Below are 71,569 nucleotides of genomic sequence, written 5' to 3'. Positions count from 1 at the left end.
CTGGGGGCTCTGATACACATATACACTGGGGGGCTCCTGCTACACATATACACTGGGGGGCTCCTGCTACACATATACACTGGGGGCCCTGCTACAATACATGGGGGGCTCCTGCTACACATATACACTGGGGGGGCTCCTGCTACACATATACACTGGGGGGGCTCCTGCTACACATATACACTGGGGGGGGCTCCTGCTACACATATACACTGGGGGGGCTCCTGCTACACATATACACTGGGGGGGCTCCTGCTACACATATACACTGGGGGGCTCCTGCTACACATATACACTGGGGGGGCTCCTGCTACACATATACACTGGGGGGGGCTCCTGCTACACATATACACTGGGGGGCTCCTGCTACACATATACACTGGGGGGGCTCCTGCTACACATATACACTGGGGGGGGCTCCTGCTACACATATACACTGGGGGGGCTCCTGCTACACATATACACTGGGGGGGCTCCTGCTACACATATACACTGGGGGGGCTCCTGCTACACATATACACTGGGGGGGGCTCCTGCTACACATATACACTGGGGGGGCTCCTGCTACACATATACACTGGGGGGGGCTCCTGCTACACATATACACTGGGGGGGCTCCTGCTACACATATACACTGGGGGGGCTCCTGCTACACATATACACTGGGGGGGCTCCTGCTACACATATACACTGGGGGGGCTCCTGCTACACATATACACTGGGGGGGGGCTCCTGCTGCACATATACACTGGGGGGGGGGGCTCCTGCTACACATATACACTGGGGGGGGCTCCTGCTACACATATACACTGGGGGGGCTCCTGCTACACATATACACTGGGGGGCTCCTGCTACACATATACACTGGGGGGGGGGGCTCCTGCTACACATATACACTGGGGGGGGGGCTCCTGCTACACATATACACTGGGGGGGGCTCCTGCTACACATATACACTGGGGGGGCTCCTGCTACACATATACACTGGGGGGGGGCTCCTGCTGCACATATACACTGGGGGGGGGGGGGCTCCTGCTACACATATACACTGGGGGGGGGGGGCCTGCTACACATATACACTGGGGGGGCTCCTGCTACACATATACACTGGGGGGGCTCCTGCTACACATATACACTGGGGGGGCTCCTGCTACACATATACACTGGGGGGGCTCCTGCTACACATATACACTGGGGGGCCCCTGCTACACATATACACTGGGGGGCCCTGCTACACATATACACTGGGGGGGCTCCTGCTACACATATACACTGGGGGGGCGGGCTCCTGCTACACATATACACTGGGGGGGGGCTCCTGCTACACATATACACTGGGGGGGCCCCTGCTACACATATACACTGGGGGGGCTCCTGCTACACATATACACTGGGGGGGCCCCTGCTACACATATACACTGGGGGGCCCCTGCTACACATATACACTGGGGGGGCTCCTGCTACACATATACACTGGGGGGGGCGGGCTCCTGCTACACATATACACTGGGGGGGGCCCTGCTACACATATACACTGGGGGGTCTCCTGCTACACATATACACTGGGGGGGGGCTCCTGCTACACATATACACTGGGGGGGCTCCTGCTACACATATACACTGGGGGGGGGGCTCCTGCTACACATATACACTGGGGGGGCTCCTGCTACACATATACACTGGGGGGCCCCTGCTACACATATACACTGGGGGGGCCCCTGCTACACATATACACTGGGGGGGCTCCTGCTACACATATACACTGGGGGGGCTCCTGCTACACATATACACTGGGGGGCTCCTGCTACACATATACACTGGGGGGCTCCTGCTACACATATACACTGGGGGGGCTCCTGCTACACATATACACTGGGGGGGGGGGCCCCTGCTACACATATACACAGGGGGGGCTCCTGCTACACATATACACTGGGGGGGCTCCTGCTACACATATACACTGGGGGGGCTCCTGCTACACATATACACTGGGGGGGGGCCCTGCTACACATATACACTGGGGGGGGCTCCTGCTACACATATACACTGGGGGGGCTCCTGCTACACATATACACTGGGGGGGCTCCTGCTACACATATACACTGGGGGGGCTCCTGCTACACATATACACTGGGGGGGCTCCTGCTACACATATACACTGGGGGGGCTCCTGCTACACATATACACTGGGGGGGCTCCTGCTACACATATACACTGGGGGGCTCCTGCTACACATATACACTGGGGGGCTCCTGCTACACATATACACTGGGGGGGCTCCTGCTACACATATACACTGGGGGGCTCCTGCTACACATATACACTGGGGGGGGGGGGCTCCTGCTACACATATACACTGGGGGGGGCCCTGCTACACATATACACTGGGGGGGGCTCCTGCTACACATATACACTGGGGGGGGCTCCTGCTACACATATACACTGGGGGGGCCCCTGCTACACATATACACTGGGGGGGGGGGCTCCTGCTACACATATACACTGGGGGGGGCTCCTGATACACATATACACTGGGGGGGGCTCCTGATACACATATACACTGGGGGGGCTCCTGATACACATATACACTGGGGGGGGGGGGCTCCTGCTACACATATACACTGGGGGGGGCTCCTGCTACACATATACACTGGGGGGGGCTCCTGATACACATATACACTGGGGGGCCCCTGCTACACATATACACTGGGGGGGCTCCTGATACACATATACACTGGGGGGCTCCTGATACACATATACACTGGGGGGGGGGGGGGCTCCTGCTACACATATACACTGGGGGGGGGGGGGGGGCTCCTGCTACACATATACACTGGGGGGGCTCCTGCTACACATATATACTGGGGGGGGGGCTCCTGCTACACATATACACTGGGGGGGGGGGGGGGCTCCTGCTACACATATACACTGGGGGGGCTCCTGCTACACATATACACTGGGGGGGGGCTGCTACACATATACACTGGGGGGGGGGGGCTCCTGCTACACATATACACTGGGGGGGGGGGGCTCCTGCTACACATATACACTGGGGGGGCTCCTGCTACACATATACACTGGGGGGGGGCTCCTGCTACACATATACACTGGGGGATGGTCCCTGCTACACATATACACTGGGGGGGCTCCTGCTACACATATACACGGGGGGGGGCTCCTGCTACACATATACACTGGGGGGGCCCCTGCTACACATATACACTGGGGGGGGGGCTGCTACACATATACACTGGGGGGGGGGCCCTGCTACACATATACACTGGGGGGGGGGGGCTGCTACACATATACACTGGGGGGGGCTCCTGCTACACATATACACTGGGGGGGCTCCTGCTACACATATACACTGGGGGGCCCCTGCTACACATATACACTGGGGGGGCCCCTGCTACACATATACACTGGGGGGGCTCCTGCTACACATATACACTGGGGGGGGCTCCTGCTACACATATACACTGGGGGGGCTCCTGCTACACATATACACTGGGGGGGGCCCTGCTACACATATACACTGGAGGGGCTCCTGCTACACATATACACTGGGGGGGCCCCTGCTACACATATACACTGGGGGGGGGGCTCCTGCTACACATATACACTGGGGGGGGGGGCTCCTGCTACACATATACACTGGGGGGGGGGCTCCTGCTACACATATACACTGGGGGGGGGCTCCTGCTACACATATACACTGGGGGGGGGGCTCCTGCTACACATATACACTGGGGGGGGGGCTCCTGCTACACATATACACTGGGGGGGGCTCCTGCTACACATATACACTGGGGGGGGCTCCTGCTACACATATACACTGGGGGGGCTCCTGCTACACATATACACTGGAGGGGCTCCTGCTACACATATACACTGGGGGGGGGGCCTGCTACACATATACACTGGAGGGGCTCCTGCTACACATATACACTGGGGGGGCCCCTGCTACACATATACACTGGGGGGGGGGCCTGCTACACATATACACTGGAGGGGCTCCTGCTACACATATACACTGGGGGGGCTCCTGCTACACATATACACTGGGGGGGGGGCCTGCTACACATATACACTGGAGGGGCTCCTGCTACACATATACACTGGGGGGGGGGCCTGCTACACATATACACTGGAGGGGCTCCTGCTACACATATACACTGGGGGGGCTCCTGCTACACATATACACTGGGGGGGGGGCTCCTGCTACACATATACACTGGGGGGGGGCTCCTGCTACACATATACACTGGGGGGGGCTCCTGCTACACATATACACTGGGGGGGCTCCTGCTACACATATACACTGGGGGGGGGCTCCTGCTACACATATACACTGGGGGGGGCTCCTGCTACACATATACACTGGGGGGGCTCCTGCTACACATATACACTGGGGGGGCTCCTGCTACACATATACACTGGGGGGGGCCCTGCTACACATATACACTGGGGGGGCCCTGCTACACATATACACTAGGGGGGGGCTCCTGCTACACATATACACTGGGGGGCCCCTGCTACACATATACACTGGGGGGGCTCCTGCTACACATATACACTGGGGGGGCTCCTGCTACACATATACACAGGGGGGGCTCCTGCTACACATATACACTGGGGGGGGGGCCCTGCTACACATATACACTGGGGGGGGGGCTCCTGCTACACATATACACTGGGGGGGCTCCTGCTACACATATACACTGGGGGGGGGGGGGCTCCTGCTGCACATATACACTGGGGGGGCTCCTGCTACACATATACACTGGGGGGCTCCTGCTACACATATACACTGGGGGGGGGGCTCCTGCTACACATATACACTGGGGGGGCTCCTGCTACACATATACACTGGGGGGGCTCCTGCTACACATATACACTGGGGGGGCTCCTGATACACATATACACTGGGGGGGCTCCTGATACACATATACACTGGGGGGGGGGGCTCCTGCTACACATATACACTGGGGGGGCTCCTGCTACACATATACACTGGGGGGGCTCCTGCTACACATATACACTGGGGGGCTCCTGCTACACATATACACTGGGGGGGGGGCTCCTGCTACACATATACACTGGGGGGGCCCTGCTACACATATACACTGGGGGGGCTCCTGATACACATATACACTGGGGAGGCTCCTGCTACACATATACACTGGGGGGGGCTACTGCTACACATATACACTGGGGGGGGGCTGCTACACATATACACTGGGGGGGCTCCTGCTACACATATACACTGGGGGGGCTCCTGATACACATATACACTGGGGGGCTCCTGCTACACATATACACTGGGGGGGCTCCTGCTACACATATACACTGGGGGGGGGGCTCCTGCTACACATATACACTGGGGGGCTCCTGCTACACATATACACTGGGGGGGCTCCTGCTACACATATACACTGGGGGGGGCTCCTGCTACACATATACACTGGGGGGGGCTCCTGCTACACATATACACTGGGGGGGCTCCTGCTACACATATACACTGGGGGGGCTCCTGCTACACATATACACTGGGGGGCTCCTGCTACACATATACACTGGGGGGCTCCTGCTACACATATACACTGGGGGGGCTCCTGCTACACATATACACTGGGGGGGCTCCTGCTACACATATACACTGGGGGGGGGGGGGCTGCTACACATATACACTGGGGGGGCTCCTGCTACACATATACACTGGGGGGGCTCCTGCTACACATATACACTGGGGGGGGCTCCTGCTACACATATACACTGGGGGGGGCTCCTGCTACACATATACACTGGGGGGCCCTGCTACACATATACACTGGGGGGGGGGGCTGCTACACATATACACTGGGGGGGCTCCTGCTACACATATACACTGGGGGGGGCTCCTGCTACACATATACACTGGGGGGGCTCCTGCTACACATATACACTGGGGGGGGGCTCCTGCTGCACATATACACTGGGGGGGGGGGGGGCTCCTGCTACACATATACACTGGGGGGGGCTCCTGCTACACATATACACTGGGGGGGCTCCTGCTACACATATACACTGGGGGGGGGGGGCTCCTGCTGCACATATACACTGGGGGGGGGGGCTCCTGCTACACATATACACTGGGGGGGGGGGGCTGCTACACATATACACTGGGGGGGGCTCCTGCTACACATATACACTGGGGGGGGCTCCTGCTACACATATACACTGGGGGGCTCCTGCTACACATATACACTGGGGGGCTCCTGCTACACATATACACTGGGGGGCCCCTGCTACACATATACACTGGGGGGCCCCTGCTACACATATACACTGGGGGGGCTCCTGCTACACATATACACTGGGGGGGCTCCTGCTACACATATACACTGGGGGGGGCGGGCTCCTGCTACACATATACACTGGGGGGGGGGGGCTCCTGCTACACATATACACTGGGGGGCCCCTGCTACACATATACACTGGGGGGGCCCCTGCTACACATATACACTGGGGGGGCTCCTGCTACACATATACACTGGGGGGGCCCCTGCTACACATATACACTGGGGGGCCCCTGCTACACATATACACTGGGGGGGCTCCTGCTACACATATACACTGGGGGGGGCCCTGCTACACATATACACTGGGGGGGCTCCTGCTACACATATACACTGGGGGGGGGGCCCTGCTACACATATACACTGGGGGGGGCGGGCTCCTGCTACACATATACACTGGGGGGGGCCCTGCTACACATATACACTGGGGGGTCTCCTGCTACACATATACACTGGGGGGGGGGCTCCTGCTACACATATACACTGGGGGGGCTCCTGCTACACATATACACTGGGGGGGGGGCTCCTGCTACACATATACACTGGGGGGGGCTCCTGCTACACATATACACTGGGGGGCCCCTGCTACACATATACACTGGGGGGGCCCCTGCTACACATATACACTGGGGGGGCTCCTGCTACACATATACACTGGGGGGGCTCCTGCTACACATATACACTGGGGGGGCTCCTGCTACACATATACACTGGGGGGGGGGCTCCTGCTACACATATACACTGGGGGGGGCTCCTGCTACACATATACACTGGGGGGGCCCCTGCTACACATATACACTGGGGGGGGCTGCTACACATATACACTGGGGGGGCTCCTGCTACACATATACACTGGGGGGGCTCCTGCTACACATATACACTGGGGGGGCTCCTGCTACACATATACACTGGGGGGGGGCCCCTGCTACACATATACACTGGGGGGGGCTCCTGCTACACATATACACTGGGGGGGCTCCTGCTACACATATACACTGGGGGGGCTCCTGCTACACATATACACTGGGGGGGCTCCTGCTACACATATACACTGGGGGGGCTCCTGCTACACATATACACTGGGGGGGCTCCTGCTACACATATACACTGGGGGGGCTCCTGCTACACATATACACTGGGGGGCTCCTGCTACACATATACACTGGGGGGCTCCTGCTACACATATACACTGGGGGGGCTCCTGCTACACATATACACTGGGGGGCTCCTGCTACACATATACACTGGGGGGGGGGGGGCTCCTGCTACACATATACACTGGGGGGGGCCCTGCTACACATATACACTGGGGGGGGCTCCTGCTACACATATACACTGGGGGGGCCCTGCTACACATATACACTGGGGGGGCTCCTGCTACACATATACACTGGGGGGGGCTCCTGCTACACATATACACTGGGGGGGCCCCTGCTACACATATACACTGGGGGGGGGGGCTCCTGCTACACATATACACTGGGGGGGGCTCCTGATACACATATACACTGGGGGGGGCTCCTGATACACATATACACTGGGGGGGCTCCTGATACACATATACACTGGGGGGGGGGGCTCCTGCTACACATATACACTGGGGGGGGCTCCTGCTACACATATACACTGGGGGGGGCTCCTGATACACATATACACTGGGGGGCCCCTGCTACACATATACACTGGGGGGGCTCCTGATACACATATACACTGGGGGGCTCCTGATACACATATACACTGGGGGGGGGGGGGCTCCTGCTACACATATACACTGGGGGGGGGGGGGCTCCTGCTACACATATACACTGGGGGGGCTCCTGCTACACATATATACTGGGGGGGGGGCTCCTGCTACACATATACACTGGGGGGGGGGGGGGGGGCTCCTGCTACACATATACACTGGGGGGGCTCCTGCTACACATATACACTGGGGGGGGGCTGCTACACATATACACTGGGGGGGGGGGCTCCTGCTACACATATACACTGGGGGGGGGGGCTCCTGCTACACATATACACTGGGGGGGGGCTCCTGCTACACATATACACTGGGGGATGGTCCCTGCTACACATATACACTGGGGGGGCTCCTGCTACACATATACACTGGGGGGGCTCCTGCTACACATATACACTGGGGGGGGGGCTCCTGCTACACATATACACTGGGGGATGGTCCCTGCTACACATATACACTGGGGGGGCTCCTGCTACACATATACACTGGGGGGGCTCCTGCTACACATATACACTGGGGGGGCTCCTGCTACACATATACACGGGGGGGGGGCTCCTGCTACACATATACACTGGGGGGGCCCCTGCTACACATATACACTGGGGGGGGGGCTGCTACACATATACACTGGGGGGGGCCCTGCTACACATATACACTGGGGGGGGGGGGCTGCTACACATATACACTGGGGGGGGCTCCTGCTACACATATACACTGGGGGGGCTCCTGCTACACATATACACTGGGGGGCCCCTGCTACACATATACACTGGGGGGGCCCCTGCTACACATATACACTGGGGGGGCTCCTGCTACACATATACACTGGGGGGGGCTCCTGCTACACATATACACTGGGGGGGCTCCTGCTACACATATACACTGGGGGGGGCCCTGCTACACATATACACTGGAGGGGCTCCTGCTACACATATACACTGGGGGGGGCCCTGCTACACATATACACTGGGGGGGGGGCTCCTGCTACACATATACACTGGGGGGGGGGCTCCTGCTACACATATACACTGGGGGGGGGGGCTCCTGCTACACATATACACTGGGGGGGGGGGCTCCTGCTACACATATACACTGGGGGGGGGCTCCTGCTACACATATACACTGGGGGGGGCTCCTGCTACACATATACACTGGGGGGGCTCCTGCTACACATATACACTGGGGGGGGCTCCTGCTACACATATACACTGGAGGGGCTCCTGCTACACATATACACTGGGGGGGGGGCCTGCTACACATATACACTGGAGGGGCTCCTGCTACACATATACACTGGGGGGGCCCCTGCTACACATATACACTGGGGGGGGGGCTCCTGCTACACATATACACTGGGGGGGGGCTCCTGCTACACATATACACTGGGGGGGGCTCCTGCTACACATATACACTGGGGGGGCTCCTGCTACACATATACACTGGGGGGGCTCCTGCTACACATATACACTGGGGGGGGCCCTGCTACACATATACACTGGGGGGGCCCTGCTACACATATACACTAGGGGGGGGCTCCTGCTACACATATACACTGGGGGGGCCCCTGCTACACATATACACTGGGGGGGCTCCTGCTACACATATACACTGGGGGGGCTCCTGCTACACATATACACAGGGGGGGCTCCTGCTACACATATACACTGGGGGGGGGGGGGGCCCTGCTACACATATACACTGGGGGGGGGGCTCCTGCTACACATATACACTGGGGGGGCTCCTGCTACACATATACACTGGGGGGGGGGGGGCTCCTGCTGCACATATACACTGGGGGGGCTCCTGCTACACATATACACTGGGGGGGCTCCTGCTACACATATACACTGGGGGGGGGGGCTCCTGCTACACATATACACTGGGGGGGCTCCTGCTACACATATACACTGGGGGGGCTCCTGCTACACATATACACTGGGGGGGCTCCTGCTACACATATACACTGGGGGGGCTCCTGATACACATATACACTGGGGGGGCTCCTGATACACATATACACTGGGGGAGCCCCTGCTACACATATACACTGGGGGGGCTCCTCATACACATATACACTGGGGGGGGGGCTCCTGCTACACATATACACTGGGGGGGCTCCTGCTACACATATACACTGGGGGGGCTCCTGCTACACATATACACTGGGGGGGCTCCTGCTACACATATACACTGGGGGGGCTCCTGCTACACATATACACTGGGGGGGCTCCTGCTACACATATACACTGGGGGGGTTCCTGCTACACATATACACTGGGGGGGCCCTGCTACACATATATACTGGGGGGGCTCCTATACTAGATATACACGTGGGGCCGCTGTGATGTCATACCTGATGCTACAGACATATACTGGGGTCTTGTGATCTGTACTGAGCTGGGGCCATGGGGGGGGGGGGGGGGGGCTGGACCCCGCAGGGGCAATAACACTGATCCTGGAGACATCATCCTCACTACTTTATCAGCAATTGAGGACTAATAAAATAATAATAAATAATAAATAATAATAATAATAACAAGGCTGCATCCACACGACCGCAGGGGGGCGTATATACGGGCACACGCTTGCACACCTCCCCCATAGGCCGGTGATCTGGTGCTGCACACGTGTGACCCTGTACCGTACACGGGGGAAGGATAGGACGTGTCCCGTCCCTCCCCGTGTCATGGCACATGGCTATGGGGAGGGGTCACCCCTCCTCCCCTCCATGGCGGCGGCCGTACGTTCGTGTGAATGAGGCCTAATAATAACACAAGGAATGAATAAAATAAACCAAACTTAACATAAGAGAAAAGCTGCACATCAGCCACGGGCGAGGGGGCCACGTCTTACCAGTCTTGGGGGTCAGACTCAGATCTGTGTCTGATGAGGAGGACTGTCGGCTGTAGGACTTGGAAGGTGAAAAGGAATAGGTTTGGTTTTTCAGAGGGGTGGAGGGTCCGGATGAGTGAATATTGGGGACCAGCTCCTCACTGAAGGGGGTCCTGTCAGAAGAAGGGGAAGATATAGTAAGTCACCCCTGGAGTGGACCATACGGGGGTCTCCAGTACTGGGGGGTGACGACTCTCCCAGCGCCTCCTCCTGCCGCTCCTCCGGCCAGCGTCTGCCACCAACACGAAAAGAAGCAAAACCTAAAGCCGCAGCCACACACAAGGGGGCGCCCTATCCATGCATCAGCTACAACTACCCCCGGGTCACTTACCTGCCGCCCCCTCCACTCACCCAACACTTCAGACAAGCTGCATGGTCAGGCCTGTGATTAGCAGCTTGTAAGTGCAGCTCTGGATGTAACTGGAGTGGGGGTCAGTGGAGGGGGCTCTGTGCCCACCTATCCCTGTGCAATGGGGGGCAGCGGTCTCGTACCAGTGTAGATGAGAGTGGGGACAGACACAGAGAAGTTCTGGGTAAGTCGGGAGCCGGACGCAGTGTGAATGGGGCTGTTGTGAGTCGAGCGATATCCGTGACTCGGAGGCTGAACCAGCGGAGACCTGGGAGAAGCGGCAGCAGCACCAGGAAGAAGAGAGAACACGGCACAAGGGGGTTAGGAAGGAACGGCCCGAAAACTGGTTAGTGCAAGATCCCAACCTACAGGCAAAAACCAAGGAGAGACACAGGAGACACGAGACACCACAAACCTCACACAGGAGAGGGGCACTGCACAGCTGCACTCACTATTCTGCTGCTGGTGCAGTCACTGTGTACATACATGACATAACTTATCCTGTACTGATCCTGAGTTACATCTTGTATTATACCCCAGAGCTACACTCACTATTCTGCTGCTGGTGCAGTCACTGTGTACATACATGACATTACTTATCCTGTACTGATCCTGAGTTACATCCTGTATTATACCCCAGAGCTGCACTCACTATTCTGCTGCTGGTGCAGTCACTGTACATACATGACATTACTTATCCTGTACTGATCCTGAGTTACATCCTGTATTATACCCCAGAGCTGCACTCACTATTCTGCTGCTGGTGCAGTCACTGTGTACATACATGACATTACTTATCCTGTACTGATCCTGAGTTACATCCTGTATTATACCCCAGAGCTGCACTCACTATTCTGCTGCTGGTGCAGTCACTGTGTACATACATGACATTACTTATCCTGTACTGATCCTGAGTTACATCCTGTATTATACCCCAGAGCTGCACTCACTATTCTGCTGCTGGTGCAGTCACTGTGTACATACATGACATAACTTATCCTGTACTGATCCTGAGTTACATCCTGTATTATACCCCAGAGCTGCACTCACTATTCTGCTGCTGGTGCAGTCACTGTGTACATACATGACATAACTTATCCTGTACTGATCCTGAGTTACATCCTGTATTATACCCCAGAGCTGCACTCACTATTCTGCTGCTGGTGCAGTCACTGTGTACATACATGACATTACTTATCCTGTACTGATCCTGAGTTACATCCTGTATTACACCCCAGAGCTGCACTCACTATTCTGCTGCTGGTGCAGTCACTGTGTACATACATGACATTACTTATCCTGTACTGACCCTGAGTTACATCCTGTATTATACCCCAGAGCTGCACTCACTATTCTGCTGCTGGTGCAGTCACTGTGTACATACATGACATTACTTATCCTGTACTGATCCTGAGTTACATCCTGTATTATACTCCAGAGATGCACTCACTATTCTGCTGCTGGTGCAGTCACTGTGTACACACATGACATTACTTATCCTGTACTGATCCTGAGTTACATCCTGTATTATACTCCAGAGCTGCACTCACTATTCTGCTGCTGGTGCAGTCACTGTGTACATACATGACATAACTTATCCTGTACTGATCCTGAGTTACATCCTGTATTATACCCCAGAGCTGCACTCACTATTCTGCTGCTGGTGCAGTCACTGTGTACATACATGACATTACTTATCCTGTACTGATCCTGAGTTACATCCTGTATTATACCCCAGAGCTGCACTCACTATTCTGCTGCTGGTGCAGTCACTGTGTACATACATGACATTAGTTATCCTGTACTGATCCTGAGTTACATCCTGTATTATACCCCAGAGCTGCACTCACTATTCTGCTGCTGGTGCAGTCACTGTGTACATACATGACATTACTTATCCTGTACTGATCCTGAGTTACATCCTGTATTATACCCCAGAGCTGCACTCACTATTCTGCTGCTGGTGCAGTCACTGTGTACATACATGACATTACTTATCCTGTACTGATCCTGAGTTACATCCTGTATTATACTCCAGAGCTGCACTCACTATCTGCTGCTGGTGCAGTCACTGTGTACATACATGACATTACTTATCCTGTACTGATCCTGAGTTACATCCTGTATTATACCCCAGAGCTGCACTCACTATTCTGCTGCTGGTGCAGTCACTGTGTACATACATGACATTACTTATCCTGTACTGATCCTGAGTTACATCCTGTATTATACCCAAGAGCTGCACTCACTATTCTGCTGCTGGTGCAGTCACTGTGTACATACATGACATTACTTATCCTGTACTGATCCTGAGTTACATCCTGTATTATACCCCAGAGCTGCACTCACTATTCTGCTGCTGGTGCAGTCACTGTGTACATACATGACATTACTTATCCTGTACTGATCCTGAGTTACATCCTGTATTATACCCCAGAGCTGCACTCACTATTCTGCTGCTGGTGCAGTCACTGTGTACATACATGACATTACTTATCCTGTACTGATCCTGAGTTACATCCTGTATTATACTCCAGAGCTGCACTCACTATTCTGCTGCTGGTGCAGTCACTGTGTACATACATGACATTACTTATCCTGTACTGATCCTGAGTTACATCCTGTATTATACCCCAGAGCTGCGCTCACTATTCTGCTGCTGGTGCAGTCACTGTGTACATACATGACATTACTTATCCTGTACTGATCCTGAGTTACATCCTGTATTATACCTCAGAGCTGCACTCACTATACTGCTGCTGGAGCAGTCACTGTGTACATACATGACATTACTTATCCTGTACTGATCCTGAGTTACATCCTGTATTATACCCCAGAGCTGCACTCACTATTCTGCTGCTGGTGCAGTCACTGTGTACATACATGACATTACTTATCCTGTACTGATCCTGAGTTACATCCTGTATTATACCCCAGAGCTGCACTCACTATTCTGCTGCTGGTGCAGTCACTGTGTACATACATGTCATTACTTATCCTGTACTGATCCTGAGTTACATCCTGTATTATACCCCAGAGCTGCACTCACTATTCTGCTGCTGGTGCAGTCACTGTGTACATACATGACATTACTTATCCTGTACTGATCCTGAGTTACATCCTGTATTATACTCCAGAGCTGCACTCACTATTCTGCTGCTGGTGCAGTCACTGTGTACATACATGACATTACTTATCCTGTACTGATCCTGAGTTACATCCTGTATTATACCCCAGAGCTGCACTCACTATTCTGCTGCTGGTGCAGTCACTGTGTACATACATGACATTACTTATCCTGTACTGATCCTGAGTTACATCCTGTATTATACGCCAGAGCTGCACTCACTATTCTGCTGCTGGTGCAGTCACTGTGTACATACATGGCATTACTTATCCTGTACTGATCCTGAGTTACATCCTGTATTATACTCCAGAGCTGCACTCACTATTCTGCTGCTGGTGCAGTCACTGTGTACATACATGACATTACTTATCCTGTACTGATCGTGAGTTACATCCTGTATTATACCCCAGAGCTGCACTCACTATTCTGCTGCTGGTGCAGTCACTGTGTACATACATGACATTACTTATCCTGTACTGATCCTGAGTTACATCCTGTATTATACCCCAGAGCTGCACTCACTATTCTGCAGTCACTGTGTACATACATGACACTACTTATCCTGTACTGATCCTGAGTTACATCCTGTATTATACCCCAGAGCTGCACTCACTATGCTGCTGCTGGTGCAGTCACTGTGTACATACATGACATTACTTATCCTGTACTGATCCTGAGTTACATCCTATATTATACCCCAGAGCTGCACTCACTATTCTGCTGCCGGTGCAGTCACTGTGTACATACATGACATTACTTATCCTGTACTGATCCTGAGTTACATCCTGTATTATACCCCAGAGCTGCACTCACTATTCTGCTGCTGGTGCAGTCACTGTGTACATACATGACATTACTTATCCTGTACTGATCCTGAGTTACATCCTGTATTATACTCCAGAGCTGCACTCACTATTCTGCTGCTGGTGCAGTCACTGTGTACATACATGACATTACTTATCCTGTACTGATCCTGAGTTACATCCTGTATTATACTCCAGAGCTGCACTCACTATTCTGCTGCTGGTGCAGTCACTGTGTACATACATGACATTACTTATCCTGTACTGATCCTGAGTTACATCCTGTATTATACCCCAGAGCTGCACTCACTATTCTGCTGCTGGTGCAGTCACTGTGTACATACATGACATTACTTATCCTGTACTGATCCTGAGTTACATCCTGTATTATACCCCAGAGCTGCACTCACTATTCTGCTGCTGGTGCAGTCACAGTACATACATGACATTACTTATCCTGTACTGATCCTGAGTTACATCCTGTATTATACCTCAGAGCTGCACTCACTATACTGCTGCTGGAGCAGTCACTGTGTACATACATGACATTACTTATCCTGTACTGATCCTGAGTTACATCCTGTATTATACCCCAGAGCTGCACTCACTATTCTGCTGCTGGTGCAGTCACTGTGTACATACATGACATTACTTATCCTGTACTGATCCTGAGTTACATCCTGTATTATACCCCAGAGCTGCACTCACTATTCTGCTGCTGGGGCAGTCACTGTGTACATACATGACATTACTTATCCTGTACTGATCCTGAGTTACATCCTGTATTATACCCCAGAGCTGCACTCACTATTCTGCTGCTGGGGCAGTCACTGTGTACATACATGACATTACTTATCCTGTACTGATCCTGAGTTACATCCTGTATTATACCCCAGAGCTGCACTCACTATTCTGCTGCTGGTGCAGTCACTGTGTACATACATGACATTACTTATCCTGTACTGATCCTGAGTTACATCCTGTATTATACCCCAGAGCTGCACTCACTATTCTGCTGCTGGTGCAGTCACTGTGTACATACCTGACATTACTTATCCTGTACTGATCCTGAGTTACATCCTGTATTATACCCCAGAGCTGCACTCACTATTCTCCTGCTGGTGCAGTCACTGTGTACATACATGACATTACTTATCCTGTACTGATCCTGAGTTACATCCTGTATTATACCCCAGAGCTGCACTCACTATTCTGCTGCTGGTGCAGTCACTGTGTACATACATGGCATTACTTATCCTGTACTGATCCTGAGTTACATCCTGTATTATACCCCAGAGCTGCACTCACTATTCTGCTGCTGGTGCAGTCACTGTGTACATACATGACATTACTTATCCTGTACTGATCCTGAGTTACATCCTGTATTATACACCAGAGCTGCACTCACTATTCTGCTGGAGTATACACTTGCATCTCTGGGTGATGTGGCATTAGGACTTATACTTACTCCTTTAGCTCTTTACATGGGGAGTGGCAGGCCGGGGGGAAGGGGACGGTGTTGCTCAGTTTATCCAGAGTACAAGCAGTTCCGATGGCTCGGACCACCAGGCCGGACTCTCCCTCCAGATCGAAGCACTGCAGGTAGCCCACCACGGCGTTGCCCCTCATCTCCAGCACCTTCAGGCCGATCTTCCTCTGCAGCTCCCCTGGAAGGGGACACCATTACATCTGTGACCTGGATGCTGCCCCCTAGTGGTGACGTGTGTGATGCAGATTATATAACACAGACATACAGCCCCCCCCTTCCCTCCCTGACCTCTGACCTGTAAGGTTTATATTTCATAATCTTCAATTTCCAGTAGATTCGGGAGGATTGACCTTTGGATTATGACTCCAGCACAGTCACAACACAACAATCAGGTGACCTGCGATGTGGCTGCTAACTGAGAGCAATAGATAATGTGCCCTCTACACGAGGTGACACAAGAGGAGACTATGACCCGACCAGCGCTCAATCCCTGCCGAACCCTTATATCCCCCAGATGTCCCCCCGCACCCCCCCCATACCTGACATCACAGAGATCCCCCCGCACCCTCCCCCCATACCTGACATCACAGAGATCCCCCCGCACCCTCCCCCCATACCTGACATCACCGAGATCCCCCCGCACCCTCCCCCCATACCTGACATCACAGAGATCCCCCCCGCACCCTCCTCCCATACCTGACATCACAGAGATCCCCCCGCACCCTCCTCCCATACCTGACATCACAGAGATCCCCCGCACCCTCCTCCCATACCTGACATCAGAGAGATCCCCCCGCACCCTCCCCCCATACCTGACATCACAGAGATCCCCCCGCACCCTCCCCCCATACCTGACATCACAGAGATCCCCCCGCACCCTCCCCCCATACCTGACATCACAGAGATCCCCCCGCACCCTCCCCCCATACCTGACATCACAGAGATCCCCCCGCACCCTCCCCCCATACCTGACATCACAGAGATCCCCCCGCACCCTCCCCCCATACCTGACATCACAGAGATCCCCCGCACCCTCCCCCCATACCTGACATCACAGAGATCCCCCCGCACCCTCCCCCCATACCTGACATCACAGAGATCCCCCGGCACCCTCCCCCCATACCTGACATCACAGAGATCCCCCCGCACCCTCCCCCCATACCTGACATCACAGAGATCCCCCCGCACCCTCCCCCATACCTGACATCAGAGAGATCCCCCCGCACCCTCCCCCCATACCTGACATCAGAGAGATCCCCCCGCACCCTCCCCCCATACCTGACATCACAGAGATCCCCCCGCACCCCCCATACCTGACATCACAGAGATCCCCCCGCACCCTCCCCCCATACCTGACATCACAGAGATCCCCCCGCACCCTCCCCCCATACCTGACATCACAGAGATCCCCCGCACCCTCCTCCCATACCTGACATCACAGAGATCCCCCCGCACCCTCCCCCCATACCTGACATCACAGAGATCCCCCCGCACCCCCCCCCATACCTGACATCACAGAGATCCCCCCGCACCCTCCTCCCATACCTGACATCACAGAGATCCCCCCGCACCCTCCCCCCATACCTGACATCACAGAGATCCCCCCGCACCCTCCCCCCATACCTGACATCACAGAGATCCCCCCGCACCCTCCTCCCATACCTGACATCAGAGAGATCCCCCCGCACCCTCCCCCCATACCTGACATCACAGAGATCCCCCCGCACCCTCCCCCCATACCTGACATCACAGAGATCCCCCCGCACCCTCCCCCCATACCTGACATCAGAGAGATCCCCCCGCACCCTCCCCCCATACCTGACATCACAGAGATCCCCCCGCACCCTCCCCCCATACCTGACATCACAGAGATCCCCCCCGCACCCTCCTCCCATACCTGACATCACAGAGATCCCCCGCACCCTCCCCCCATACCTGACATCACAGAGATCCCCCCGCACCCTCCTCCCATACCTGACATCACAGAGATCCCCCGCACCCTCCCCCCATACCTGACATCACAGAGATCCCCCGCACCCTCCTCCCATACCTGACATCACAGAGATCCCCCCGCACCCTCCCCCCATACCTGACATCACAGAGATCCCCCCGCACCCTCCTCCCATACCTGACATCACAGAGATCCCCCCGCACCCTCCTCCCATACCTGACATCACAGAGATCCCCCCGCACCCTCCCCCCATACCTGACATCACAGAGATCCCCCCGCACCCTCCTCCCATACCTGACATCAGAGAGATCCCCCCGCACCCTCCCCCCATACCTGACATCACAGAGATCCCCCCGCACCCTCCCCCCATACCTGACATCACAGAGATCCCCCCGCACCCTCCCCCCATACCTGACATCACAGAGATCCCCCCGCACCCTCCCCCCATACCTGACATCAGAGAGATCCCCCCGCACCCTCCCCCCATACCTGACATCACAGAGATCCCCCCGCACCCTCCTCCCATACCTGACATCACAGAGATCCCCCCGCACCCTCCCCCCATACCTGACATCACAGAGATCCCCCCGCACCCTCCCCCCATACCTGACATCACAGAGATCCCCCCGCACCCTCCCCCCATACCTGACATCACAGAGATCCCCCCGCACCCTCCTCCCATACCTGACATCACAGAGATCCCCCCGCACCCTCCTCCCATACCTGACATCAGAGAGATCCCCCCGCACCCTCCCCCCATACCTGACATCACAGAGATCCCCCCGCACCCTCCCCCCATACCTGACATCACAGAGATCCCCCCGCACCCTCCCCCCATACCTGACATCAGAGAGATCCCCCCGCACCCTCCTCCCATACCTGACATCAGAGAGATCCCCCCGCACCCTCCCCCCATACCTGACATCAGAGAGATCCCCCCGCACCCTCCCCCCATACCTGACATCACAGAGATCCCCCCGCACCCTCCCCCCATACCTGACATCACAGAGATCCCCCCGCACCCTCCCCCCATACCTGACATCAGAGAGATCCCCCCCGCACCCTCCCCCCATACCTGACATCACAGAGATCCCCCCGCACCCTCCCCCCATACCTGACATCACAGAGATCCCCCCGCACCCTCCCCCCATACCTGACATCAGAGAGATTAGCCTTTGTCGTGCTTCATTGGAGGCTCTTGGGGTCCGGATTCTGTCGATCCACTGATATTCCGGATCCTCGTTCACCACCAGCTCCTCTACGAATCCATGGATGACAACCGCACGGTACGACTTAGGGATGGATGTGGCTGGAAGGGGCAATGTACTATCATGTGACTCCCGATTCACCCTCGCCCGACTCCCAGCCACCCTCACCCACCTCCCAGCCACCCTCATCCACCTCCCAGCCACCCTCATCCACCTCCCAGGCACGGCCCTCCTCCCAGCCACCCTCACCCACCTCCCAGGCACCCTCATCCACCTCCCAGCCACCCTCACCCACCTCCCAGCCACCCTCATCCACCTCCCAGCCACCCTCACCCTCCTCCCAGCCACCCTCATCCACCTCCCAGCCACCTTCACCCACCTCCCAGGCACGGCCCTCCTCCCAGCCACCCTCACCCACCTCCCAGCCACCCTCACCCACCTCCCAGCCACCCTCACCCTCCTCCCAGCCACCCTCACCCTCCTCCCAGCCACCCTCATCCACCTCCCAGGCACGGCCCTCCTCCCAGCCACCCTCATCCACCTCCCAGGCACGGCCCTCCTCCCAGCCACCCTCACCCACCTCCCAGCCACCCTCACCCACCTCCCAGCCACCCTCACCCTCCTCCCAGCCACCCTCACCCTCCTCCCAGCCACCCTCATCCACCTCCCAGGCACGGCCCTCCTCCCAGCCACCCTCACCCACCTCCCAGCCACCCTCACCCACCTCCCAGGCACGGCCCTCCTCCCAGCCACCCTCACCCACCTCCCAGGCACCCTCACCCACCTCCCAGGCACCCTCACCCACCTCCCAGCCACCCTCACCCACCTCCCAGCCACCCTCACCCACCTCCCAGCCACCCTCACCCACCTCCCAGCCACCCTCACCCACCTCCCAGCCACCCTCATCCACCTCCCAGGCACGGCCCTCCTCCCAGCCACCCTCACCCACCTCCCAGCCACCCTCACCCACCTCCCAGGCACCCTCACCCACCTCCCAGCCACCCTCACCCACCTCCCAGCCACCCTCACCCTCCTCCCAGCCACGGCCCTCCTCCCAGCCACCCTCACCCACCTCCCAGGCACCCTCACCCACCTCCCAGGCACGGCCCTCCTACCAGCCACCCTCACCCACCTCCCAGGCACCCTCACCCACCTCCCAGCCACCCTCACCCGCCTCCCAGGCACGGCCCTCCTCCCAGCCGCGGGGGCCGCCCTGGCCCGCCTCCCAGCCACCCTCGCCCTCCTCCCGGCCGCCATCGGCCACCTCCCAGCCGTGGGGGCTGCCATCGCCCACCTCCCAGCCTTGGGGGCTGCCATCGCCCACCTCTCAGCCACGGCCCGCCTCCCAGCCACCCTCGCCCTCCTCCTGGCCGCCATAGCCCACCTCCCAGCCGTGGGGGCTGCCATCGCCCACCTCCCAGCCGCGGGGGCCGCCATAGCCCACCTCCCAGCCGTGGGGGCTGCCATCGCCCACCTCCCAGCCGCTGAGGCCGCCATAGCCCACCTCCCAGCCGCTGAGGCCGCCATAGCCCACCTCCCAGCCGCTGAGGCCGCCATCGCCCACCTCCCAGCCACGGCCCACCTCCCAGCCGTGGGGGCCGCCATCGCCCACCTCCCAGCCGCCATCGCCCACCTCCCGGACACTTACTGCAGAAGAACTTGACCCCACAGGACGACTGCCGGAAGCGATTGAGGTCGTTGAAGAGATCGACCTTGACCACCACACTGATCTCTCCGCGGATCCCTGTATGAGGAGAGACAATGAGCCACCGCTGATAACCGCAGGCACTACACCCCCAGGGAGGAGACGGGGGCCACAAGATGTGACAGTGATGGGAGTAGGGAGTACCGTGTATGGTGTCATAGATGGGGAACCACCCTGAGATGACGGTGGCCGCCTCCGTGTACAGCAGCGGGTCAATGTCGATGTACACCTTCCCGATGGCGTCGTTGGCGCTGTACGTGTCGTGGTCCAGAACCGTGATCTGCAGTGGCTCATCCTGCAGATCCTCATCATCCACCTGCCAGGGAGAGGTCACAGAGGGGTTAACACCTGCAGGAACTCAGACACCCCCCTCCCAGGAGGGAAGGTAAAAGGTCACCTCAAACTTGAACCATTCCGAGTTCCACTGCGGGTTCAGAGACTTGGGGTACACGTCCGTCTTGAAGGTCGTGTTCGAAAATTTCACCTGTACAAAAAATAAACAAAAGACTTAATATTCTGTTCAGGGTCTTTGGAAAGCTGAGTGACAGCCCCATAGCCCTGACACATGGAGGCTGAGGCAGCAGAGCTCACACTCTACAGTGTGTGTGCACCGCAAGACATCTCACCTCCACAAAGGCGTCAGTCAGGTCACTGGCCCGATCCATCACCGGGAGGTGGCGCCCAGCCACGATCTTCACCTTCAGCTTCCCAGGCATGGCGAGGGTGGCGCGATGAGCTGCGGGAGAAGAAGAGAACCAGCGATGAGCTGCGGGAGGGAAAGAAAGAGGACCGGCGCCGAACTGCGGGAGGGGAAGAGAACGAGCGACGAGCTGCGGGAGGGGAAGAGGACCGGCGACGAGCTGCGGGAGGGGAAGAGAACGAGCGACGAGCTGCGGGAGGGGAAGAGGACCGGCGACGAGCTGCGGGAGGGGAAGAGGACCGGCGACGAGCTGCGGGAGGGGAAGAGGACCGGCGCCGAGCTGCGGGAGGGGAAGAGGACCGGCGCCGAACTGCGGGAGGGGAAGAGAACGAGCGACGAGCTGCGGGAGGGGAAGAGGACCGGCGCCGAGCTGCGGGAGGGGAAGAGGACCGGCGCCGAGCTGCGGGAGGGGAAGAGGACCGGCGCCGAGCTGCGGGAGGGGAAGAGGACCGGCGCCGAGCTGCGGGAAGGGAAGAGGACCGGCGCCGAGCTGCGGGAGGGGAAGAGGACCGGCGCCGAGCTGCGGGAGGGGAAGAGGACCGGCGCCGAGCTGCGGGAGGGGAAGAGGACCGGCGCCGAGCTGCGGGAGGGGAAGAGGACCGGCGCCGAGCTGCGGGAGGGGAAGAGGACCGGCGCCGAGCTGCGGGAGGGGAAGAGGACCGGCGCCGAGCTGCGGGAGGGGAAGAGGACCGGCGCCGAGCTGCGGGAGGGGAAGAGGACCGGCGCCGAGCTGCGGGAGGGGAAGAGGACCGGCGCCGAGCTGCGGGAGGGGAAGAGGACCGGCGCCGAGCTGCGGGAGGGGAAGAGGACCGGCGCCGAGCTGCGGGAGGGGAAGAGGACCGGCGCCGAGCTGCGGGAGGGGAAGAGGACCGGCGCCGAGCTGCGGGAGGGGAAGAGGACCGGCGCCGAGCTGCGGGAGGGGAAGAGGACCGGCGCCGAGCTGCGGGAGGGGAAGAGGACCGGCGCCGAGCTGCGGGAGGGGAAGAGGACCGGCGCCGAGCTGCGGGAGGGGAAGAGGACCGGCGCCGAGCTGCGGGAGGGGAAGAGGACCGGCGCCGAGCTGCGGGAGGGGAAGAGGACCGGCGCCGAGCTGCGGGAGGGGAAGAGGACCGGCGCCGAGCTGCGGGAGGGGAAGAGGACCGGCGCCGAGCTGCGGGAGGGGAAGAGGACCGGCGCCGAGCTGCGGGAGGGGAAGAGGACCGGCGCCGAGCTGCGGGAGGGGAAGAGGACCGGCGCCGAGCTGCGGGAGGGGAAGAGGACCGGCGCCGAGCTGCGGGAGGGGAAGAGGACCGGCGCCGAGCTGCGGGAGGGGAAGAGGACCGGCGCCGAGCTGCGGGAGGGGAAGAGGACCGGCGCCGAGCTGCGGGAGGGGAAGAGGACCGGCGCCGAGCTGCGGGAGGGGAAGAGGACCGGCGCCGAGCTGCGGGAGGGGAAGAGGACCGGCGCCGAGCTGCGGGAGGGGAAGAGGACGAGCGAGAGCGAGGAGCTGCAGGTGAGGATAGTCTGCAGGAGGGGGTGGGGCACAGGTGATATGACATTAGGGTGGTGATAATCTGCAGGAGAGGGCGGGGCACAGGTGATATGACATTAGGGTGGTGATGCGGGAGGGGAAGAGGACCGGCGCCGAGCTGCGGGAGGGGAAGAGGACCGGCGCAGAGCTGCGGGAGGGGAAGAGGACCAGCGACGAGCTGCGGGTGAGGAAGAGGACCAGCGACGAGCTGCGGGTGAGGAAGAGGACCAGCGCCGAGCTGCGGGAGGGGAAGAGGACCGGCGCCGAGCTGCGGGAGGGGAAGAGGACCGGCGCCGAGCTGCGGGAGGGGAAGAGGACCGGCGCCGAGCTGCGGGAGGGGAAGAGGACCGGCGCCGAGCTGCGGGAGGGGAAGAGGACCGGCGCCGAGCTGCGGGAGGGGAAGAGGATCGGCGACGAGCTGCGGGAGGGGAAGAGGACCGGCGACGAGCTGCGGGAGGGGAAGAGGACCGGCGCCGAGCTGCGGGAGGGGAAGAGGACCGGCGATGAGCTGCGGGAGGGGAAGAGGACCGGCGCCGAGCTGCGGGAGGTGAAGAGGACCGGCTCCGAGCTGCGGGAGGGGAAGAGGACCGGCTCCGAGCTGCGGGAGGGGAAGAGGACCGGCGCCGAGCTGCGGGAGGGGAAGAGGACCGGCGCCGAGCTGCGGGAGGGGAAGAGGACCGGCGCCGAGCTGCGGGAGGGGAAGAGGACCGGCGCCGAGCTGCGGGAGGGGAAGAGGACCGGCGACGAGCTGCGGGAGGGGAAGAGGACCAGCGACGAGCTGCGGGAGGGGAAGAGGACCGGCTCCGAGCTGCGGGAGGGGAAGAGGACCGGCGCCGAGCTGCGGGAGGGGAAGAGGACCGGCGACGAGCTGCGGGAGGGGAAGAGGACCGGCGACGAGCTGCGGGAGGGGAAGAGGACCGGCGACGAGCTGCGGGAGGGGAAGAGGACCGGCGACGAGCTGCGGGAGGGGAAGAGGACCAGCGACGAGCTGCGGGAGGGGAAGAGGACCGGCGACGAGCTGCGGGAGGGGAAGAGAACCAGCGACGAGCTGCGGGAGGGGAAGAGGACCGGCGACGAGCTGCGGGAGGGGAAGAGGACCGGCGACGAGCTGCGGGAGGGGAAGAGGACCGGCGACGAGCTGCGGGAGGGGAAGAGGACCGGCACCGAGCTGCGGGAGGGGAAGAGGACCGGCGCCGAGCTGCGGGAGGGGAAGAGGACCGGCGCCGAGCTGCGGGAGGGGAAGAGGACCGGCGCCGAGCTGCGGGAGGGGAAGAGGACCAGCGACGAGCTGCGGGAGGGGAAGAGGACCAGCGACGAGCTGCGAGAGGGGAAGAGGACCGGCGACGAGCTGGGGGAGAGGAAGAGGACCGGCGCCGAGCTGCGGGAGGGGAAGAGGACCGGCGCCGAGCTGCGGGAGGAGAAGAGGACCGGCGCCGAGCTGCGGGAGGGGAAGAGGACCGGCGCCGAGCTGCGGGAGGGGAAGAGGACCGGCGCCGAGCTGCGGGAGGGGAAGAGGACCGGCGACGAGCTGCGGGAGGGGAAGAGGACCAGCGACGAGCTGCGGGAGGGGAAGAGGACGAGCGACGAGCTGCGGGAGGGGAAGAGGACGAGCGACGAGCTGCGGGAGGGGAAGAGGACCGGCGCCGAGCTGCTGGAGGGGAAGAGGACCGGCGCCGAGCTGCGGGAGGGGAAGAGGACCGGCGCCGAGCTGCTGGAGGGGAAGAGGACGAGCGAGAGCGAGGAGCTGCGGGTGAGGATAGTCTGCAGGAGGGGCACAGGTGATATGACTTTAGGGTAGTGATAATCTGCAGGAGGGGGCGGGGCACAGGTGATATGACATTAGGGTGGTGATAATCTGCAGGAGGGGGCTGGGCACAGGTGATATGACATTAGGGCAGTGATAATCTGCAGGACGGGGCTGGGCACAGGTGATATGACATTAGGGTGGTGATAATCTGCAGGAGAGGGCGGGGCACAGGTGATATGACATTAGGGTGGTGATAGTCTGCAGGATGGGGCGGGGCACAGGTGATATGACATTAGGGTGATGATAATCTGCAGGAGGGGGCGGGGCACAGGTGATATGACATTAGGGTGGTGATAATCTGCAGGAGGGGGCGGGGGACAGGTGATATGACATTAGGGTGGTGATAGTCTGCAGGATGGGGCGGGGCACAGGTGATATGACATTAGGGTGATGATAATCTGCAGGAGGGGGCGGGGCACAGGTGATATGACATTAGGGCAGTGATAGTCTGCAGGAGGGGGCGGGGCACAGGTGATATGACATTAGGGCGGTGATAATCTGCAGGAGGGGGCGGGGCACAGGTGATATGACATTAGGGTGGTGATAATCTGCAGGAGATGGCGGGGCACAGGTGATATGACATTAGGGTGGTGATAATCTGCAGGAAGGGGCGGGGCACAGGTGATATGACATTAGGGCGGTGATAGTCTGCAGGAGGGGGCGGGGCACAGGTGATATGACATTAGGGCGGTGATAGTCTGCAGGAGGGGGCGGGGCACAGGTGATATGACATTAGGGTGGTGATAATCTGCAGGAGGGGGCGGGGCAGAGATGATATGACATTAGGGTGGTGATAATCTGCAGGAGGGGGCGGGGCACAGGTGATATGACATTAGGGCGGTGATAGTCTGCAGGAGGGGGCGGGGCACAGGTGATATGACATTAGGGCAGTGATAGTCTGCAGGAGGGGGCGGGGCACAGGTGATATGACATTAGGGTGGTGATAATCTGCAGGAGGGGGCGGGGCACAGGTGATATGACATTAGGGCAGTGATAGTCTGCAGGAGGGGGCGGGGAACAGGTGATATGACATTAGGGCAGTGATAGTCTGCAGGAGGGGGCGGGGCACAGGTGATATGACATTAGGGTGGTGATAATCTGCAGGATGGGGCGGGGCACAGGTGATATGACATTAGGGTGATGATAATCTGCAGGAGGGGGCGGGGCACAGGTGATATGACATTAGGGTGGTGATAATATGCAGGAGGGGGCGGGGCACAGGTGATATGACATTAGGGCAGTGATAGTCTGCAGGAGGGGGCGGGGCACAGGTGATATGACATTAGGGCAGTGATAATCTGCAGAAGGGGGCGGGGCACAGGTGATATGACATTAGGGCAGTGATAGTCTGCAGGAGGGGGCGGGGCACAGGTGATATGACATTAGGGCAGTGATAGTCTGCAGAAGGGGGCGGGGCACAGGTGATATGACATTAGGGCAGTGATAGTCTGCAGAAGGGGGCGGGGCACAGGTGATATGACATTAGGGCAGTGATAGTCTGCAGGAGGGGGCGGGGCACAGGTGATATGACATTAGGGCAGTGATAGTCTGCAGAAGGGGGCGGGGCACAGGTGATATGACATTAGGGCAGTGATAGTCTGCAGAAGGGGGCGGGGCACAGGTGATATGACATTAGGGCAGTGATAGTCTGCAGAAGGGGGCGGGGCACAGGTGATATGATATTAGGGCAGTGATAGTCTGCAGGAGGGGGCGGGGCACAGGTCATATGACATTAGGGCAGTGATAGTCTGCAGGAGGGGGCGGGGCACAGGTGATATGACATTAGGGCAGTGATAGTCTGCAGGAGGGGGCGGGGCACAGGTGATATGACATTAGGGCAGTGATAGTCTGCAAAAGGGGGCGGGGCACAGGTGATATGACATTAGGGCAGTGATAGTCTGCAGGAGGGGGCGGGGCACAGGTGATATGACATTAGGGTGGTGATAGTCTGCAGGAGGGGGCGGGGCACAGGTGATATGACATTAGGGTGGTGATAATCTGCAGGAGGGGGCGGGGCACAGGTGATATGACATTAGGGCAGTGATAGTCTGCAGGAGGGGGCGGGGCACAGGTGATATGACATTAGGGCAGTGATAATCTGCAGAAGGGGGCGGGGCACAGGTGATATGACATTAGGGCAGTGATAGTCTGCAGGAGGGGGCGGGGCACAGGTGATATGACATTAGGGCAGTGATAGTCTGCAGAAGGGGGCGGGGCACAGGTGATATGACATTAGGGCAGTGATAGTCTGCAGAAGGGGGCGGGGCACAGGTGATATGACATTAGGGCAGTGATAGTCTGCAGAAGGGGGCGGGGCACAGGTGATATGATATTAGGGCAGTGATAGTCTGCAGGAGGGGGCGGGGCACAGGTCATATGACATTAGGGCAGTGATAGTCTGCAGGAGGGGGCGGGGCACAGGTGATATGACATTAGGGCAGTGATAGTCTGCAGGAGGGGGCGGGGCACAGGTGATATGACATTAGGGCAGTGATAGTCTGCAAAAGGGGGCGGGGCACAGGTGATATGACATTAGGGCAGTGATAGTCTGCAGGAGGGGGCGGGGCACAGGTGATATGACATTAGGGCAGTGATAGTCTGCAAAAGGGGGCGGGGCACAGGTGATATGACATTAGGGCAGTGATAGTCTGCAGGAGGGGGCGGGGCACAGGTGATTAATACACCTGGATACATAGACGGCTCCTGCCCGCATGGACACTGCATGTATATATATATATAATCATTACGCTCCTCTCCTCCGGTACACGTTTATACAGGCAGAGTGCCGGGGAGGTCACATGACTCACGCTCTCCGGTGCTTGGGGCTCCCGGGTCCCTGCTCCAATGTTTCACTCACTACTTCCGCTTCCGGTCTGTCACGTGACGCTGAGGATGGAAAGCGGCGTGGGCCAAAAAGCCATCGCGTAGCCACTGAGCACTGCAGCGCGCGGGGGAGTGATGTCACAGTGATGTGTCCAGTGCCGGGCGCGAGAGAGAGGTCACTGTGTACATACATGACATTACTTATCCTGTACTGATCCTGAGTTACATCCTGTATTATACCCCAGAGCTGCACTCACTATTCTGCTGCTGGTGCAGTCACTGTGTATATACATGACATTACTTATCCTGTACTGATCCTGAGTTACATCCTGTATTATACCCCAGAGCTGCACTCACTATTCTGCTGCTGGTGCAGTCACTGTGTACATACATGACATTACTTATCCTGTACTGATCCTGAGTTACATCCTGTATTATACCCCAGAGCTGCACTCACTATTCTGCTGCTGGTGCAGTCACTGTGTACATACATGACATTACTTATCCTGTACTGATCCTGAGTTACATCCTGTATTATACACCAGAGCTGCACTCACTATTCTGCTACTGGTGCAGTCACTGTGTACATATATGACATTACTTATCCTGTACTGATCCTCCTGTATTATACCCCAGAGCTGCACTCACTATTCTGCTACTGGTGCAGTCACTGTGTACATACATGACATTACTTATCCTGTACTGATCCTGAGTTACATCCTGTATTATACTCCAGAGCTGCACTCACTATTCTGCTGCTGGTGCAGTCACTGTGTACATACATGACATTACTTATCCTTTACTGATCCTGAGTTACATCCTGTATTATACTCCAGAGCTGCACTCACTATTCTGCTGCTGGTGCAGTCACTGTGTACATACATGACATTACTTATCCTGTACTGATCCTGAGTTACATCCTGTATTATACTCCAGAGCTGCACTCACTATTCTGCTGCTGGTGCAGTCACTGTGTACATACATGACATTACTTATCCTGTAGTTGCTTCTCTTATCAGCAGGTCACAATCTGGTAATCACATGTCCTGTAGAAATGCAGAGATGATACAATGTTTCTGCTTTGTATTTAATGTATATATGACATGTTTGGATTCATAACATTCGCAGTCACGCACACCCTCAGGAGCTGCAGCTCCTCTGTACCCTGCGGCCTGTGCGATGTGATGTAGAGACGGCGCCTGTATGGGGGGGGGGGGGGGGGGCTGGTGACAGGAGGTGTCAGCGCTTCTAATCTCTGTGTAGACAGTGTCACTTGTTGTAGAAGGCGGCCGCTCTATTTACTTTTACTAGGAAAATTAAGTGTCACTGTAGGCAAAGCAGCCATGCCGGGATGAGGGAGCCGGCGTTCATTATAGTGATAGTAATCATACCTCCCCGAGAGCAGGACAGAGGAGGAGGAGGACAGAGGGGTCTGGAGGAGGAGGACAGAGGAGGAGGAGGACAGAGGGGTCTGTAGGAGGAGGAGGAGTATAGAGGAGTCTGGAGGAGGAGGACAGAGGGGTCTGGAGGATGAGGACAGAGGGGTCTGGAGGATGAGGACAGAGGGGTCTGGAGGATGAGGACAGAGGGGTCTGGAGGAGGAGGACAGAGGAGTCTGGAGGAGGAGGAGGAGGACAGAGGAGTCTGGAGGAGGAGGACAAAGGGGTCTGGAGGAGGAGGACAGAGGAGTCTGGAGGAGGAGGACAGAGGGGTCTGGAGGAGGAGGAGGACAGAGGAGTCTGGAGGAGGAGGACAGAGGGGTCTGGAGGAGGAGGAGGACAGAGGGGTCTGGAGGATGAGGACAGAGGGGTCTGTAGGAGGAGGACAGAGGGGTCTGGAGGAGGAGGAGGACAGAGGAGTCTGGAGGAGGAGGACAGTGGGGTCTGAAGGAGGAGGACAGAGGGGTCTGGAGGATGAGGACAGAGGGGTCTGGAGGAGGAGGACAGAGGAGTCTGGAGGAGGAGGACAGAGGGGTCTGGAGGAGGAGGAGGACAGAGGAGTCTGGAGGAGGAGGACAGAGGGGTCTGGAGGAGGAGGAGGACACAGGAGTCTGGAGGAGGACAGAGGAGTCTGGAGGAGGAGGAGGACAGAGGAGTCTGAAGGAGGAGGAGAACAGAGGAGTCTGGAGGAGGAGAACAGAGGAGTCTGGAGGAGGAGGAGGACAGAGGAGTCTGGAGGAGGAGGAGGACAGAGGAGTCTGGAGGAGGAGGACAGAGGAGTCTGTAGGAGGAGGACAGAGGAGTCTGGAGGAGGAGGAGGACAGAGGAGTCTGGAGGAGGAGGAGGACAGAGGAGTCTGGAGGAGGAGGAGGACAGAGGAGTCTGGAGGAGGAGGAGGACAGAGGAGTCTGGAGGAGGAGGACAGAGGAGTCTGGAGGAGGAGGACAGAGGAGTCTGGAGGAGGAGGAGGACAGAGGAGTCTGGAGGAGGAGGAGGACAGAGGAGTCTGGAGGAGGAGGAGGACAGAGGAGTTAGTATTATAGGCTGAGGTATTGTGGGCCTGTGGTATGAATACATTTTTCCTCCACAGATACAAGGACCTTAGAGATGGTTCCCTCATGATTCTGTACTGGAGACATAGGCGCACATTTACTTACCTGTCCCGTCGCATTCCCGGCTGTCGTTGTCCGACGAGGATTCGAAAGCTGCCGCGATTCACTAAGGTCGTGCGTCCAATTTCCTGCATCCGTCACTTCCCCGCTCAGGTCCCTGGAGTTCACCTTCTTCTTCCTGGTGCATGTAAGTGCATTGTCCGTGTATAATGCGCTGTGCGGGGAGTCACTAAGATCCTGCACCCGATATCCTGCATGTGTCGCTTCCCCGCTCAGGTCCCTGGAGTTCACCTTCTTCTTCCTGGTGCATGTAAGTGCATTGTCCGTGTATAATGTGCTGTGCGGGGAGTCACTAAGATCCTGCGCCCGATATCCTGCATGTGTCACTTCCCCGCTCAGGTCCCCGGAGTTCACCTTCTTCTTCCTGGTGCATGTAAGTGCATTGTCCGTGTATAATGCGCTGTGCAGGGAGTCACTAAGCTCCTGCACCCGATATCCTGCATGTGTCACTTCCCCGCTCAGGTCCCTGGAGTTCACCTTCTTCTTCCTGGTGCATGTAAGTGCATTGTCCGTGTATAATGCGCTGTGCGGGGAGTCACTAAGCTCCTGCACCCGATATCCTGCATGTGTCGCTTCCCCGCTCAGGTCCCTGGAGTTCACCTTCTTCTTCCTGGTGCATGTAAGTGCATTGTCCGTGCATAATGTGCTGTGCGGGGAGTCACTAAGATCCTGCGCCCGATATCCTGCATGTGTCGCTTCCCCGCTCAGGTCCCCGGAGTTCCCCTTCTTCTTCCTGGTGCATGTAAGTGCATTGTCCGTGGATAATGTGCTGTGCGGGGAGTCACTAAGATCCTGCGCCTGATATCCTGCATGTGTCGCTACCCCGCTCAGGTCCCTGGAGTTCACCTTCTTCTTCCTGGTGCATGTAAGTGCATTGTCCGTGTATAATGTGCTGTGCGGGGAGTGACTAAGATCCTGCGCCCGATATCCTGCATGTGTCGCTTCCCCGCTCAGGTCCCTGGAGTTCACCTTCTTCTTCCTGGTGCATGTAAGTGCATTGTCCGTGTATAATGTGCTGTGCGGGGAGTCACTAAGATCCTGCACCCGATATCCTGCATGTGTCGCTTCCCCGTTCAGGTCCCCGGAGTTCACCTTCTTCTTCCTGGTGCATGTAAGTGCATTGTCCGTGTATAATGCGCTGTGCGGGGAGTCACTAAGATCCTGCACCCGATATCCTGCATGTGTCGCATCCCCGCTCAGGTCCCCGGAGTTCACCTTCTTCTTCCTGGTGCATGTAAGTGCATTGTCCGTGTATAATGCGCTGTGCGGGGAGTCACTAAGATCCTGTGCCTGATATCCTGCATGTGTCACTTCCCCGCTCAGGTCCCCGGAGTTCACCTTCTTCTTCCTGGTGCATGTAAGTGCATTGTCCGTGTATAATGCGCTGTGCGGGGAGTCACTATGATTGTGCACCCGATATCCTGCATGTGTCGCTTCCCCGCTCAGGTCCCAGGAGTTCACCTTCTTCTTCCTGGTGCATGTAAGTGCATTGTCCGTGTATAATGCACTGTGCGGGGAGTCACTAAGATCCTGCCCCCGATATCCTGCATGTGTCGCTTCCCCGCTCAGGTCCCTGGAGTTCACCTTCTTCTTCCTGGTGCATGTAAGTGCATTGTCCGTGTATAATGCGCTGTGCGGGGAGTCACTAAGATCCTGCGCTGATATCCTGCATGTGTCGCTTCCCCGCTCAGGTCCCTGGAGTTCACCTTCTTCTTCCTGGTGCATGTAAGTGCATTGTCCGTGTATAATGCGCTGTGCGAGGAGTCACTAAGATCCTGCACCCGATATCCTGCATGTGTCGCTTCCCCGCTCAGGTCCCTGGAGTTCACCTTCCTCTTCCTGGTGCATGTAAGTGCATTGTCCGTGTATAATGCGCTGTGCGGGGAGTCACTATGATTGTGCACCCGATATCCTGCATGTGTCGCTTCCCCGCTCAGGTCCCAGGAGTTCACCTTCTTCTTCCTGGTGCATGTAAGTGCATTGTCCGTGTATAATGCACTGTGCGGGGAGTCACTAAGATCCTGCCCCCGATATCCTGCATGTGTCGCTTCCCCGCTCAGGTCCCTGGAGTTCACCTTCTTCTTCCTGGTGCATGTAAGTGCATTGTCCGTGTATAATGCGCTGTGCGGGGAGTCACTAAGATCCTGCGCTGATATCCTGCATGTGTCGCTTCCCCGCTCAGGTCCCTGGAGTTCACCTTCTTCTTCCTGGTGCATGTAAGTGCATTGTCCGTGTATAATGCGCTGTGCGGGGAGTCACTAAGATCCTGCACCTGATATCCTGCATGTGTCGCTTCCCCGCTCAGGTCCCCGGAGTTCACCTTCTTCTTCCTGGTGCATGTAAGTGCATTGTCCGTGTATAATGCACTGTGCGGGGAGTCACTAAGATCCTGCGCCTGATATCCTGCATGTGTCACTTCCCCGCTCAGGTCCCCGGAGTTCTCCTTCTTCTTCCTGCTGCATGTAAGTGCATTGTCCGTGTATAATGTGCTGTGCAGGGAGTCACTAAGATCCTGCACCCGATATCCTGCATGTGTCGCTTCCCCGCTCAGGTCCCTGGAGTTCACCTTCTTCTTCCTGGTGCATGTAAGTGCATTGTCCGTGTATAATGCGCTGTGCGGGGAGTCACTAAGATCCTGCGCCCGATATCCTGCATGTGTCACTTCCCCGCTCAGGTCCCTGGAGTTCACCTTCTTCTTCCTGGTGCATGTAAGTGCATTGTCCGTGTATAATGCGCTGTGCGGGAAGTCACTAAGGTCGTGCGTCCAATTTCCTGCATCCGTCACTTCCCCGCTCAGGTCCCCGGAGTTCACCTTCTTCTTCCCGGTGCATGTAAGTGCTTCATCTTGCGACACAATTTGCTTTTTAAATTCCGCAGTTTGTCAGAATCCAACGGCCACGCCCCCCGATTTGTGTCACATGCAAGCCGGCGCCGATGCGACACAATCCGATTGTGTGCGGCAAAAACCCGGGGTAATTCAGCGCAAAACGGAAAAAAATGCGAAACCCAGTGAAAATGCGGCGTTCGGACCCTTAGTAAATGTGCCCCATTGTAACAAATCTTCAGCTGTGATAGTATGGGGGTTAGGACAGATTTCAGCCTCTGGATGGTATTTTTAGAGTCCAGTTATTGTGCGATTCTTGCTCTTCTCTTATAAAGGATGAGGATAATCCGGGACTTGGGGGTCAGAGGTTATCTGAGATGTGTGGACGGATGTGATGGGGAAGCAGAGGTGACCTGTGATCTGCTGCCGAGGCCTCAATATAATTTAGCCCAGATGAGAATCATCCTGTGCGGCCGCGGGGTGATCTGCCGGACCCTCCCTGTCTGGTTTTGCAGCCTTGGTCATAGACAAGGACAGACATGCGGCGGCCCCTGGCACGTCTCCAGAGCGCAGCCAGAGTTCTCCATCGTCCTTGGTGCTGATCCCGAACACCCAGGACCGGCGCCTGCTCTATCATGGTCCACACAGAAACTACACCAAAGCTCTGTTGTCACGGGCGTCCCTGCGGTCCACGTCTCGGATACGTCACTTAGATTCCGGTCCCAGGTGTCGGCTAGTGTCATCATCCGCGGTGGTCCAGGGGGTTCACTGACCCTGAGCCTTGACTGTAAGGCCATGGACCCCACCAAGGTGCCGCCTCCGAAACTGGCTGATCTTACCACCGTTGTGGTCCAGCAGTCCCTGCAGATTGCTTCACAAGGAGATCAGCTTCACTTATGCCATCACAGTTTGTCACGGAACGCTCCAAAGAGGCATTTATTCTCTGTCTGCTCTTTGGGAAGGCCCTGGCTTGGGCTACTCCTCTATGGGACAGAGGCTATCCAGTCACGGCTACCCACACTACATTCCTGGCGGTATTCCAGTCAGTGTTTGAAGAACCCGCGCGGGCTTCCTCTGCTGAAAATGCACTGCTGAACTTGCACCAGAGGGATTTGTCCGTGGGAGAGTATGCTGTCCAGTTCCGTACCCGGGCCTCGGAACTCTCCTGGAACAATGTGGCCCTATCCACAGCGTTTTAAAAAGGACCCTCTTCTCAAGTGAAGGAGGCATTGGCCGCTCATGATGTGCCGTCTACCCTGAGTGGTCTCATCGCCTTAGCCACTCGGATTGACGTGCGGTTTATGGAGCGTGCCGAGGAGTTGCTTCACAAGCTTCCCCAAGTCCATCCTTGACGTCTGCTTAGCCTGGATGTCAGGAGAATCTTTGCCTATATTGTGACAGTCCTAAACATTTCATTGGGGCTTGTCCGGTCCGTCCCCAGCGTCCGGGAAATGCCAGCACTTAGGGTTCTTGGGAGCGGCCCTAGGTGTGACTATTCCTTGACTATTCCTGTGCTCCTCAGCTTCAGTTCCTGCTCTCTGATTCAAGTTTCAGCTTTCTTGGACTCAGGTTCTGCATGTAATGTTTTCCCGGCATCACATTCCGGTGGTTTCTCTCGAGAAGCCTCTCGTTATTTCCTCAGTCAGTGGGCAAATCCTGTCCGGTACTGCACTGAGCATGTCACTCTGCAAATTGGAGCGCTCCATAAGGAAAGACTATCCTTGTCCGTGCTGCCACACTCCACTTTGTCTCTTCCGTGGCTGCAACTCCACGCACCAGTCCTTAACTGAACAACAGGGGAAATCCTTCGTTAGGGACCAGAATGTCTGTCCCGCTGTACGGTGGCGCCTACCTACATGTTACCAGGACTTTGCTGATTTGTTTTCATAAAAATTAAGCAGAGACCTTGCCACCACACCGTCCCTATGATTGTCCTGTGGATCTCCTTCCAGGTGCCTCTCCCCCCGAGGCCGTGTATATTCTCTTTCTGTTCCAGAGACTGCTGCTGTGTCCAAGTATATTAAAGAGAACGTGCAGAGAGGTTTCATATGCAAATCATTCTTTCCAGCTGGCACAGGCTTCTTTTTCATGACCAAGATGGACGATCCCTCCGTCCTTGTATAGACTATTAAGGGCTTAACAAGGTCACGATTAAGAACCGCTACCCCATGCCATTGATCACAGAGCTCTTTGACCATTTGCGTTGTTCCAGGGTGTTTTCCCAGTTGGATTTTCATGGGGCCTACAATATCATCCGGATCCGCAAGGGTGATGAGTGGAAGACGGCGTTTAACACTCGTGAGGGACATTTCGACTACCTTGTGATGCCATTTGGACTGTGTAATGCTCCTGCTGTCTTCCAGGAATTTGCAAAGGACATCTTCAGAGATCTGCTGTATACGTGCGTCGTGGTCTACCTTGATGACATCTTGGTATTCTCTCCAGACCTCAAGACCCATCAGCCCCACGTACGGCAAGTTCTTGGTCGCCTGCGGGCCAATCGCCTCTACGCCAGGCTCGACCAACTGAGTCTTCCTTTCCTCGGATACATAATCTCCGACAGAAGTCTCCAGATGGATCCTGCTAAACTGTCTGCAGTTCTACAGTGGCCACTTCCAGAAGGTCTACGAGCCATACAAAGGTTCCTGGGTTTTGAGAACTATTATTGGCAATTTATTCCACATTTTTCCACCTTGGTGTCCCCCATCGTGGCGTTTACCAAAAAGGGTGCCAATCCCCGTTCCTGGCCCTTGGCGGCTGAAAATGCCTTTTCAAAGTTGTAGTCCTCCTTTGCGTCAACTCCAGTTCTCTCCAGGCCTGACACTGAGAAGCCCTTTCATCTTGAGGTTGACCCATCCTCCATAGGTGCAGGGATTGTGCTCACCCAGAAAGGTCGTAAAGGCCGTACTCTAACCTGTGGTTTTTTCTCTAAGACTTTTTCTTCTGCAGAGAGAAATTAGTGGGGATAGAGAACTGTTAGCCATCAAACTTGCTCTGGAGGAGTAGCGATACCTACTGGAAGGAGCTCATCATCCGGTTTGTGTATATACAGACCATAAGAACCTCCTGTATCTCCAGACAGCCCAGCGCCTTAATGCCAGGCAAGCCCGTTGGTCTCTTTTCTTTTCATGCTTCAATCAAGGTTGATCCTCTTTCCCGCGCCTCTGATGTCATTGGAGAAGAGCCGGTCCCTCGGCATATTATCTCTCCTAAACAACTGGTAGTTGCCGCTCCCGTGGATCACCAGCAGCTTTTTCCCGGCAAGACGTATGTCTGACCTGCAAGATACCACGTTTAGTTTCTCTTCCAGGTTTTCCCTCTGCCAATTTGTTCTTCCAGCATATCATCCGGCTACATGGATTTCCACAACACATCGTGTCTGACCGAGGGATCCAGTTTGTGTCCAAGTTCTGGCATTCCTTGTGTAACCAGCTGCAAGTGAATCTGGACTTTTCTTCTGCTTACCACCCACAGTCGAATGGTCAAGTAGAAAGGGTGAATCAGATTTTGGGCTGTTACCTTCGCCACTTCTTAGCCTGTCAAGATGACTGGTACTGTCTGCAACTTGGTCCCCGCTTCCTTGGTCCTTTTGAGGTCTTCAAAAGCATCAATCCAGTGGCCTACAAACTCTGCCTTCCTCCTACGATGTGCATCCCGAACTCCTTCCATGTCTCCCTCCTGAAGCCAGTTGCTTCTTTCAGCAATCTCCTCCTCCTGCTCCAGAGGCTGACTCCCCAGATGTCTACCCTGTGGAACGACCGGGTGCCACTTAGATTCCAGTCCCAGGTGTCGGCTAGTGACATCGTCTGCGGCAGTCCAGGGGGTTCACTGACCCGAGCCTTGACATCTGTGCACCCTCCTGCTACTTAGTGCCACTTTTCACAACCACACTGCTGAAAAGCAACCTCCAAGTGCAGAAAAGAGCCTCCCCTTCGTACTGTTCCAGGTGCAACCACTTTATTGTTTTATAGCACCAGCAGTGCTGTACAAAAATTATTACCACCCACATCAGTCCTTGTCCCCATTTAGGCTCAAAATCTAGAAAGAAAAGAATAGGAGACCAAGAGGCATGGAGCAAGAGATGGAGGAAGGGTCCGTTAGCGGAAGAGACGGAGGAAGGGTCTATGAGCAGAAGAGACGGAGGAAGGGTCCGTGAGCAGAAGAGATGGAGGAAGGGTCCGGGAGCGGATGAGACGGAGGAAGGGTCCATGAGCAGAAGAGACGGAGGAAGGGTCCTGGAGCGGATGAGACGGAGGAAGGGTCCTGGAGCGGATGAGACGGAGTAAGGGTAAGGGTCCTGGAGCGGATGAGACGGAGGAAGGGTCCATGAGCAAAAGAGACAGAGGAAGGGTCCGTCAGTGGATGAGATGGAGGAAAGGTCCAGGAGCGGATGAGACGGAGGAAGGGTCCATGAGCAGAAGAGACGGAGGAAGGGTCCGTGAGCGGATGAGATGGAGGAAAGGTCCGGGAGCGGATGAGACGGAGGAAGGGTCCGGAAGCGGATGAGACGGAGGAAGGGTCCGGGAGCGGATGAGACGGAGGAAGGGTCCGGGAGCGGATGAGACGGAGGAAGGGTCCGGGAGCGGATGAGACGGAGGAAGGGTCCATGAGCAGAAGAGACGGAGGAAGGGTACGGGAGCGGATGAGACGGAGGAAGGGTCCGGGAGCGGATGAGACGGAGGAAGGGTCCATGAGCAGAAGAGACGGAGGAAGTGTCCGGGAGCGGATGAGACGGAGGAAGGGTCCGGAAGCGGATGAGACGGAGGAAGGGTCCGGGAGCGGATGAGACGGAGGAAGGGTCCGGGAGCGGATGAGACGGAGGAAGGGTCCGGGAGCGGATGAGACGAAGGAAGGGTCCGGGAGCGGATGAGACGGAGGAAGGGTCCGGGAGCGGATGAGACGGAGGAAGGGTCCGGGAGCGGATGAGAAGGAGGAAAGGTCCGGGAGCGGATGAGACGGAGGAAGAGTCCGTGAGCGGAAAAGGCCGAGGAAGGGTCCGTGAGAGGATGAGGCGGAGGAAGGGTCCGGGGGCAGAAGAGACAGATGAAGGGTCCGGGATGGCAAGAGGCGGAGGAAGGGTCCATGAGCAAAAGAGACGGAGGAAGGGTCCATGAGCAGAAGAGACGGAGGAAGGGTCCGTGAGCAGAAGAGACGGAGAAAGGGTCCGTGAGTGGATGAGATGGAGGAAGGGTCCGTAAGCAGAAGAGACAGAGGAAGAGTCCATGAGCAGAAGAGACGGAGGAAGGGTCCATGAGCAGAAGAGACGGAGGAAGGGTCCGGGAGCGGATGAGACGGAGGAAGGGTCCGGGAGCGGATGAGACGGAGGAAGGGTCCGTGAGCAGAAGAGACAGAGGAAGAGTCCATGAGCAGAAGAGACGGAGGAAGGGTCCATGAGCAGAAGAGACGGAGGAAGGGTCCATGAGCAGAAGAGACGGAGGAAGGGTCCGGGAGCGGATGAGACGGAGGAAGGGTCCGGGAGCGGATGAGACGGAGGAAGGGTCCGTGAGCAGAAGAGACAGAGGAAGAGTCCATGAGCAGAAGAGACGGAGGAAGGGTCCATGAGCAGAAGAGACGGAGGAAGGGTCCGTGAGCAGAAGAGACAGAGGAAGAGTCCATGAGCAGAAGAGACGGAGGAAGGGTCCATGAGCAGAAGAGACGGAGGAAGGGTCCATGAGCAGAAGAGACGGAGGAAGGGTCCGGGAGCGGATGAGACGGAGGAAGGGTCCGGGAGCGGATGAGACGGAGGAAGGGTCCATGAGCAGAAGAGACGGAGGAAGGGTCCGGGAGCGGATGAGACGGAGGAAGGGTCCGGGAGCGGATGAGACGGAGGAAGGGTCCGGGAGCGGATGAGACGGAGGAAGGGTCCGGGAGCGGATGAGACGGAGGAAGGGTCCGGGAGCGGATGAGACGGAGGAAGGGTCCGGGAGCGGATGAGACGGAGGAAGGGTCCGGGAGCGGATGAGACGGAGGAAGGGTCCGGGAGCGGATGAGACGGAGGAAGGGTCCGGGAGCGGATGAGACGGAGGAAGGGTCCGGGAGCGGATGAGACGGAGGAAGGGTCCGGGAGCGGATGAGACGGAGGAAGGGTCCGGGAGCGAATGAGACGGAGGAAGGGTCCGGGAGCGAATGAGACAGAGGAAGGGTCCGGGAGCGAATGAGACGGAGGAAGGGTCCGGGAGCGGATGAGACGGAGGAAGGGTCCGGGAACGGATGAGAAGGAGGAAAGGTCCGGGAGCGGATGAGACGGAGGAAGAGTCCGTGAGCGGAAAAGGCCGAGGAAGGGTCCGTGAGAGGATGAGGCGGAGGAAGGGTCCGGGGGCGGAAGAGACAGATGAAGGGTCCGGGAGGGCAAGAGGCGGAGGAAGGGTCCGGGAGGGCAAGAGGCGGAGGAAGGGTCCGGGAGGGCAAGAGGCGGAGGAAGGGTCCGGGAGGGCAAGAGGCGGAGGAAGGGTCCGGGAGGGCAAGAGGCGGAGGAAGGGTCCGGGAGGGCAAGAGGCGGAGGAAGGGTCCGGGAGGGCAAGAGGCGGAGGAAGGGTCCGGGAGGGCAAGAGGCGGAGGAAGGGTCCGGGAGGGCAAGAGGCGGAGGAAGGGTCAGGGAGGGCAAGAGGAGGAGGAAGGGTCCCGGAGCGCAAGAGGCGGAGGAAGGGTCCCGGAGCGCAAGATTTTGGGAGTGTGAGACAGTTCTGTTTGCTTTTCTCACATGCTCTGAATATTTACTCCAAACATTCTTGTATTGCTCGGATTCGACCCCCAGGGCTGCAAAGCGATCGTGTTAACCCCTCTGCTGCTGTGGTATCCAATGACAGGTGACTTTATAACCAAGAGGTATGGAGCAAGAGAGAAAGAGACAGAGGAAGGGTCTTGGAGTGGAAGAGACGGAGAAAGGGTCCTGGAGCGGAAGAGAGGGAGGAAGGGTCCGAGGGGCCAAAGTGAGGGAGGAAGGGTCCGGGGGCGGAAGAGAGGGAGGAAGTGTCCGGGGGCAGAAGAGAGGGAGGAAGTGTCCGGGGGCAGAAGAGAGGGAGGAAGGGTCCGGGGGCGGACGAGAGGGAGGAAGGGTCCGGGGGGCGGAAGAGAGGGAGGAAGGGTCCGGGGGGCAGAAGAGAGGGAGGAAGGGTCCGGGGGGCAGAAGAGAGGGAGGAAGGGTCCGGGGGGCAGAAGAGAGGGAGGAAGGGTCCGGGGGGCAGAAGAGAAGGAGGAAGGGTCCGGGGGGCGGAAGAGAGGGAGGAAGGGTCTGTGAGAGGGAGGAAGGGTCCCGAGCGCAAGAGGCGGAGGAAGGGTCCGGGAGCGCAAGAGGCGGAGGAAGGGTCTTGGAGTGGAAGAGAAGGAGAAAGGGTCCTGGAGCGGAAGAGAGGGAGGAAGGGTCCGGGGGGCCAAAGTGAGGGAGGAAGGGTCCGGGGGGCGGAAGATTGGGAGGAAGGGTCCGGGGGCGGAAGAGAGGGAGGAAGGGTCTGTGAGCGGGAGAGAGGGAGGAAGGGTCCGGGGGGCGGAAGAGAGGGAGGAAGGGTCTGTGAGCGGGAGAGAGGGAGGAAGGGTCCGGGGGGCGGAAGAGAGGGAGGAAGGGTCTGTGAGCGGGAGAGAGGGAGGAAGGGTCCGGGGGGCGGAAGAGAGGGAGGAAGGGTCTGTGAGCGGGAGAGAGGGAGGAAGGGTCCGGGGGGCGGAAGAGAGGGAGGAAGGGTCTGTGAGCGGAAGAGAGGGAGGAAGGGTCCCGGAGCACAAGAGGCGGAGGAAGGGTCCGGGAGCGCAAGAGGCGGAGGAAGGGTCCGGGAGCGCAATATTCTGGGAGTGTGACACAGTTCTGTTTGCTTTTCTCACATGCTCTGAATATTTACTCCAAACATTCTTGTATTGCTCGGATTCGACCCCCAGGGCTGCAAAGCGATCGTGTTAACCCCTGAGCTGCTGTGGTAAACAATGACAGGTGACTGTATAACAAATTGTAGGTTTGGAGGTTTGAGTTGCTTGGTTGGCTGCTGAGGTCCCTGGGTCTTGACTCTCAGGTTGTTAATTTGCCCCCCAGGCCATCACTTTGAGCCCGGAGCCCTGCTCATGTGATTGGGCAATGCTCCGCTCTGAGCTTGGCAGTACCGGCTGTTTACATACTCAGGTACTCTGTACCCCCGGGATGAGCGCTGCTCTTGGTCTTCTGGGAATCTGCACTGCCATCAGCTCTGCTCCGAAATATCAAGAGAAGAGGGTTACATAGCGGAGATTTAGGAAAATTAACCTCTAGGCTGCTGACCTGCTCTTGGGTGTTACCTCCAGATTTTTGGCTCTGTCCTTCATTATTAATGTTATAATTTAGGATTTTCACCCAGCTTTCCAGAAACCCTGAATGAAACCCATCGTTGCAATTTCCTGCTTCTCTCCTCTATAGAGGGATATACAGTGTGAGTCCTGTGTGCTCCTCCCCTGCTCCTCTCCTCTATAGGGGGATATACAGTGTGAGTCCTGTGTGCTCCTCCCCTGCTCCTCTCCTCTATAGGGGGATATACAGTGTGAGTCCTGTGTGCTCCTCCCCTGCTCCGCTCCTCTATAGGGGGATATACAGTGTGAGTCCTGTGTGCTCCTCCCCTGCTCCTCTCCTCTATAGGGGGATATACAATGTGAGTCCTGTGTGCTCCTCCCCTCCTCCTCTCCTCTATAGGGGGTATACAATGTGAGTCCTGTGTCCTCCTCCTCCTCTCCGCTATAGGGGGTATACAGTGTGAGTCATTTGTGCTTCTCCCCTGCTCCTCTCCTCTATAGGGGGATATACAGTGTGAGTCCTGTGTGCTCCTCCCCTGCTCCTCTCCTCTATTGGGGGATATACAGTGTGAGTCCTGTGTGCACCTCCCCTGCTCATCTCCTCTATAGGGGGGTATACAGTGTGAGTCATTTGTGCTCCTCCCCTGCTCCTCTCCTCTATAGGGGGGTATACAGTGTGAGTCCTGTGTCCTCCTCCTCCTCTCCGCTATAGGGGGTATATAGTGTGAGTCCTGTGTTCTCCTACCCTGCTCCTCTCCTCTATAAGGTGGTATAGAGTGTGAGTCATTTGTGCTCCTCCCCTGCTCCTCTCCTCTATAGGGGGATATACAGTGTGAGTCCTGTGTGCTCCTACTCCCCTCCTCTATAGGGAGGTATACAGTGTGAGTCCTGTGTCCTCCTGCTCCTCTCCTCTATAGGGAGGTATACAGTGTGAGTCCTGTGTGCTCCTCTCCTCTATAGGGGGATATACAGTGTGAGTCCTGTGTGCTCCTCCCCTGTTCCTCTCCTCTATAGGGGGATGTACAGTGTAAATCCTGTGTGCTCCTCCCCTGCTCCTCTCCTCTAAAGGGTGGTATACATTGTGAGTCATTTGTGCTCCTCCCCTGCTCCTCTCCTCTATAGGGGGATATACAGTGTGAGTCATTTGTGCTCCTCGCCTGATCCTCTCCTCTATAGGGGAATATACAGTGTGAGTCCTCTGTGCTCCTCCCCTTCTCCTCTCCTCTATAGGGTGGTATACATTGTGAGTCATTTGTGCTCCTCCCCTGATCCTCTCCTCTATAGGGGAATATACAGTGTGAGTCCTCTGTGCTCCTCCCCTTCTCCTCTCCTCTATAGGGGGTATACAGTGTGAGTCCTGTGTGCTCCTCCCCTTCTCCTCTCCTCTATAGGGGGTATACAGTGTGAGTCCTGTGTGCTCCTCCCCTGCTCTTCTCCTCTATAGGGTGGTATACATTGTGAGTCATTTGTGCTCCTCTCCTCTATAGGGGGTATACAGTGTGAGTCCTGTGTGCTCCTCCCCTGCTCCTCTCCTCTATAGGGGGTATACAGTGTGAGTCCTGTGTGCTCCTTCCCTGCTCCTCTCCTCTATAGGGGGTATACAGTATGAGTCCTGTGTGCTCCTCCCCTGCTCCTCTCCTCTATAGGGGGATATACAGTGTGAGTCCTTTGTGCTCCTCCCCTGCTCCTCTCCTCTATAGGGGGATATACAGTGTGAGTCCTGTGTGCTCCTACTCCCCTCCTCTATAGGGAGGTATACAGTGTGAGTCCTGTGTCCTCCTGCTCCTCTCCTCTATAGGGAGGTATACAGTGTGAGTCCTGTGTGCTCCTCTCCTCTATAGGGTGGTATACAGTGTGAGTCCTGTGTGCTCCTCCCCTGCTCCTTTCCTCTATAGGGGGATATACAGTGTGAGTCCTGTTTTCTCCTCCACTGCTCCTCTCCTCTATAGGGAGGTATACATTGTGAGTCATTTGTGCTCCTCCCCTGCTCCTCTCCTCTATAGGGGGTATACAGTGTGAGTCCTGTGTGCTCCTCCACTGCTCCTCTCCTCTATAGGGAGGTATACAGTGTGAGTCATGTGTGCTCCTCCCCTGCTCCTCTCCTCTATAGGGGGATTTACAGTGTGAGTCCTCTGTGCTCCTCCCCTTCTCCTCTCCTCTATAGGGGGTATACAGTGTGAGTCCTGTGTGCTCCTGCCCTGCTACTTTCCTCTATAGGGGGATATACAGTGTGAGTCCTGTGTGCTCCTCCCCTGCTCTTCTCCTCTATAGGGTGGTATACATTGTGAGTCATTTGTGCTCCTCCCCTGCTCCTCTCCTCTATAGGGGGATATACAGTGTGAGTCCTGTGTGCTCCTCCCCTGCTCTTCTCCTCTATAGGGTGGTATACATTGTGAGTCATTTGTGCTCCTCCCCTGCTCCTCTCCTCTATAGGGGGGTATACAGTGTGAGTCCTGTGTGCTCCTACTCCCCTCCTCTATAGGGAGGTATACAGTGTGAGTCCTGTGTGCTCCTCCCCTGCTCCTCTCCTCTATAGGGGGTATACAGTGTGAGTCCTGTGTGCTCCTGCTCCTCTCCTCTATAGGGGGTATACAGTGTGAGTCCTGTGTGCTCCTCCCCTGCTCCTCTCCTCTATAGGGAGGTATACAGTGTGAGTCCTGTGTGCTCCTGCTCCTCTCCTCTATAGGGGGTATACAGTGTGAGTCCTGTGTGCTCCTCCCCTGCTCTTCTCCTCTATAGGGTGGTATACATTGTGAGTCATTTGTGCTCCTCCCCTGCTCCTCTCCTCTATAGGGGGGTATACAGTGTGAGTCCTGTGTGCTCCTACTCCCCTCCTCTATAGGGAGGTATACAGTGTGAGTCCTGTGTGCTCCTCCCCTGCTCCTCTCCTCTATAGGGGGTATACAGTGTGAGTCCTGTGTGCTCCTGCTCCTCTCCTCTATAGGGGGTATACAGTGTGAGTCCTGTGTGCTCCTCCCCTGCTCCTCTCCTCTATAGGGAGGTATACAGTGTGAGTCCTGTGTGCTCCTGCTCCTCTCCTCTATAGGGGGTATACAGTGTGAGTCCTGTGTGCTCCTCCCCTGCTCCTCTCCTCTATAGGGGGTATACAGTGTGAGTCCTGTGTGCTCCTTCCCTGCTCCTCTCCTCTATAGGGGGGTATACAGTGTGAGTCCTGTGTGCTCCTCCCCTGCTCCTCTTCTCTATAGGGGGGTATACAGTGTGAGTCCTGTGTGCTCCTCCCCTGCTCCTCTCCTCTATAGGGGGTATACATTGTGAGTCATTTGTGCTCCTCTCCTGCTCCTCTCCTCTATAGGGAGGTATACATTGTGAGTCATTTGTGCTCCTCCCCTGCTCCTTTCCTCTATAGGGGGTATACAGTGTGAGTCCTGTGTGCTCCTCCACTGCTCCTCTCCTCTATAGGGAGGTATACATTGTGAGTCATTTGTGCTCCTCCCCTGCTCCTCTCCTCTATAGGGGAATATACAGTGTGAGTCATTTGTGCTCCTCCCCTGCTCCTCTCCTCTATAGGGGGATATACAGTGTGAGTCCTCTGTGCTCCTCCCCTTCTCCTCTCCTCTATAGGGGGTATACAGTGTGAGTCCTGTGTGCTCCTCCCCTGCTCCTTTCCTCTATAAGGGGATATACAGTGTGAGTCCTGTGTGCTCCTCCCCTGCTCTTCTCCTCTAAAGGGTGGTATAAAGTGTGAGTCCTGTGTGCTCCTCCCCTGCTCCTCTCCTCTATAGGGAGGTATACAGTGTGAGTCCTGTGTGCTCCTCCCCTGCTCCTCTCCGCTATAGGGGGTATACAGTGTGAGTCCTGTGTGCTCCTCCCCTGCTCCTCTCCTCTATAGGGGGGGTATACAGTGTGAGTCCTGTGTGCTCCTCCCCTGCTCCTCTCCTCTATAGGGGGGTATACAGTGTGAGTCCTGTGTGCTCCTCCCCTGCTCCTCTCCTCTATAGGGGGATATACAGTGTGAGTCATGTGTGCTCCTCCACTGCTCCTCTCCTCTATAGGCTGGTATACATTGTGAGTCATTTGTGCTCCTCCCCTGCTCCTCTCCTCTATAGGGGGATATACAGTGTGAGTCCTTTGTGCTCCTGCTCCTCTCCTCTATAGAGGGTATACAGTGTGAGTCCTGCGTGCTCCTCCCCTGCTCCTCTCCTCTATAGGGGGGTATACAGTGTGAGTCCTGTGTGCTCCTCCCCTGCTCCTCTCCTCTATAGGGGGATATACAGTGTGAGTCCTGTGTGCTCCTCCCCTGCTCCTCTCCCCTATAGAGTGGTATACATTGTGAGTCATTTGTGCTCCTCCCCTGCTCCTCTCCTCTATAGGGGGATATACAGTGTGAGTCCTGTGTGCTCCTACCCTGCTCCTCTCCTCTATAGGGGATATACAGTGTGAGTCCTTTGTGCTCTTGCTCCTCTCCTCTATAGGGGGATATACAGTGTGAGTCCTGTGTCCTCCTGCTCCGCTGCTCTATAGGGAGGTATACAGTGTGAGTCCTGTGTGCTCCTCCCCTGCTCCTCTCCTCTATAGGGGGATATACAGTGTGAGTCCTGTGTGCTCCTACCCTGCTCCTCTCCTCTATAGGGGATATACAGTGTGAGTCCTTTGTGCTCCTGCTCCTCTCCTCTATAGGGGGATATACAGTGTGAGTCCTGTGTGCTCCTACCCTGCTCCTCTCCTCTATAGGGGGATATACAGTGTGATTCCTGTGTGCTCCTGCTCCTCTCCTCTATAGGGGGTATACAGTGTGAGTCCTGTGTGCTCCTGCTCCTCTATAGGGAGGTATACAGTGTGAGTCCTGTGTGCTCCTCCCCTGCTACTCTCCTCTACAGGGGGATATACAGTGTGAGTCCTGTGTGCTCCTCCCCTGCTCCTCTCCTCTATAGGGGGATATACAGTGTGAGTCCTGTGTGCTCCTCCCCTGCTCTTCTCCTCTATAGGGGGATATACAGTGTGAGTCCTGTGTGCACTTGCTCCTCTCCTCTATAGGGTGGTATACATTGTGAGTCATTTGTGCTCCTCCCCTGCTCCTCTCCTCTATAGAGGGTATACAGTGTGAGTCCTGTGTGCTCCTCCACTGCTCCTCTCCTCTATAGGGAGGTATACATTGTGAGTCATTTGTGCTCCTCCCCTGCTCCTCTCCTCTATAGGGGAATATACAGTGTGAGTCATTTGTGCTCCTCCCCTGCTCCTCTCCTCTATAGGGGGATATACAGTGTGAGTCCTCTGTGCTCCTCCCCTTCTCCTCTCCTCTATAGGGGGTATACAGTGTGAGTCCTGTGTGCTCCTCCCGTGCTCCTTTCCTCTATAGGGGGATATACAGTGTGAGTCCTGTGTGCTCCTCCCCTGCTCCTCTCCTCTATAGGGGGATATACAGTGTGAGTCCTGTGTGCTCCTGCTCCTCTCCTCTATATGGGGTATACAGTGTGAGTCCTGTGTGCTCCTCCCCTGCTCCTCTCCTCTATAGGGGGTATACAGTGTGAGTCATGTGTGCTCCTTCCCTGCTCCTCTCCTCTATAGGTGGATATACAGTGTGAGTCCTGTGTGCTCCTCCCCTGCTCCTCTCCTCTATAGGGGGATATACAGTGTGAGTCCTGTGTGCTCCTCCCCTGCTCCTCTCCTCTATAGGGGGGATATACAGTGTGAGTCCTGTGTGCTCCTCCCCTGCTCCTCTCCTCTATAGGGAGGTATACAGTGTGAGTCCTGTGTGCTCCTCCCCTGCTCCTCTCCGCTATAGGGGGTATACAGTGTGAGTCCTGTGTGCTCCTCCCCTGCTCTTCTCCTCTATAGGGGGGTATACAGTGTGAGTCCTGTGTGCTCCTCCCCTGCTCCTCTCCTCTATAGGGGGTATACAGTGTGAGTCCTGTGTGCTCCTCCCCTGCTCCTCTCCTCTATAGGGGGATATACAGTGTGAGTCATGTGTGCTCCTCCCCTGCTCCTCTCCTCTATAGGCTGGTATACATTGTGAGTCATTTGTGCTCCTCCCCTGCTCCTCTCCTCTGTAGGGGGATATACAGTGTGAGTCCTGTGTGCTCCTGCTCCTCTCCTCTATAGGGAGGTATACATTGTGAGTCATTTGTGCTCCTCCCCTGCTCCTCTCCTCTATAGGGGGTATACAGTGTGAGTCCTGTGTGCTCCTCCACTGCTCCTCTCCTCTATAGGGAGGTATACATTGTGAGTCATTTGTGCTCCTCCCCTGCTCCTCTCCTCTATAGGGGAATATACAGTGTGAGTCCTCTGTGCTCCTCCCCTTCTCCTCTCCTCTATAGGGGGTATACAGTGTGAGTCCTGTGTGCTCCTCCCCTGCTCCTTTCCTCTATAGGGGGATATACAGTGTGAGTCCTGTGTGCTCCTCCCCTGCTCTTCTCCTCTATAGGGTGGTATACATTGTGAGTCATTTGTGCTCCTCTCCTCTATAGGGGGATATACAGTGTGAGTCCTGTGTGCTCCTGCTCCTCTCCTCTATAGGGGGTATACAGTGTGAGTCCTGTGTGCTCCTGCTCCTCTCCTCTATAGGGGGTATACAGTGTGAGTCCTGTGTGCTCCTCCCCTGCTCCTCTCCTCTATAGGGGGTATACAGTGTGAGTCCTGTGTGCTCCTTCCCTGCTCCTCTCCTCTATAGGGGGATATACAGTGTGAGTCCTGTGTGCTCCTGCTCCTCTCCTCTATAGGGGGTATACAGTGTGAGTCCTGTGTGCTCCTCCCCTGCTCCTCTCCTCTATAGGGGGTATACAGTGTGAGTCCTGTGTGCTCCTTCCCTGCTCCTCTCCTCTATAGGGGGTATACAGTATGAGTCCTGTGTGCTCCTCCCCTGCTCCTCTCCTCTATAGGGGGATATACAGTGTGAGTCCTTTGTGCTCCTCCCCTGCTCCTCTCCTCTATAGGGGGATATACAGTGTGAGTCCTGTGTGCTCCTACTCCCCTCCTCTATAGGGAGGTATACAGTGTGAGTCCTGTGTCCTCCTGCTCCTCTCCTCTATAGGGAGGTATACAGTGTGAGTCCTGTGTGCTCCTCTCCTCTATAGGGGGATATACAGTGTGAGTCCTGTGTGCTCCTCCCCTGCTCCTCTCCTCTATAGGGGGATGTACAGTGTAAATCCTGTGTGCTCCTCCCCTGCTCCTCTCCTCTAAAGGGTGGTATACATTGTGAGTCATTTGTGCTCCTCCCCTGCTCCTCTCCTCTATAGGGGGATATACAGTGTGAGTCCTGTGTGCTCCTCCCCTTCTCCTCTCCTCTATAGGGAGGTATACAGTGTGAGTCCTCTGTCCTCCTCCTCCTCTCCTCTCTAGGGGGTATACAGTGTGAGTCCTGTGTGCTCCTCCCCTGCTCCTCTCCTCTATAGGGGAATATACAGTGTGAGTCCTGTGTGCTCCTCCCCTGCTCTTCTCCTCTATAGGGGGATATACAGTGTGAGTCCTGTGTGCTCCTCCCCTGCTCTTCTCCTCTATAGGGGGATATACAGTGTGAGTCCTGTGTGCTCTTGCTCCTCTCCTCTATAGGGTGGTATACAGTGTGAGTCCTGTGTGCTCCTCCCCTGCTCCTTTCCTCTATAGGGGGATATACAGTGTGAGTCCTGTTTGCTCCTCCACTGCTCCTCTCCTCTATAGGGAGGTATACATTGTGAGTCATTTGTGCTCCTCCCCTGCTCCTCTCCTCTATAGGGGGTATACAGTGTGAGTCCTGTGTGCTCCTCCACTGCTCCTCTCCTCTATAGGGAGGTATACATTGTGAGTCATTTGTGCTCCTCCCCTGCTCCTCTCCTCTATAGGGGAATATACAGTGTGAGTCATTTGTGCTCCTCCCCTGCTCCTCTCCTCTATAGGGGGATTTACAGTGTGAGTCCTCTGTGCTCCTCCCCTGCTCCTCTCCTCTATAAGGGAATATACAGTGTGAGTCCTGTGTGCTCCTCCCCTGCTCTTCTCCTCTATAGGGTGGTATACATTGTGAGTCATTTGTGCTCCTCCCCTGCTCCTCTCCTCTATAGGGGGATATACAGTGTGAGTCCTGTGTGCTCCTCCCCTGCTCTTCTCCTCTATAGGGTGGTATACATTGTGAGTCATTTGTGCTCCTCCCCTGCTCCTCTCCTCTATAGGGGGATATACAGTGTGAGTCCTGTGTGCTCCTCCTCCTCTCCGCTATAGGGGGGTATACAGTGTGAGTCCTGTGTGCTCCTCCCCTGCTCCTCTCCTCTAAAGGGGAATATACAGTGTGAGTCCTGTGTGCTCCTCCCCTGCTCCTCTCCTCTATAGGGGGGTATACAGCGTGAGTCCTGTGTGCTCCTGCTCCTCTCCTCTATAGGGGGTATACAGTGTGAGTCCTGTGTGCTCCTACTCCCCTCCTCTATAGGGAGGTATACAGTGTGAGTCCTGTGTGCTCCTCCCCTGCTCCTCTCCTCTATAGGGGGTATACAGTGTGAGTCCTGTGTGCTCCTGCTCCTCTCCTCTATAGGGGGTATACAGTGTGAGTCCTGTGTGCTCCTCCCCTGCTCCTCTCCTCTATAGGGGGTATACAGTGTGAGTCCTGTGTGCTCCTTCCCTGCTCCTCTCCTCTATAGGGGGGTATACAGTGTGAGTCCTGTGTGCTCCTCCCCTGCTCCTCTCCTCTATAGGGAGGTATACAGTGTGAGTCCTGTGTGCTCCTGCTCCTCTCCTCTATAGGGGGTATACAGTGTGAGTCCTGTGTGCTCCTCCCCTGCTCCTCTCCTCTATAGGGGGTATACAGTGTGAGTCCTGTGTGCTCCTTCCCTGCTCCTCTCCTCTATAGGGGGGTATACAGTGTGAGTCCTGTGTGCTCCTCCCCTGGTCCTCTTCTCTATAGGGGGGTATACAGTGTGAGTCCTGTGTGCTCCTCCCCTGCTCCTCTCCTCTATAGGGGGATATACAGTGTGAGTCATGTGTGCTCCTCCCCTGCTCCTCTCCTCTATAGGGGGTATACATTGTGAGTCATTTGTGCTCCTCTCCTGCTCCTCTCCTCTATAGGGGGATATACAGTGTGAGTCCTGTGTGCTCCTGCTCCTCTCCTCTATAGGGAGGTATACATTGTGAGTCATTTGTGCTCCTCCCCTGCTCCTTTCCTCTATAGGGGGTATACAATGTGAGTCCTGTGTGCTCCTCCACTGCTCCTCTCCTCTATAGGGAGGTATACATTGTGAGTCATTTGTGCTCCTCCCCTGCTCCTCTCCTCTATAGGGGAATATACAGTGTGAGTCATTTGTGCTCCTCCCCTGCTCCTCTCCTCTATAGGGGGATATACAGTGTGAGTCCTCTGTGTTCCTCCCCTTCTCCTCTCCTCTATAGGGGGTATACAGTGTGAGTCCTGTGTGCTCCTCCCCTGCTCCTTTCCTCTATAAGGGGATATACAGTGTGAGTCCTGTGTGCTCCTCCCCTGCTCTTCTCCTCTAAAGGGTGGTATAAAGTGTGAGTCCTGTGTGCTCCTCCCCTGCTCCTCTCCTCTATAGGGAGGTATACAGTGTGAGTCCTGTGTGCTCCTCCCCTGCTCCTCTCCGCTATAGGGGGTATACAGTGTGAGTCCTGTGTGCTCCTCCCCTGCTCCTCTCCTCTATAGGGGGGTATACAGTGTGAGTCCTGTGTGCTCCTCCCCTGCTCCTCTCCTCTATAGGGGGGTATACAGTGTGAGTCCTGTGTGCTCCTCCCCTGCTCCTCTCCTCTATAGGGGGATATACAGTGTGAGTCATGTGTGCTCCTCGCCTGCTCCTCTCCTCTATAGGCTGGTATACATTGTGATTCATTTGTGCTCCTCCCCTGCTCCTCTCCTCTATAGGGGGATATACAGTGTGAGTCCTTTGTGCTCCTGCTCCTCTCCTCTATAGAGGGTATACAGTGTGAGTCCTGCGTGCTCCTCCCCTGCTCCTCTCCTCTATAGGGGGGTATACAGTGTGAGTCCTGTGTGCTCCTCCCCTGCTCCTCTCCTCTATAGGGGGATATACAGTGTGAGTCCTGTGTGCTCCTCCCCTGCTCCTCTCCCCTATAGAGTGGTATACATTGTGAGTCATTTGTGCTCCTCCCCTGCTCCTCTCCTCTATAGGGGGATATACAGTGTGAGTCCTGTGTGCTCCTACCCTGCTCCTCTCCTCTATAGGGGATATACAGTGTGAGTCCTTTGTGCTCTTGCTCCTCTCCTCTATAGGGGGATATACAGTGTGAGTCCTGTGTCCTCCTGCTCCGCTGCTCTATAGGGAGGTATACAGTGTGAGTCCTGTGTGCTCCTACCCTGCTCCTCTCCTCTATAGTGGATATACAGTGTGAGTCCTTTGTGCTCCTGCTCCTCTCCTCTATAGGGGGATATACAGTGTGAGTCCTGTGTGCTCCTACCCTGCTCCTCTCCTCTATAGGGGATATACAGTGTGATTCCTGTGTGCTCCTGCTCCTCTCCTCTATAGGGGGTATACAGTGTGAGTCCTGTGTGCTCCTGCTCCTCTATAGGGAGGTATACAGTGTGAGTCCTGTGTGCTCCTCCCCTGCTACTCTCCTCTATAGGGAGGTATACAGTGTGAGTCCTGTGTGCTCCTCCCCTGCTACTCTCCTCTACAGGGGGATATACAGTGTGAGTCCTGTGTGCTCCTCCCCTGCTCCTCTCCTCTATAGGGGGATATACAGTGTGAGTCCTGTGTGCTCCTCCCCTGCTCCGCTCCTCTATAGGGGGATATACAGTGTGAGTCCTGTGTGCTCCTGCTCCTCTATAGGGAGGTATACAGTGTGAGTCCTGTGTGCTCCTCCCCTGCTCCTCTCCTCTATAGGGGGATATACAGTGTGAGTCCTGTGTGCCCCTGCTCCTGCTCCTCTATAGGGGGATATACAGTGTGAGTCCTGTGTGCTCCTCCCCTCCTCCTCTCCTCTATAGGGGGTATACAATGTGAGTCCTGTGTCCTCCTCCTCCTCTCCGCTATAGGGGGTATACAGTGTGAGTCCTGTGTGCTCCTGCTCCGCTCCTCTATAGGGAGGTATACAGTGTGAGTCCTGTGTGCTCCTCCCCTGCTCCTCTCCTCTCTAGGGGGATATACAGTGTGAGTCCTGTGTGCTCCTCCCCTGCTCCTCTCCTCTATAGGGGGGTATACAGTGTGAGTCATTTGTGCTCCTCCCCTGCTCCTCTCCTCTATAGGGGGATGTACAGTGTAAATCCTGTGTGCTCCTCCCCTGCTCCTCTCCTCTAAAGGGTGGTATACATTGTGAGTCATTTGTGCTCCTCCCCTGCTCCTCTCCTCTATAGGGGGATATACAGTGTGAGTCCTGTGTGCTCCTCTCCTCTATAGGGAGGTATACAGTGTGAGTCCTCTGTCCTCCTCCTCCTCTCCTCTCTAGGGGGTATACAGTGTGAGTCCTGTGTGCTCCTCCCCTGCTCCTCTCCTCTACAGTGTGAGTCCTGTGTGCTCCTCCCCTCTCCTCTATAGGGAGGTATACAGTGTGAGTCCTGTGTGCTCCTCCCCTCTCCTCTATAGGGAGGTATACAGTGTGAGTCCTGTGTGCTCCTCTCCTCTATAGGGGGATATACAGTGTGAGTCCTGTGTGCTCCTCCCCTCTCCTCTATAGGGAGGTATACAGTGTGAGTCCTGTGTGCTCCTCTCCTCTATAGGGGGATATACAGTGTGAGTCCTGTGTGCTCCTCCCCTGCTCCTCTCCGCTATAGGAGGTATACAGTGTGAGTCCTGTGTGCTCCTCCCCTGCTCCTCTCCTCTCTAGGGGGTATACAGTGTGAGTCCTGTGTGCTCCTCCCCTGCTCCTCTCCTCTACAGTGTGAGTCCTGTGTGCTCCTCCCCTCTCCTCTATAGGGAGGTATACAGTGTGAGTCCTGTGTCCTCCTCTCCTCTATAGGGGGTATACAGTGTGAGTCCTGTGTGCTCCTGCTCCTCTCCTCTATAGGGGGTATACAGTGTGAGTCCTGTGTGCTCCTCCCCTGCTCCTCTCCTCTATAGGGTGGTATACATTGTGAGTCATTTGTGCTCCTCCCCTGCTCCTCTCCTCTATAGGGGGGATATACAGTGTGAGTCCTGTGTGCTCCTGCTCCTCTCCTCTATAGGGGGTATACAGTGTGAGTCCTGTGTGCTCCTCCCCTTCTCCTCTCCTCTATAGGGTGGTATACAGTGTGATTCCTGTGTGCTCCTCCCCTGCTCCTCTCCTCTATAGGGGGATATACAGTGTGAGTCCTGTGTGCTCCTCCCCTGCTCCTCTCCTCTATAGGGGGGTATACAGTGTGAGTCCTGTGTGCTCCTCCCCTGCTCCTCTCCTCTATAGGGGGATATACAGTGTGAGTCCTGTGTGCTCCTCCCCTGCTCCTCTCCTCTATAGGGTGGTATACATTATGAGTCATTTGAGCTCCTGCCCTGCTCCTCTCCTCTATAGGGGAATATACAGTGTGAGTCCTGTGTGCTCCTGCTCCTCTCCTCTATAGGGTGGTATACATTGTAAGTCATTTGTGCTCCTCCCCTGCTCCTCTCCTCTATAGGGGAATATACAGTGTGAGTCCTGTGTGCTCCTCCTCTGCTCCTCTCCTCTATAGCGGGATATACAGTGTGAGTCCTGTGTGCTCCTCCCCTGCTCTTCTCCTTTATAGGGTGGTATACATTGTGAGTCATTTGTGCTCCTCCCCTGCTCCTCTCCTCTATAGGGGGATATACAGTGTGAGTCCTGTGTGCTCCTCCCCTGCTCCTCTCCTCTATAGGTGGATATACAGTGTGAGTCCTGTGTGCTCCTCCCCTGCTCTTCTCCTCTATAGGGTGGTATACATTGTGAGTCATTTGTGCTCCTCCCCTGCTCCTCTCCTCTATAGGGGGGATATACAGTGTGAGTCCTGTGTGCTCCTGCTCCTATCCTCTATAGGGGGGTATACAGTGTGAGTCCTGTGTGCTCCTCCCCTGCTCCTCTCCTCTATAGGGGCTATACAGTGTGAGTCCTGTGTGCTCCTCCCCTGCTCCTCTCCTCTATAGGGGGGTATACAGTGTGAGTCCTGTGTGCTCCTCCCCTGCTCCTCTGTAGGGAGGTATACAGTGTGAGTCCTGTGTGCTCCTCCCCTGCTCCTCTCCTCTATAGGGAGATATACAGTGTGAGTCCTGTTTGCTCCTTCCCTGCTCCTCTGTAGGGAGGTATACAGTGTGAGTCCTGTGTGCTCCTCCCCTGCTCCTCTCCTCTATAGGGGGGTATACAGTGTGAGTCCTGTGTGCTCCTGCTCCTCTCCTCCATAGGGGGCTATACAGTGTGAGTCCTGTGTGCTTCTCCCCTGCTCCTCTTTTCTATAGGGGGGTATACAGTGTGAGTCCTGTGTGCTCCTCCCCTGCTCCTCTCCTCTATAGGGGGATATACAGTGTGAGTCCTGTGTGCTCCTCCCCTGCTCCTCTCCTCTATAGGGGGTATACAGTGGGAGTCCTGTGTGCTCCTCTCCTCTATAGGGGGTATACAGTGTGAGTCCTGTGTGCTCCTCCCCTGCTCCTCTCCTCTATAGGTGGATATACAGTGTGAGTCCTGTGTGCTCCTCCCCTGCTCCTCTCCTCTATAGGGGGTATACAGTGTGAGTCCTGTGTGCTCCTGCTCCTCTCCTCTATAGGGGGTATACAGTGTGAGTCCTGTGTGCTCCTCCCCTGCTCCTCTCCTCTATAGGGGGGTATACAGTGTGAGTCCTGTGTGCTCCTCCACTGCTCCTCTCCTCTATAGGGGAATATACAGTGTGAGTCCTGTGTGCTCCTCCCCTGCTCCTCTCCTCTATAGGGGGGTATGCAGTGTGAGTCCTGTGTGCTCCTCTCCTCTATAGGGGGTATACAGTGTGAGTCCTGTGTGCTCCTCCCCTGCTCCTCTCCTCTATAGGTGGGTATACAGTGTGAGTCCTTTGTGCTCCTCCCCTGCTCCTCTCCTCTATAGGGGGGTATACAGTGTGAGTCCTGTGTGCTCCTGCTCCTCTCCTCTACAGGGGGATATACAGTGTGAGTCCTGTGTGCTCCTCCCCTGCTCCTCTCCTCTATAGGTGGGTATACAGTGTGAGTCCTTTGTGCTCCTCCCCTGCTCCTCTCCTCTATAGGGGGGTATGCAGTGTGAGTCCTGTGTGCTCCTCTCCTCTATAGGGGGGTATACAGTGTGAGTCCTGTGTGCTCCTCCCCTGCTCCTCTCCTCTATAGGTGGGTATACAGTGTGAGTCCTTTGTGCTCCTCCCCTGCTCCTCTCCTCTATAGGGGGGTATACAGTGTGAGTCCTGTGTGCTCCTCCCCTGCTCCTCTCCTCTATAGGGGGATATACAGTGTGAGTCCTGTGTGTTCCTCTTCTGCTCCTCTCCTCTATAGTGGGATATACAGTGTGAGTCCTGTGTGCTCCTCCCCTGCTCCTCTCCTCTATAGGGGGGTATACAGTGTGAGTCCTGTGTGCTCCTCTCCTCTATAGGGGGTATACAGTGTGAGTCCTGTGTGCTCCTCCCCTGCTCCTCTCCTCTATAGGGGGGTATACAGTGTGAGTCCTGTGTGCTCCTCCCCTGCTCCTCTCCTCTATAGGGGGGTATACAGTGTGAGTCCTGTGTGCTCCTCTCCTCTATAGGGGGTATACAGTGTGAGTCCTGTGTGCTCCTCCCCTGCTCCTCTCCTCTATAGGTGGGTATACAGTGTGAGTCCTTTGTGCTCCTCCCCTGCTCCTCTCCTCTATAGGGGGATATACAGTGTGAGTCCTGTGTGTTCCTCTGCTGCTCCTCTCCTCTATAGGGGGATATACAGTGTGAGTCATGTGTGCTCCTCCCCTGCTCCTCTCCTCTATAGGGAGGTATACAGTGTGAGTCCTGTGTGCTCCTCCCCTGCTTCTCTCCTCTATAGGGGGATATACAGTGTGAGTCCTGTGTGCTCCTCCCCTGCTCCTCTCCTCTATAGGGGGGTATGCAGTGTGAGTCCTGTGTGCTCCTCTCCTCTATAGGGGGGTATACAGTGTGAGTCCTGTGTGCTCCTCCCCTGCTCCTCTCCTCTATAGGTGGGTATACAGTGTGAGTCCTTTGTGCTCCTCCCCTGCTCCTCTCCTCTATAGGGGGGTATACAGTGTGAGTCCTGTGTGCTCCTGCTCCTCTCCTCTACAGGGGGATATACAGTGTGAGTCCTGTGTGCTCCTCCCCTGCTCCTCTCCTCTATAGGTGGGTATACAGTGTGAGTCCTTTGTGCTCCTCCCCTGCTCCTCTCCTCTATAGGGGGGTATGCAGTGTGAGTCCTGTGTGCTCCTCTCCTCTATAGGGGGGTATACAGTGTGAGTCCTGTGTGCTCCTCCCCTGCTCCTCTCCTCTATAGGTGGGTATACAGTGTGAGTCCTTTGTGCTCCTCCCCTGCTCCTGCTCCTCTATAGGGGGGTATACAGTGTGAGTCCTGTGTGCTCCTCCCCTGCTCCTCTCCTCTATAGGTGGGTATACAGTGTGAGTCCTTTGTGCTCCTCCCCTGCTCCTCTCCTCTATAGGGGGGTATACAGTGTGAGTCCTGTGTGCTCCTGCTCCTCTCCTCTACAGGGGGATATACAGTGTGAGTCCTGTGTGCTCCTCCCCTGCTCCTCTCCTCTATAGGTGGGTATACAGTGTGAGTCCTTTGTGCTCCTCCCCTGCTCCTCTCCTCTATAGGGGGGTATGCAGTGTGAGTCCTGTGTGCTCCTCTCCTCTATAGGGGGGTATACAGTGTGAGTCCTGTGTGCTCCTCCCCTGCTCCTCTCCTCTATAGGTGGGTATACAGTGTGAGTCCTTTGTGCTCCTCCCCTGCTCCTCTCCTCTATAGGGGGGTATACAGTGTGAGTCCTGTGTGTTCCTCTGCTGCTCCTCTCCTCTATAGTGGGATATACAGTGTGAGTCCTGTGTGCTCCTCCCCTGCTCCTCTCCTCTATAGGGGGGTATACAGTGTGAGTCCTGTGTGCTCCTCTCCTCTATAGGGGGTATACAGTGTGAGTCCTGTGTGCTCCTCCCCTGCTCCTCTCCTCTATAGGGGGGTATACAGTGTGAGTCCTGTGTGCTCCTCCCCTGCTCCTCTCCTCTATAGGGGGGTATACAGTGTGAGTCCTGTGTGCTCCTCTCCTCTATAGGGGGTATACAGTGTGAGTCCTGTGTGCTCCTCCCCTGCTCCTCTCCTCTATAGGTGGGTATACAGTGTGAGTCCTTTGTGCTCCTCCCCTGCTCCCCTCCTCTATAGGGGGGTATACAGTGTGAGTCCTGTGTGTTCCTCTGCTGCTCCTCTCCTCTATAGGGGGATATACAGTGTGAGTCATGTGTGCTCCTCCCCTGCTCCTCTCCTCTATAGGGAGGTATACAGTGTGAGTCCTGTGTGCTCCTCCCCTGCTTCTCTCCTCTATAGGGGGATATACAGTGTGAGTCCTGTGTGCTCCTCCCCTGCTCCTCTCCTCTATAGGGGGGTATACAGTGTGAGTCCTGTGTGCTCCTCCCCTGCTCCTTTCCTCTATAGGGGGGTATGCAGTGTGAGTCCTGTGTGCCGCTGCTCCTGGCACCACTTATCTTACGCTCCAGCTTGGACCTGATTAGGTGACTCCAGATGCTTTAACACTTTCATTGTCTCAACCTGATAACTTGGAACAATAGAAAAGCTCTCCACCCCAATGTTAAACTCCCTTGGCAATATGTGTCCCTGTTCCCCTTGTGCTCTGCGGCATTCCTGGGATATTCCGAGTATATTCTAAAGCCGCTAATATATTCTATATGTGACCTGTATACTAGAGACCTACCGGGGATGGAGCCGGTCGTCTCTGTCCCCCTCCCTCTCCTCGTGGTCTCTCTGTCCCCCTCCCTCTCCTCGTCTTCTCTGTCCCCCTCCCTCTCCTCGTCTTCTCTGTCCCCCTCCCTCTCCTCATCGTCTCTCTGTCCCCCTCCTGCTCCTCATCGTCTCTCTGTCCCCCTCCCTCTCCTCATAGTCTCTGTCCCCCTCCCTCTCCTCATCGTCTCTGTCCCCCTCCCTCTCCTCATCGTCTCTGTCCCCCTCCCTCTCCTCATCGTCTCTGTCCCCCTCCCTGTCCTCGTCTTCTCTGTCCCCCTCCCTCTCCTCATCGTCTCTGCCCCCCTCCCTCTCCTCATCGTCTCTCTGTCCCCCTCTCCTCTCTCCTGATCCCCTCTCTTCCCTCACCCCCTCTATTCTGAGCCCTCTCTCTCCCTATTCCCCATCACCCCCCCCCCCCGTCTCAGGATCCCCCTCTCTCCTGTCTCCCCTCCCTCTCCCTGTAACCCCCCCCCCCCTCTCTCCTGTCTCCCCTCCCTTTCCCTGTAACCCCCCCCCCTCTCTCCTGTCTCCTCTCCCTCTCCCTGTAACCCCCCCTCTCTCCTGTCTCCCCTCCCTTTCCCTGTAACCCCCCCCCCCCTCTCCTGTCTCCCCTCCCTCTCCCTGTAACCCCCCCCCCTCTCTCCTGTCTCCTCTCCCTCTCCCTGTAACCCCCCCCCCCCTCTCTCCTGTCTCCCCTCCCTTTCCCTGTAACCCCCCCCCCTCTCTCCTGTCTCCTCTCCCTCTCCCTGTAACCCCCCCTCTCTCCTGTCTCCCCTCCCTTTCCCTGTAACCCCCCCCCCCCCTCTCCTGTCTCCCCTCCCTCTCCCTGTAACCCCCCCCCCTCTCTCCTGTCTCCTCTCCCTCTCCCTGTAACCCCCCTCTCTCTCCCGTCTCTCCAATTCCATCTTTTCCTCTTATTACTTGCCATTTTCTATGCTATTTTTGGCTGCAGTAATTGGGGTTTCCATGGTTACTGTATCAGTTGCTGTCCTGAGATGATTACAGGAGGATTACTAAATAATTCTGTCCCAATCGCAGGTAAGTGCCTGTACCCACAGCGCTGTATGTCATATATGTCCAATCACACTGTAACACTCAGTGGTGTAGCAGGACTCCAGGGCAGACTTTGGATCTATAATTCATACACATATTGTATATGTTACACAGAAATATACATATAGCATCATACCCATCTACTATATTTGTACTATCCAGCATACTCCCCTCACTGATGAAATGTCCAGCAGCCTCCCCTCACTAATGAAATGTCCAGCAGCCTCCCCTCACTAATGAAATGTCCTGCAGCCTCCCCTCACTAATGAAATGTCCAGCAGCCTCCCCTCACTGATGAAATGTCCAGCAGCCTCCCCTCAGTAATGAAATGTCCAGCAACCTCCCCGCACTAATAAAATGTCCAGCAGCCTCCCCTCACTAATGAATTATCCAGCAGCCTCCCCTCACTAATGAAATGTCCAGAAGCCTCCGCTCACGAATGAAAAGACTGGACCCAATCTACGAAGAGGCCGGAGCTTCATAGCTTCTACAGGCACCGGAGCACTGGCGTCAGTCCTAATATAATCCCTGCACTGATTCCTTTCCTTTTGGCACTTTTTCTGTCTGCTATTGTCCTTTCCTTGTGATAACTTTATTTTCCCCTGTGATGTGTTGTATCCTCTCCATTTGCTACGCTGTTTCCTTTCCCTGTGATTCGTTGTTTCCTCTCCCTGTGATTGGTTGTTTCCTCTCCCTGTGATACGTTGTTTCCTCTCCCTGTGATACGTTGTTTCCTCTCCCTGTGATTCGTTGTTTCCTCTCCCTGTGATTCGTTGTTTCCTTTCCCTGTGATACGTTGTTTCCTCTCCCTGTGATACGATGTTTCCTTTCCCCTGTGATTCGTTGTTTCCTTTCCCTGTGATACGTTGTTTCCTCTCCCTGTGATACGTTGTTTCCTCTCCCTGTGATACGTTGTTTCCTTTCCCTGTGATACGTTGTTTCCTCTCCCTGTGATACGTTGTTTCCTCTCCCTGTGATACGTTGTTTCCTTTCCCCTGTGATACGTTGTTTCCTCTCCGCTGTGATACGTTGTTTCCTTTCCCTGTGATACGTTGTTTCCTCTCCCTGTAATACGTTGTTTCCTCTCCCTGTGATACGTTGTTTCCTCTCCCTGTGCTACGTTGTTTCCTCTCCCTGTGATACGTTGTTTCCTCTCCCTGTGATACGTTGTTTCCTTTCCCTGTGATACGTTGTTTCCTCTCCCTGTGATTCGTTGTTTCCTTTCCCTGTGATACGTTGTTTCCTCTCCCTGTGATACGTTGTTTCCTTTCCCTGTGATACGTTGTTTCCTTTCCCTGTGATACGTTGTTTCCTCTCCCTGTGATACGTTGTTTCCTCTCCGCTGTGATACGTTGTTTCCTCTCCCTGTGATACGTTGTTTCCTTTCCCTGTGATACGTTGTTTCCTTTCCCTGTGATACGTTGTTTCCTTTCCCTGTAATACGTTGTTTCCTCTCCCTGTGATACGTTGTTTCCTCTCCCTGTGATACGTTGTTTCCTCTCCCTGTGATACGTTGTTTCCTTTCCCTGTGATACGTTGTTTCCTTTCCCTGTGATACGTTGTTTCCTTTCCCTGTAATACGTTGTTTCCTCTCCCTGTGATACGTTGTTTCCTCTCCCTGTGATACGTTGTTTCCTCTCCCTGTGATACGTTGTTTCCTCTCCCTGTGATACGTTGTTTCCTTTCCCTGTGATACGTTGTTTCCTTTCCCTGTGATACGTTGTTTCCTCTCCCTGTGATACGTTGTTTCCTCTCCCTGTGATACGTTGTTTCCTCTCCCTGTGATACGTTGTTTCCTCTCCCTGTGATACGTTGTTTCCTCTCCCTGTGATACGTTGTTTCCTCTCCCTGTGATACGTTGTTTCCTCTCCCTGTGCTACGTTGTTTCCTCTCCCTGTGATACGTTGTTTCCTCTCCCTGTGATACGTTGTTTCCTTTCCCTGTGATACGTTGTTTCCTCTCCCTGTGATTCGTTGTTTCCTTTCCCTGTGATACGTTGTTTCCTCTCCCTGTGATACGTTGTTTCCTTTCCCTGTGATACGTTGTTTCCTTTCCCTGTGATACGTTGTTTCCTCTCCCTGTGATACGTTGTTTCCTCTCCGCTGTGATACGTTGTTTCCTCTCCCTGTGATACGTTGTTTCCTTTCCCTGTGATACGTTGTTTCCTTTCCCTGTGATACGTTGTTTCCTTTCCCTGTAATACGTTGTTTCCTCTCCCTGTGATACGTTGTTTCCTCTCCCTGTGATACGTTGTTTCCTCTCCCTGTGATACGTTGTTTCCTTTCCCTGTGATACGTTGTTTCCTTTCCCTGTGATACGTTGTTTCCTTTCCCTGTAATACGTTGTTTCCTCTCCCTGTGATACGTTGTTTCCTCTCCCTGTGATACGTTGTTTCCTCTCCCTGTGATACGTTGTTTCCTCTCCCTGTGATACGTTGTTTCCTTTCCCTGTGATACGTTGTTTCCTTTCCCTGTGATACGTTGTTTCCTCTCCCTGTGATACGTTGTTTCCTCTCCCTGTGATACGTTGTTTCCTCTCCCTGTGATTCGTTGTTTCCTTTCCCTATGATACGTTGTTTCCTCTCCCTGTGATACGTTGTTTCCTCTCCCTGTGATACGTTGTTTCCTCTCCCTGTGATACGTTGTTTCCTCTCCCTGTGATTTGTTGTTTCCTCTCCCTGTGATACGTTGTTTCCTCTCCCTGTGATACGTTGTTTCCTCTCCCTGTGATACGTTGTTTCCTCTCCCTGTGATACATTGTTTCCTCTCCCTGTGATACGTTGTTTCCTTTCCCCTGTGATACGTTGTTTCCTCTCCCTGTGATACGTTGTTTCCTCTCCCTGTGATACGTTGTTTCCTTTCCCCTGTGATACGTTGTTTCCTCTCCCTGTGATACGTTGTTTCCTTTCCCCTGTGATACGTTGTTTCCTTTCCCCTGTGATACGTTGTTTCCTCTCCCTGTGATACGTTGTTTCCTCTCCCTGTGATACGTTGTTTCCTCTCCCTGTGATTTGTTGTTTCCTCTCCCTGTGATACGTTGTTTCCTCTCCCTGTGATACGTTGTTTCCTCTCCCTGTGATACGTTGTTTCCTCTCCCTGTGATACATTGTTTCCTCTCCCTGTGATACGTTGTTTCCTTTCCCTGTGATACGTTGTTTCCTCTCCCTGTGATACGTTGTTTCCTTTCCCCTGTGATACGTTGTTTCCTTTCCCTGTGATACGTTGTTTCCTCTCCCTGTGATTCGTTGTTTCCTTTCCCTGTGATACGTTGTTTCCTCTTCCTGTGATACGTTGTTTCCTTTCCCCTGTGATTCGTTGTTTCCTTTCCCTGTGATTCGTTGTTTCCTCTCCCTGTGATTCGTTGTTTCCTCTCCCTGTGATACGTTGTTTCCTTTCCCTGTGATACGTTGTTTCCTCTCCCTGTGATACGTTGTTTCCTCTCCCTGTGATTCGTTGTTTCCTCTCCCTGTGATACGTTGTTTCCTCTCCCTGTGATTCGTTGTTTCCTCTCCCTGTGATACGTTGTTTCCTCTCCCTGTGATACGTTGTTTCCTCTCCCTGTGATACGTTGTTTCCTTTCCCCTGTGATACGTTGTTTCCTTTCCCCTGTGATACGTTGTTTCCTTTCCCCTGTGATACGTTGTTTCCTCTGCCTGTGATACGTTGTTTCCTTTCCCCTGTGATACGTTGTTTCCTTTCCCCTGTGATACGTTGTTTCCTCTCCCTGTGATACGTTGTTTCCTCTCCCTGTGATACGTTGTTTCCTCTCCCTGTGATACGTTGTTTCCTCTCCCTGTGATAGGTTGTTTCCTCTCCCTGTGATACGTTGTTTCCTCTCCCTGTGATACGTTGTTTCCTCTCCGCTGTGATACGTTGTTTCCTCTCCCTGTGATACGTTGTTTCCTTTCCCTGTGATACGTTGTTTCCTCTCCCTGTGATACGTTGTTTCCTCTCCCTGTGATACGTTGTTTCCTTTCCCTGTGATTCGTTGTTTCCTTTCCCTGTGATACGTTGTTTCCTCTCCCTGTGATACGTTGTTTCCTCTCCCTGTGATACGTTGTTTCCTCTCCCTGTGATACGTTGTTTCCTCTCCCTGTGATACGTTGTTTCCTCTCCCTGTGATACGTTGTTTCCTCTCCCTGTGATACGTTGTTTCCTCTCCCTGTGATACGTTGTTTCCTCTCCCTGTGATACGTTGTTTCCTCTCCCTGTGATACGTTGTTTCCTTTCCCTGTGATTCGTTGTTTCCTTTCCCTGTGATACGTTGTTTCCTCTCCCTGTGATACGTTGTTTCCTCTCCCTGTGATACGTTGTTTCCTCTCCCTGTGATACGTTGTTTCCTCTCCCTGTGATACGTTGTTTCCTCTCCCTGTGATACGTTGTTTCCTCTCCCTGTGATACGTTGTTTCCTCTCCCTGTGATACGTTGTTTCCTTTCCCCTGTGATACGTTGTTTCCTCTCCCTGTGATACGTTGTTTCCTCTCCCTGTGATACGTTGTTTCCTCTCCCTGTGATACGTTGTTTCCTCTCCCTGTGATACGTTGTTTCCTCTCCCTGTGATACGTTGTTTCCTTTCCCCTGTGATACGTTGTTTCCTTTCCCTGTGATTCGTTGTTTCCTTTCCCCTGTGATTCGTTGTTTCCTCTCCCTGTGATACGTTGTTTCCTCTCCCTGTGATACGTTGTTTCCTCTCCCTGTGATACGTTGTTTCCTTTCCCTGTGATTCGTTGTTTCCTCTTCCTGTGATACGTTGTTTCCTTTCCCCTGTGATTCGTTGTTTCCTCTCCCTGTGATACGTTGTTTCCTTTCCCCTGTGATACGTTGTTTCCTCTCCCTGTGATACGTTGTTTCCTTTCCCCTGTGATACGTTGTTTCCTTTCCCCTGTGATACGTTGTTTCCTCTCCCTGTGATACGTTGTTTCCTCTCCCCTGTGATACGTTGTTTCCTCTCCCTGTGATTCGTTGTTTCCTCTCCCCTGTGATACGTTGTTTCCTCTCCCTGTGATACGTTGTTTCCTCTCCCTGTGATACGATGTTTCCTTTCCCCTGTGATTCGTTGTTTCCTTTCCCTGTGATACGTTGTTTCCTCTCCCTGTGATACGTTGTTTCCTCTCCCTGTGATACGTTGTTTCCTTTCCCCTGTGATACGTTGTTTCCTCTCCCTGTGATACGTTGTTTCCTTTCCCCTGTGATACGTTGTTTCCTTTCCCCTGTGATACGTTGTTTCCTCTCCCTGTGATACGTTGTTTCCTCTCCCTGTGATACGTTGTTTCCTCTCCCTGTGATACGTTGTTTCCTTTCCCCTGTGATACGTTGTTTCCTTTCCCTGTGATACATTGTTTCCTCTCCCTGTGATACGTTGTTTCCTCTCCCTGTGATTCGTTGTTTCCTCTCCCTGTGATTCGTTGTTTCCTTTCCCCTGTGATACGTTGTTTCCTCTCCCTGTGATTCGTTGTTTCCTCTCCCTGTGATACGTTGTTTCCTTTCCCCTGTGATACGTTGTTTCCTCTTCCTGTGATTCGTTGTTTCCTCTCCCTGTGATTGGTTGTTTCCTCTCCCTGTGATACGTTGTTTCCTCTCCCTGTGATACGTTGTTTCCTCTCCCTGTGATACGTTGTTTCCTCTCCCTGTGATTTGTTGTTTCCTCTCCCTGTGATTCGTTGTTTCCTCTCCCTGTGATTTGTTGTTTCCTTTCCCCTGTGATACGTTGTTTCCTTTCCCTGTGATACGTTGTTTCCTCTCCCTGTGATACGTTGTTTCCTCTCCCCTGTGATACGTTGTTTCCTCTCCCTGTGATACGTTGTTTCCTCTCCCTGTGATACGTTGTTTCCTCTCCTTGTGATACGTTGTTCCTCTCCCTGTGATACGTTGTTTCCTCTCCATGTGATACGTTGTTTCCTCTCCCTGTGATACGTTGTTTCCTCTCCTTGTGATACGTTGTTTCCTTTCCCTGTGATACGTTGTTTCCTCTTCCTGTGATACGTTGTTTCCTTTCCCCTGTGATTCGTTGTTTCCTTTCCCTGTGATACGTTGTTTCCTCTCCCTGTGATACGTTGTTTCCTCTCCCTGCGATACGTTGTTTCCTCTCCCTGCGATACGTTGTTTCCTCTCCCTGTGATACGTTGTTTCCTCTCCCTGTGATTCGTTGTTTCCTCTCCCTGTGATTCGTTGTTTCCTCTCCCTGTGATACGTTGTTTCCTCTCCTTGTGATACGTTGTTTCCTCTCCCTGTGATTCGTTGTTTCCTCTCCTTGTGATACGTTGTTTCCTCTTCCTGTGATACGTTGTTTCCTTTCCCCTGTGATTCGTTGTTTCCTTTCCCTGTGATACGTTGTTTCCTCTCCCTGTGATACGTTGTTTCCTCTCCTTGTGATACGTTGTTACCTCTTCCTGTGATACGTTGTTTCCTTTCCCCTGTGATTCGTTGTTTCCTTTCCCTGTGATACGTTGTTTCCTCTCCCTGTGATACGTTGTTTCCTCTCCCTGTGATACGTTGTTTCCTCTCCCTGTGATACGTTGTTTCCTCTCCCTGTGATACGTTGTTTCCTCTCCCTGTGATTTGTTGTTTCCTTTCCCCTGTGATACGTTGTTTCCTCTCCCTGTGATACGTTGTTTCCTTTCCCCTGTGATACGTTGTTTCCTCTCCCTGTGATACGTTGTTTCCTCTCCCTGTGATTCGTTGTTTCCTTTCCCCTGTGATACGTTGTTTCCTCTCCCTGTGATACGTTGTTTCCTCTCCCTGTGATACGTTGTTTCCTCTCCCTGTGATACGTTGTTTCCTCTCCCTGTGATACGTTGTTTCCTCTCCCTGTGATACGTTGTTTCCTCTCCCTGTGATTCGTTGTTTCCTCTCCCTGTGATACGTTGTTTCCTCTCCCTGTGATACGTTGTTTCCTTTCCCTGTGATACGTTGTTTCCTCTCCCTGTGATACGTTGTTTCCTCTCCCTGTGATACGTTGTTTCCTTTCCCCTGTGATACGTTGTTTCCTCTCCCTGTGATACGTTGTTTCCTCTCCCTGTGATACGTTGTTTCCTCTCCCTGTGATACGTTGTTTCCTCTCCCTGTGATACGTTGTTTCCTCTCCCTGTGATACGTTGTTTCCTCTCCCTGTGATACGTTGTTTCCTCTCCCTGTGATACGTTGTTTCCTCTCCCTGTGATACGTTGTTTCCTCTCCCTGTGATACGTTGTTTCCTCTCCCTGTGATACGTTGTTTCCTCTCCCTGTGATACGTTGTTTCCTCTCCCTGTGATTCGTTGTTTCCTCTCCCTGTGATTCGTTGTTTCCTCTCCCTGTGATACGTTGTTTCCTTTCCCCTGTGATACGTTGTTTCCTCTCCCTGTGATTCGTTGTTTCCTCTCCCTGTGATACGTTGTTTCCTCTCCCTGTGATACGTTGTTTCCTCTCCCTGTGATACGTTGTTTCCTTTCCCTGTGATTCGTTGTTTCCTCTCCCTGTGATACTTTGTTGTGAGCGGTGAGATACGCTGCTGATAATCGCCACAGATAGGCGCCTGATAGCCGTATCTTCCGTGATTGCGTCCCTTGTTTGATCAGCCCCCGTGCGGAATGTGAACTTTACTCTGTGAATTCTTTCTTTGGCAGGTGAAGTATTTAATAAGAGAGTTTGTTTTCAGGGTTCGGGACCCGGTGCGTACAGAGGCTGAGATTACAGGACTAGGTGCAATATGCTGCAGAGTATCCAAGCTACAGAGCCTTGTGCTCCGTGACCACCCACACACTGAGGGCACAATAATGTCATTGGGCAAAGCCCCTCTCCTTGCACGCATCGTGTGAAATCATCCTTAAAGGAAATCTACTGTAGGAAAACGACTCGGTCGGTGCGGCCACATGTTCAGTTTTTCGGTTGCAGTTTTTGGAGCTGACAGCAGGTGAGGAGGATAATGGGCCGAGACAAATAATTGAAAGGTTCTGCTCCTCTTATTTTTACTCCATTTCTGGTTTGGGCATCAAAAACTATATCTGAAAAACTGACCGTGTGGACGCTGCCTCAAGTAGTCCCCAATGCTTACGCCCATTGCTGCAGCTGCTGCGACCTGCTACTCCACGCCCCCAGCCGCGTCATACTCGCCTCCCAGAGCTACGTGCAAGCGCAGAGCTCCATGATGCCGGAAGGAAGAAGAGGAGCCAATGCACATGGAGGGAGGGCGGGGCTGTGACTATCTCTAACCAACGGAGGGAGGGCGGGGCTGTGACTACCTCTAACCAATGGAGGGAGGGCGTGGCTGTGACTATCTCTAACCAACGGAGGGAGGGCGGGGCTGTGACTACCTCTAACCAATGGAGGGAGGGTGTGGCTGTGACTATCTCTAACCAACGGAGGGAGGGCGGGGCTGTGACTACCTCTAACCAATGGAGGGAGGGCGGGGCTGTGACTACCTCTAACCAACGGAGGGAGGGCGGGGCTGTGACTATCTCTAACCAATGGAGGGAGGGCGGGGCTGTGACTACCTCTAACCAATGGAGGGCGGGGCTGTGACTACCTCTAACCAATGGAGGGAGGGCGGGGCTGTGACTATCTCTAACCAATGGAGGGAGGGCGGGGCTGTGACTACCTCTAACCAATGGAGGGCGGGGCTGTGACTACCTCTAACCAACGGAGGGAGGGCGGGGCTGTGACTATCTCTAACCAATGGAGGGAGGGCAGGGCTGTGACTACCTCTAACCAATGGAGGGAAGGCGTGGCTGTGATTGCCACTAACCAATGGAGGGAGGACGGGGCTGTGACTGCCTCTAACCAATGGAGGGAGGGCGGGGATGTTACTATCTCTAACCAATGGAGGGAGGGCGGGGCTGTGACTACCTCTAACCAATGGAGGGAGGGCGTGGCTGTGATTGCCACTAACCAATGGAGGATGGGGCTGTGACTGCCTCTAACCAACGGAGGGAGGGCGGGCTGTCACTACCTCTAACCAACAGAAGGAGGGCGGGGCTGTGACTATCTCTAACCAATGGAGGGAGGGCGGGGCTGTGACTACCACTAACCAATGGAGGGAGGGCGGGGCTGTGACTACCACTAACCAATGGAGGGAGGGCGGGGCTGTGACTACCTCTAACCCATGGAGGGAGGGCGGGGCTGTGACTACCTCTAACCAATGGAGGGAGGGCGGGGCTGTGACTACCTCTAACCAATGGAGGGAGGGCGGGGCTGTGACTACCTCTAACCAATGGAGGGAGGGCGGGGCTGTGACTACCTCTAACCAATGGAGGGAGGGCGGGGCTGTGACTACCTCTAACCAATGGAGGGAGGGCGGGGCTGTGACTACCTCTAACCAATGGAGGGAGGGCGGGGCTGTGACTACCTCTAACCAATGGAGGGAGGGTGGTTAGTATAATAAAAGCAATGCATATAACATCACTTTGTGCAATTGGATCCTTGTTGTCCCGATGTCAAAAATGAAAAAATCTACACCCCCCCCCCAACTGTCAATACAGAGAAAATACATAAAAATGCAAAACAGTTAAATGTTGTGAATACAGAAATCTGTTATCTGCCGCTTCATCAGACAGAACATATATCACCTCCAACCCAAGGAATCACGTTATACCGGTATAATGACTAGAAGCCTGAGCTCCGGGGCTCCCCACCCCCTCGGTCTGTGCACCCCCATTATGTTACATTGTATAGCAGCAGTCACTCCCAAAGACTGTGAGTGTCACTGTTACTATACTGGCTACTGTGGGGCACTGTTACTATACTGGCTACTGTGGTGGCACTGTTACTATACTGGCTACTGTGGGGCACTGTTACTATACTGGCTACTGTGGAGGCACTGTTACTATACTGGCTACTGTGGGGCACTGTTACTATACTGGCTACTGTGGGGCACTGTTACTATACTGGCTACTGTGGGGCACTGTTACTATATTTGCTACTGTGGGGCACTGTTACTATACTGGCTACTGTGGGGCACTGTTACTATACTGGCTACTGTGGAGGCACTGTTACTATACTGGCTACTGTGGAGGCACTGTTACCATACTGGCTACTGTGGGACACTGTTACTATACTGGCTACTGTGGGGCACTGTTACTATACTGGCTACTGTGGGGCACTGTTACTATATTGGCTACTGTGGTGGCACTGTTACTATATTGGCTCCTGTGGGGCACTGTTACTATATTGGCTACTGTGGAGGCACTGTTACTATACTGGCTACTGTGGGGCACTGTTACTATATTGGCTACTGTGGTGGCACTGTTACTATATTGGCTACTGTGGGGCACTGTTACTATATTGGCTACTGTGGGGCACTGTTACTATATTGGCTACTGTGGGGCACTGTTACTATACTGGCTACTGTGGAGCACTGTTACTATACTGGCTACTGTGGGACACTGTTACTATATTGGCTACTGTGGGACACTGTTACTATATTGGCTACTGTGGGACACTGTTACTATACTGGCTACTGTGGGGCACTGTTACTATATTGGGTACTGTGGTGGCACTGTTACTATATTGGCTACTGTGGGGCACTGTTACTATATTGGGTACTGTGGGGTACTAATACTATATTGGGTACTGTGGTGGCACTGTTACTATATTGGGTACTGTGGTGGCACTGTTACTATATTGGCTACTGTGGGGCACTAATACTATATTGGATACTGTGGGTGCACTGTTACTATATTGGCTACTGTGGTGGCACTGTTACTATATTGGCTACTGTGGGGCACTGTTATTATATTGGCTACTGTGGTGGCACTGTTACTATATTGGCTACTGTGGGGCACTAATACTATATTGGCTACTGTGGTGGCACTGTTACTATATTGGCTACTGTGGGGCACTGTTACTATATTGGCTACTGTGGGGCACTGTTACTTTATTGGCTATTGCGGGGGCACTGTTACTATACTGGCTACTGTGGGGCACTAATACTATATTGGATACTGTGGGTGCACTGTTACTATATTGGCTACTGTGGGGCACTGTTACTATACTGGCTACTGTGGGGCACTAATACTATATTGGATACTGTGGGTGCACTGTTACTATATTGGCTACTGTGGTGGCACTGTTACTATATTGGCTACTGTGGGGCACTGTTACTATATTGGCTACTGTGGTGGCACTGTTACTATATTGGCTACTGTGGGGCACTAATACTATATTGGATACTGTGGGTGCACTGTTACTATATTGGCTACTGTGGGTGCACTGTTACTATATTGGCTACTGTGGGGCACTAATACTATATTGGCTACTGTGGTGGCACTGTTAGTATATTGGCTACTGTGGGGCACTAATACTATATTGGATACTGTGGGTGCACTGTTACTATATTGGCTACTGTGGGGCACTGTTACTATATTGGCTATTGCGGGGGCACTGTTACTATACTGGCTACTGTGGGGCACTAATACTATATTGGATACTGTGGGTGCACTGTTACTATATTGGCTATTGCGGGGGCACTGTTACTATACTGGCTACTGTGGGGCACTAATACTATATTGGATACTGTGGGTGCACTGTTACTATATTGGCTACTGTGGGGCACTGTTACTATACTGGCTACTGTGGAGGCACTGTTACTATACTGGCTACTGTGGGGCACTGTTACTATACTGGCTACTGTGGAGGCACTGTTACTATACTGGCTACTGTGGGACACTGTTACTATACTGGCTACTGTGGGGCACTGTTACTAT

At 55.0% G+C, this 71,569-nt stretch overlaps 1 protein-coding gene across 1 annotated transcript; it reads right to left on the bottom strand.

Moving 5' to 3' along the window:
* Nucleotides 1-10,878: 10,878 nt before the first annotated feature.
* Nucleotides 10,879-28,530, bottom strand: LOC140110979 (C2 domain-containing protein 5-like; the record flags this gene model as incomplete). The annotated part of the gene is made up of 8 exons (XM_072132305.1): nucleotides 28,428-28,530; nucleotides 22,230-22,339; nucleotides 22,001-22,087; nucleotides 21,748-21,919; nucleotides 21,547-21,642; nucleotides 19,844-19,999; nucleotides 16,719-16,917; nucleotides 10,879-11,084 (listed from the first exon to the last, which is right to left on the bottom strand). Coding segments are annotated over exons 2-8 (1,006 nt in total), but the record flags the coding sequence as incomplete, so codon positions are not given.
* Between the last annotated feature and the right edge of the window lie 43,039 nt (nucleotides 28,531-71,569).

This window comes from Engystomops pustulosus, unplaced genomic scaffold (assembly GCF_040894005.1).
Source record: "Engystomops pustulosus unplaced genomic scaffold, aEngPut4.maternal MAT_SCAFFOLD_355, whole genome shotgun sequence".
NCBI lineage: Eukaryota > Metazoa > Chordata > Amphibia > Anura > Leptodactylidae > Engystomops > Engystomops pustulosus.
The sequence above is the reverse complement of the archived record's forward strand: the minus strand, read 5'-3'. Positions and strand labels throughout refer to the sequence as shown.